The 72,089-nt window shown below is 41.0% G+C and overlaps 1 protein-coding gene and 1 long non-coding RNA gene across 6 annotated transcripts in view; one reads left to right on the top strand and one right to left on the bottom strand.

Moving 5' to 3' along the window:
- Nucleotides 1–13,871, bottom strand: part of CEP295 (centrosomal protein 295) — a 57,006-nt gene extending 43,135 nt beyond the window's left edge. For all 5 annotated transcript variants that reach the window (XM_075198730.1, XM_075198732.1, XM_075198734.1 and 2 more), the window contains exons 1-8: nucleotides 13,800–13,871; nucleotides 11,413–11,554; nucleotides 10,884–11,084; nucleotides 9,285–9,409; nucleotides 6,288–6,381; nucleotides 3,838–3,954; nucleotides 3,061–3,201; nucleotides 1,855–2,038 (exon numbers count right to left, since the gene is read on the bottom strand). In XM_075198730.1, the coding sequence (XP_075054831.1) occupies nucleotides 1,855–2,038; nucleotides 3,061–3,201; nucleotides 3,838–3,954; nucleotides 6,288–6,381; nucleotides 9,285–9,409; nucleotides 10,884–11,084; nucleotides 11,413–11,535 (985 nt within the window). In that variant the 5' untranslated portion in view covers nucleotides 11,536–11,554; nucleotides 13,800–13,871. The remainder of the gene's footprint in view (nucleotides 1–1,854; nucleotides 2,039–3,060; nucleotides 3,202–3,837; nucleotides 3,955–6,287; nucleotides 6,382–9,284; nucleotides 9,410–10,883; nucleotides 11,085–11,412; nucleotides 11,555–13,799) is intronic.
- Nucleotides 13,872–36,946: 23,075 nt separating this feature from the next.
- LOC142140812 (uncharacterized) lies at nucleotides 36,947–70,853 on the top strand. The gene is made up of 3 exons (XR_012688570.1): nucleotides 36,947–37,053; nucleotides 63,211–63,256; nucleotides 70,750–70,853. It is a non-coding gene; the product is annotated as an uncharacterized LOC142140812 (long non-coding RNA).
- The last annotated feature ends 1,236 nt before the right edge of the window (nucleotides 70,854–72,089 follow it).

The raw sequence follows: 72,089 nt of genomic DNA, 5'->3' as shown, positions 1-72,089 counted from the left end.
CGCCAAAGCTCATTCCGGCAAGCCGGTACGGGGGGAATGAGCGGAAAAGCTCATTCCGGCAAGCCGGTACGGGGGGAATGAGCGCCAAAGCTCATTCCGGCAAGCCGGTACGGGGGGAATGAGCGCCAAAGCTCATTCCGGCAAGCCGGTACGGGGGGAATGAGCGCCAAAGCTCATTCCGGCAAGGCGGTAGGGGGGGAATGAGCGCCAAAGCTCATTCCGGCAAGGCGGTAGGGGGGGAATGAGCGCCAAAGCTCATTCCGGCAAGCCGGTATGGGGGGAATGAGCGCCAAAGCTCATTCCGGCAAGCCGGTACGGGGGGAATGAGACCAAAAGCTCATTCCGGCAAGCCGGTACGGGGGGAATGAGACCAAAAGCTCATTCCGGCAAGCCGGTACGGGGGGAATGAGACCAAAAGCTCATTCCGGCAAGCCGGTACGGGGGGAATGAGCCCAAAAGCTCATTCCGGCAAGCCGGTACGGGGGGAATGAGCCCAAAAGCTCATTCCGGCAAGCCGGTACGGGGGGAATGAGCCCCAAAGCTCATTCCGGCAAGCCGTTACGGGGGGAATGAGCCCCAAAGCTCATTCCGGCAAGCCGGTACGGGGGGAATGAGCCCCAAAGCTCATTCCGGCAAGCCGTTACGGGGGGAATGAGCCCCAAAGCTCATTCCGGCAAGCCGTTACGGGGGGAATGAGCGCGAAAGTTCCCTGGGAAGCCGGTACGGGGGGAATGAGCGCCAAAGCTCATTCCGGCAAGCCGGTACGGGGGGAATGAGCGCCAAAGCTCATTCCGGCAAGCCGGTATGGGGGGAATGAGCGCCAAAGCTCATTCCGGCAAGCCGGTACGGGGGGAATGAGCCCCAAAGCTCATTCCGGCAAGCCGGTACGGGGGGAATGAGCGCGAAAGTTCCCTGGGAAGCCGGTATGGGGGGAATGAGCGCGAAAGCTCGCCGGGAAGCCGGTATGGGGGAATGAGCGCGAAAGCTCGCCGGGAAGCCGGTAAGGGGGAATGAGCGCGAAAGCTCGCCAGGAAGCAGATATGGGGGAATGAGTGGGAAGGACACAGGTGAAGTGACAGAACAGTACAATTGCCTAAACTCATTGTGGCCATCATGCAAGCAGATAATTTTAGTCAGACTGTAAAGCGGAGTCAAAAGCAAAATCCTTTTCTGAAAAGCACATATAAGCATCAGATATTCTGGTAAAAATACTAAATGAATGCAACATAGTACTTGGTATAAGCCCATCATTTTCTGAATAAATGTTGAGTGTAATTAGCACACTATTTAAATGCAAAAGTGTATTTGTGAAGTAACCCACAGCAACCATACATGAAGTAGATGTGATTAACATAGTGACAATTACACATTCAAAGCCAATAGCTGACTGGTCACTGTACGCTTACACTTTGTATGTACATGACCCAGAGGCGAGGGCACACAAGCGTATTCTGTCCTTGACAAAAAGTCATGTGACTTTCTTGAGGTACATTTGACAGGGATTTTACGTTACACATACAGATGAAGTCTAAAGCAAAACAACAAGACTAAAAAAGCTGTACAAAGGATCTGTCAAACAGAAAAAAACATAAGTCACAAAACTACAATCTGGTCTTTCTGTATTCTCTGATATAATGTATAGTACCACAAAATTACCAATGTATAATAAAGCAAATTTAGGCAGCTGACACATCAAGGTGGAGGTTTGATAGGAGTAAAAAAAAAATATGTTTTTACAATGATCTTTGAATTTTGAGGTCTCTTTTTAAATAAATTACTATTTTTAATGCTTCTAACAAAATGGTCCATCTAACTAGAAGCTCAATGGAAAAAAACACCAATAAATGAAGTTACTTGTGTCTCTAGTGTACATGTCCTCGAATGCGGACTCTAGCTCCCTCTGCCATTCCTCCCGAATCTCTGCTCGACGGTAGGGTGGTTCAAACAACTGCTGGGGCATCTTTGCCACGATCTGCCTTCTACGCGTCAGGTCATCCTGTTGCATCTGTTCCAATTCTTTCATTAACCTCTCTCGATCCTATACACACACATATTGTTAGCCTATCTGGCTTTGATTACCTGTATAAATGTCTCCAAAGAAGCACAATGCATACATGTGTAGATAAAGGAAGCATAAAAACCGCTACTGAAAAACAGTCTTGAATAGGGGGGGGGGGGGGGGGAAGGTTGGCATGTTGAAAGTTATGTCATATGAGCTGTATATTCACTATGGCTCGTACAACATACAAAATATACAGCAATCTCCCTACCATGTGAGAACAAACTGCATACGTAGGACGTAAATTCCCACTAAACAGAGGGAGCAATACTTCCCTGTAAAGCTGGGTACACACTACAGAATTTTCCACCAACTTTTTATGCCGATCGATTTTACATGCGATGGATGGTCCGATCGCTCGGTCCATGGACTGCATACACACTAGCCTTGTTTTAGACGATAAAGGGAAGAGCAGCTGTCCCGTTAGCGACTTTTTACAGCCATGTTGTCGTGAGCAATGACTGCAATTTCTTACTCAATGTTGTGGATCGGTCGGAAGTTTATACACACTACACAGCGGAAACGAGATTTAAACGAAAATATTTAACGGTACGACCAACCAAATGAGGTGACAATCGTCCATTGGGCAGACTTTCGACCATCGTGTCACTACACACACTGACCCGACTTTTGAACGAGCGGTCGTATGTTGGCTGATTGAGCCGATTATTGGACGAAAACTGTGTAGTGTGTACCTAGCTTAATATGGGAGTGATTAACCTCAGCACCTTCCGTGTTTAAACACTTCAATGTGAGAAGAGCATTTCCTCATCACTGGAAGCTATTCAGTGCTATTGACTGCTACTATTTTTCTAGCTGTAAAAGTGTTTGTCTGATACCACTCTAATGAACACTTAAATTTGAATTAAAAAAATCGATGGTGGGGAAAAAAAAAAAAAAAAAAACTTTATGTAAATTTTATCATCCAAACAAAACATTACAGTGAGGCATAAGAATCTGCAAGTCATGTGACAGCTATATCCACCCCGTGCATAACTTACTTGTGTTAGCTGAACCATCTTTAAAGCATGGGATCCACGCAGGTTGGCCTTCTCCGTTTGCTCTAACCGCTCTCGCTCCTCCTCTTTCTGAAGTGCATCCAAACGTTTCCCTTCCTCGCTTGCGGCAGCTCGGGCATCAGGCTGGTAATCAGTAAGGATAAGCAGTATATAATGGGCCTGTATGTTTACTACTGGTATAAAGTCACATTTACAGGAAACACACCTTAAACCATACAGCAGTACTGAGACAGTTTTCTAAAGGAACAGACATTTACGTGGCTGTCCAATTAGCTCTCTAGTAACCAGATGTGGCCCCAGATTGCCTGTAAACCTCCAGAGCCTTGTTTTACATGAACACGAATAATCAGCAGCAGCCGAACATACATTTATAAAAATGCGCCCTACTGATGGGCACTTAAGTTAAAACTGATTTGTCATTGGTGGAGGGGTATAGAGGGGAGGATCTTCAGGTTCTAACACTTTTAACAAAGATTCAAACTAAGTGTCTACCCCAACACGAGCCCTCTAGAACCACAAGGGTGCACAAGAGTTCCCAAAGTGGAAGATCAATATCCTTATAAGAAAACATAAAACAAAAATCTCCTGAACCTTATAGAGCAGTAAAGCAATATATTCATGCACATGGGAATATTGTTGTCCAGTGATTTACAGTTAGCATCACTGCCTGGCAGGTTCACAAGCTGAATAATTTTGCATTTTTACATCTAAGCAACTGAAGACAGAGAAAGTAGGACAATGGGATTTGTTTTATTTCACCTGCTCAGTATCCATCTCTCGGTCCACGTAGGCTTCAGGTAAGTGGTAGTGAGACCCCGAGAAGCTGTCTACGTTGCAGATCTTCACCAACGGGAGTCTCTTCACAAGCTCAAGGTTCTGACATCATGGGAAAGAGAGAGACCAACAATTTGACTTTGGTTAATAACTGGCAACCAAATCCCCATTATCAATAAGCCAAGGAGTAATAACCCATATGCCATTAACATATGTGCCATAGAAATATTGCGTCTGTAAGCACTTAATGTTCTGCAATACACACCAATGATAAAGGGGAAATCATCAAATTTCAAAACCTTTGCCTTCTAATTACAAATGACAATACTAATTTTCCCCCAAAATAAAGGACTACTTTCAACAAAGCACTTTCTGCTGCTAATTAGGTCTGGATCAACTGAGAGTCTGTGCTGTGAGCTGGAGACATAGGTGAGGAACAGGACAAAGAGTGGGTCCAAAAAAACAGACAAACCCTTACTGTCTTTACTTTTTTCCTACTTAACTTAACTGTGTACTTCCCCTCTATCGTTTATGTTGCAGATAGAGCAGGGAGACAACCTTATCTATTTAATAGGGTAGACTTTTAAGACCAAACACTTAACAATTCTCTCATCATTTCCCATCTTGACTACTGCAACCTCCTGCTATCTGTCATTCCCGTCACCCATATATCCACACTTCAATCCATCCTAAACGCTGCTGCAAAACTGATCTTCCTCTCTCACAGCTGCACATCTGCTGCACCACTTTGCAAATCCCTAAACTGGCTCCCTGTGTCCTCCAATGCAAAAATTACAAAGCCCTCAACAGCACTTCCCTTCTATACATCTCAAATCTTATATCAAAATACTCTCCCTCCCACCCTCTTAGATCTACCTCTGACCTGCACCTTGTCTAGTCTCTGGTAACCACTTGTCACTCCAGCCTACAAGACTTCTCCCGTGCTGCTCCCCACTTATGGATTCCCTACAACGCCCAATCAGACTTTCCCACAGACTTCAAAATCATTAGGCGTTCTCTGAAAACCCATATTTTTCTTAAAGCTTACCTTATCCTGATAATACTAGTCACACGAATACACCCTCACACCTGTTCCAATCTCCACTCTGAGCTACACTTGCTCCTCTTGTTTCAGCTGTACCTGCTTAGAATGTAAGCTCTCTAATGAGCAGGGTCCTCCATACCCTTTGTTTTCAGGTTTGCATTTATTTTGTCTGCTTTGTATGGCCCTATTGTATGCATGTCCTGTTTTCCCTACTGTACAGCGCTGCAGAGAACCTTACAAATGTACAATAAATAATAATAATAATAATAGACAGGTGTAATGGTGTCACTACAACCCGCGAACCCCTGCCCAGCCAGGCTCCATTTCCATTATCGCATTTCAGCAGAGAACAGAAATCATTTTGATGTTCTCATCTGGCAGGAAGAGTACAGGGAAAGAAAATCTCCTTTCTCTGCTGCATGGAGCATAGAACTTACGGATTCCATCGGAAAAGGTTTTGTCAGAACAAAGCAGCTAAACCTTCTTATGCCAAAACTGTCTGGAAATCTCCCGATTGCTCCTCTACCAGAAAAAAGGAAGCCAGTGCTCCTCCGATTGAGGAGCACTGGCTGATTGATTGATTCTTAGACTATACAAAAATGTCTCCCTTTGGCAATGTTTGGAATTCTATTTTGTAACCTTTGCAGATAATGTTCTGCACCCAGCAATCCTGAGTAGTGCGTGTTCATATATGGACTTAGTTCAAAATCCTACCTCCCACAATAATCTCTGGCAGTTGTTCTGTCCACAAGCCATTGGGAATTCTATTTCCCTGAAGGGCTGAAAACATTGTTTGGATGCAATGGCCCAAGATACTGCTTGCCAGGGAGATATATTCTGGCTTCCTTCCATACAGTGTTGGCGAGAGATTGGAGGGGGAGAAGACTTTTTAAGATCCTGTGATAACGGATGGGATCTACCTGCTGCAATCTTCTGAAACATTAACCCTGGTCTATCTCCTGGACTTAATTAACCTTTGAAATGAAGGGTGGCTAGACGATTCTTATACTTTGGGTCTTCTAGCCAAGGACCTCACTCTCCTCCCCACTATCAATGTAGGCAGGCTCCTGCTGGAAAGTGAGATCCTATCTAAAGATGCCTCACATAGAATAGATTGACTAATCGCACAAACATTTTAAGGTTCATGCCACAGGAAACACTAATAAATATGTTCTGTTACAAATCATATTTTTGCAACTTTTTTCTTAAAAGGCCTACTTAGCCCAACAACCTTAGCACAGAAAATAAATTCTATTCATTGACACTTCATGGATTGACTCAAACAGGGGTAAAATCGTTCACACAAGAGGGATTTGCTACACAATAGCCAACACTCACAGTCAGTATATAAATGCTTGGAGTAACAATGTAGCCTACGGTGAGTATTTACCTCGAGTGGATCTGGCGGAGGAGGGGGAAGACTGGCGATCTTTTCTGCACGCTCCTTTTCAATGCTAAGAGCTTTTCTACGCGCTTTAATATGCCTGAGTTTAGAAAACAGAATTAATGCATTGTGAAGTGGAACTTTCTATTGAAAACACTCCATTTCTAGGTACACAGCCAATCAATGCCACGGAACGGTGGGCAAACATAGTGCTTTATGAAACACAAATGCTTAATGCGCTGTAGATAGAACCAATATTTCTTCCTTTCTTGTGTAGTAATCCTTAATGTAGCGATATATATATATATTTATCTACATAGCTTTGTATCTACTTTTCCCAATAGTTTCAGTTCATATCATAAATCCAATAAATCAATTTGACGCTGTGGTCTAGTAGCTGTTTTACTACCACTTTCAATGTTGAGCTTTCATTCTGCACAGTGGCCACAGTAAGAGTCACAGCCAAAACATTGTTCTTATTTAATTTGATGCAGAGACGCATTCTGCAAAACTTCCCGGTCATGCTGTTATTTGCAGAGATGCAAAAGTATTATTTTGTTTTTTTTATTTATAGAAGAAACATGCATACAAGATACAAGTGCACAATACACAATTTACAAAATGGAACATTGTAATTTCTTATATCTTCAAAGTAGTAATAGTGCAGGAAGGGCAAGAAGTTTCTAAGGGGACAGGAATGAATGATTGGTGGGAGGGGGGGGGGGGGGGGAAGGGGGTGATCTGGTACAAGACAAAAAAAAGTCTTTAATTAAAGTCTATTATGTCCATAAGTAAAAATAAAAAAAAAGTCAAAGATTACATTTAAATAAGCCTAACAGAACATAGGAATGCCTTGTAGCTTAGGGTCTCTCTATCTGGTCAGCCTCGCAAGGGTCCTCAGAGCAGCCACAAGTAGATTTTAAGTTTGCATATCAAGGGGAAGAGAGCAGGCTATTTTATTTCATCTTTCTCTAAAGTACCAAGGGGCCCAAATAGTGTCAAATTTACATTGTTTAGCGCGTAACTGCTTACCATGGGGCATAGAGGGCGCTGTGCTGGGAGTAAGGCACTACTACACTAAAGACCTGTCTGGCTGCCCCTCTCCCTCTATGCGCCCTGTACCATCAATGAGAAATTCATTTTAAATATAGCAGAAAGTTCTTGTTCATAAAGATAGAAAATACTAAATGTTTAAGTCTATACATTCCTTAAATGAACCCATATATAAAATGCATACATATAGATTCTCCCTACTGTGTTTCATGCCTCTGTGCTGTCACTAGTTCCTTTTAAATTCATCGGCAGAATAGTAGTTCAGCTGACAAAGTGAGTTCACTTTAATGACAAAGAGAATGTATACTTATGTTAAATCCGTTTCTCCGATTCAATTTGAGGGACATCGATACCTCGACTATAGAGAGCTTGTGCAGGAGTAGGCTTGGCTGACCCTTTCTATCCTAATAACCGATTGTCTGTTGGAGAGGGGTTAGAGGGGTTATAGTAGGGGAGGAGTGTCAGAATTTTGAACACATCCAAATTAAGTGTCTACTCTTAGCCCTCTATACCCAGGGTAGCAGTGTCCCCCAAATAGGACTAAAGAGAAACATGTATTTATCTATCAGGGGGAAGCAGCACATGGTAAAAAGGATAGGACACATTTGTAGGATCAACGAGGATAAAGACGACACAAGGCAACGAGTATTTGGCGGTTGTAGCGGATGTGGCCAGAGCTCGCACTACAACCATTCAATTACTCTGTCTCTTTCACCCACCACAAGAGTGGAACTGAATTTCAAATCCTCTACAGGCAGCGTAAAACACCTGGGACATGACAAACGCGGTGAACCTATCGATCAGGAAGTTACCTGCACAACAACATACGCAGTATAGTTTGGAAATAAGTTTGCCGTTTGTCTTCTTTTGATTTATGCGCCGAACTTAAACTTCAAATTTTCATAAACTACTGGTTATTTTTTTTATTGCATTTGAGAAACCATGCCAGTATCTTTGCAGCAAAAAAGAGAGGAAAAAAAAAAAAAAGTAAAGTCAAACCGCCTATTTTTTTTCCCTAGTTGACCATCAGCAACAGAAGAGCCCAAAAACTCCTGTTATTCTCCCCAAAACGATTGGCAGGTGTTTGAAGAGACTAAGTGCTAGATTTACTAAGCTGCGGGTTTGAAAAAGTGGGGATGTTGCCTATAGCAACCAATCAGAGTCTAGCTTTCATTTATTTAGTACATTCTACAAAATGACAGCTAGAATCTGATTGGTTGCTATAGGCAACATCCCCACTTTTTCAAAACCGCAGCTTAGTAAATCTAGCCCTAAGTGGCTTCCTTAAACACGTAAGCAGAAGACAGAGACATAACCCTGTGATGAAGTGAAGTGGTCATGCAGACGTATTTTAGGCTGTGTGGGGGACAGAGGTAACATAGACACACAGAGATCTAGCTACTTACACAGAAATTGTAGCATTATAATGTATGTCCTGCACTACCACCTATGCAAGATATATAGATATAGAATTATTTTTACTAAGGTGTCCCTCTCCTTAGCCAGAGCCCCGGGGTCCTCTACCTGGAGCTTTATTTCTTGGGGCGCTCAGTTCTGCCAAATCAATTTTGATCAACAACTTTAAAACTACAGGGGGGGTGGGGATTGGTTCTCCTGCTCACACGATCACAAACAATCACCTCTTGATTATTAGGTCAGAGCTATGAGAGACACAGAGGAGCCCCAGTCGAAACTGCCGCATGGAAAAGCATCAGAGTGGGGGGGTATCGGCGTCACCATAGAACAGTTTCACTAGGTGGTAGGGCAGCTTTCATATTAACACCAGTTCTCAGCATATGTTTTACAGTAACAGACAATAAAGGCGGCTTCCTATCGACCTTTGTGCTATATGCATTATCCCATTTTGCACAGATCCCCAATGATATTACTGGATATACTGGTAAAACAACAATGCCATAAAAATGAGCAGGGCAGCATATCAGGACGTACCAGCTCTGCTCCCTCTGCTGTTTCTCTCTTTGCTGTTTTAACTCTTTTAAAGCCTCTCTGTGCCTCTTCTCTGCTTTCTCTTTATTCACAGCCACGGTCCTCTCCATAGCTTTCAAATCCGGCTCCTTAAAGTAAAAGTAATAAATTAAATAAATGATCAATAAGAGTATGAACAACTACATATAATGCACATATATCAGCTACTATAAGTGCTGAAAAGTACTGCAGAGTAATTCTAGCTGGGTTACATGGCAACTGCTTTATACGAAACTGAAAATAAGATGCAGAGACACCAAAGCAGTTGTACTATATAAATAGTGAAACAGTCACACAAGACCTGGGAATAGATTCTATAAAAAGGCCGCAGTAAGTGGGGCAGGTAGTAATAAGAACACATTGAATATTCATAGTCTGTGTGTGGAACCTTGAGGAGATGTATGATAAACAATGTGTGTTCGCGATGTATGATAAACAATGTGTGTTCGCTTATAAATCAGGTCATTTAAAGAACACACAAACCTCGGAGGATAGCGAATAGGAAAAAAACAACGCCTGACAAATCTAGCGGAGGTAAACGCAAGAACTCTTACTTTACAGCTAGAAGAGCATTTGTTTACTCCTTAGCTTGTATTCATATTTACTTTGTGATGTCAAAAGTGTGTAGGGTTAAAACCGTGGTACAACACACTTTGCAATATTAAAGCTCTGTCTGCATTTAAAAGTATAAGGGGAAAACTTGGCCAAACACACGGCCAGCTCCTACTTAGTGGAAGTGTGCTAACAAAAAAACACCTTAAGGTAGTGAAAGACAGCCGTAAGGGCATTTTGCACTTTAAATCATTTCTAAATCTGTTATCTCACCTATATTATTACTTTGGCTGGGGAATAGCTCCACCATTGGCTGAATTTAGCAGAGTCCAGGCACTATTATACAGCGGTGGCCTGAACCACTAGAGAGCAGTTCAGCTTTCCTCGTAGCTGAAGAACTCAAACACTGCGCTAATAATGAAAGCTGGCCGCTGATTGGAGGAGCAGGTTGTCTTTCAATCAGCAGCCGGCCTTCATCCAGAACTAGTGCATGGCGGAATATGAGGACACAACAAATGGTGAATGTATTAGAGGGCAGATCCACACCAGACTTATATTATAAAGAAAATAAACAATGGCTACAAATAACAATTATTTTTCTATTGTTATATCCGCACAGATACATGACAAATGCATCCTGTGTAACTGGAAGATAATGGCAGATTAAATTGTAAGGTTCTTATTTGTTTTAAGAAACGTGCAGAAACAATGCTCAAATAAGAAACAAAGGGAGATATGTGCAAAGCAGAGGTAGGCAACTTGAGTTGCAGCATGATGGCTGACAGGGCATTGTGGGACTTGTAGTTTCACAACATTTGAAGAGTCACAGATTGACCCAGCCTGGTCTAAAGGGCGAGGCTTCGGACAATGGGAGATAACACGAGTCTAACCAACATAAAACAACAACATACAGTAGCCGGTTTACGATTACTAAATTTAACATTATGTTCTCCAACTTTTTCAAACCTGCCTGTGCAGAGATCACATTATCAAGCTTTACGCCAAGCTCACATTTTCCTTGGCCTGACGGTGTCCCTCGCCGATGGCGCCGAGTGTGGACAGATAGACTTTTTCCAGGGCTTGGAGCTTCTCAGCCTGCGTGGCCTCCCATTTGGCTCTCAGTTCTTCTGCCAACTGCTGAAGCTGTTGATCTCGCCTCTCCTTAACGTCATGGCGGATCTGCTGAGCGATGAATTTTTCCTGCTCTCTGACCTAAGGGGAGCAGAGGCCAATTAGCAGGTTCACAACTGGAGAGATGGAGACAGAGCTAAAACATAAACTACTAGATCAGTGTTGACTAACCTGTGACACTCCAGGTGTTTGTGAAACTACAACTCCCAGCATACCCTTCCAGCAATAATCTGCTAGATATTGGCAAAGCATCCTGGGACTTGTAGTTTCACAAACACCTGGAGTGTCACAGGTGAGCCAACACTGTACTAGATTATCATTGCTGTTTTTACACTCCTCCCACTAAAGCGATAGAAATAAAAAATACACACTCCTGATTATTGACAAATAACAAAATACATCACATTACCTGCTGCAGACGTAGCTTTCGTCTTCTTTCCCGTTCTTGCTTTAATATTAAAGCTTCTTCATTTGGGCTGAGCCGCAATGTCCCCACTTTTGCAACTTTACGTTTCATCTTGTCACAGGGCATTAGACATTAGCCCAGTGTGCTGCAGACAAACAGAGCAATAGCAAAATTCAACGAATGGAAGTGGATGTACTCAGTAGCAAGGTTTCTACTAGGCAGCCCGGAATGTTTGAATGCATACAAGATCCTTTTATTGGTATTTCTATGTATTTCCTTCACCCTCCGTAGAAATAGGGATGTGAACAAAATGCGTTTCTAAAGCTCATTAAGATGATTAAAATGCTTTTTTTTTTTTTTTTAAATAAATCTAAAAAAAGCAAAGAGACTTATTTTTCCTACATGAACACAAAGGCAGAACGAAAAAAAAGGGGAATGAAAATAAAAATAATTTTTTAACAAAAGATAAGATGGATTTTGCCACGGGAGAAGAAAAAATAGTACAACAGTAAGTTTAAGATCTACTAGTGAGTAAGAAAGCATCATTCATGTATGTTCCATTCCTTCACCAGGGTCCATAGATGTTGTTCCCTTGGCTTCCATATATAACTTCAAAAGCACAGTGTCAGCGACACCAACAGAGTGTAACCGGTAGCGGCATAGTGTCAGTGATACAGATGAAGTATAAGTAGTAACAGCACAGTGTCAGGGATACAGATGGCGTATAAGTAGTAACAGCACAGTGTCAGTGATATAGATGGAGTATAAGTAGTAACAGTACAGTGTCAGTGATATAGATGGCGTATAAGTAGTAACAGTACAGTGTCAGTGATACAGATGGAGTATAAGTAGTATCAGTGATATAGATGTAGTATAAGTAGTATCAGCAGTGTCAGTGATATAGATGTAGTATAAGTAGTATCAGCAGTGTCAGTGATATAGATGTAGTATAAGTAGTATCAGCAGTGTCAGTGATATAGATGTAGTATAAGTAGTATCAGCAGTGTCAGTGATATAGATGTAGTATAAGTAGTATAAGTACTATCAGCAGTGTCAGTGATATAGATGGAGTATAAGTAGTATCAGCAGTGTCAGTGATATAGATGGAGTATAAGTAGTATCAGTGATATAGATGGAGTATAAGTAGTATCAGTAGTATCAGTGATATAGATGTAGTATAAGTAGTATCAGCAGTGTCAGTGATACAGATGGAGTATAAGTAGTATCAGTGATATAGATGGAGTATAAGTAGTATCAGCAGTGTCAGTGATACAGATGGAGTATAAGTAGTATCAGTGATACAGATGGAGTATAAGTAGTATCAGTAGTGGCAGTGATATAGATGTAGTATAAGTAGTAACAGCAGTGTCAGTGATACAGATGGAGTATAAGTAGTATCAGTGATATAGATGTAGTATAAGTAGTATCAGCAGTGTCAGTGATATAGATGTAGTATAAGTAGTATCAGCAGTGTCAGTGATATAGATGTAGTATCAGCAGTGTCAGTGATATAGATGGAGTATAAGTAGTATCAGTGATACAGATGGAGTATCAGTAGTATCAGTGATATAGATGTAGTATAAGTAGTATCAGCAGTGTCAGTGATATAGATGTAGTATAAGTAGTATCAGCAGTGTCAGTGATATAGATGTAGTATAAGTAGTATCAGCAGTGTCAGTGATATAGATGTAGTATAAGTAGTAACAGCAGTGTCAGTGATACAGATGGAGTATAAGTAGTATCAGTGATATAGATGGAGTATAAGTAGTATCAGTGATATAGATGGAGTATAAGTAGTATCAGTGATATAGATGGAGTATAAGTAGTATCAGTGATATAGATGTAGTATAAGCAGTGTCAGTGATACAGATGGAGTATAAGTAGTATCAGTGATACAGATGGAGTATCAGTAGTATCAGTGATACAGATGTAGTATAAGTAGTATCAGCAGTGTCAGTGATATAGATGTAGTATAAGTAGTATCAGCAGTGTCAGTGATATAGATGTAGTATAAGTAGTATCAGCAGTGTCAGTGATATAGATGTAGTATAAGTAGTATCAGCAGTGTCAGTGATATAGATGTAGTATAAGTAGTATAAGTAGTAACATAGATGGAGTATAAGTAGTAACAGTACAGTGTCAGTGATATAGATGGAGTATAAGTAGTAACAGCATAGTATCAGTGATATAGATGGAGTATAAGTAGTATCAGTGATATAGATGTAGTATCAGCAGTGTCAGTGATATAGATGTAGTATAAGTAGTATCAGCAGTGTCATTGATACTGGTGGAGTATACTCAGCAGCCACAGAGTGATAGTCACTGTGTCCCCAGCAACTGGTAATACAGACTGCATCTCCCAGCTCAGGACCAGCTTAGAGCCCTCGTACCTGTATCCGCTCCCGGTCTCCTCCGCTCTCCGGGCTGTACACACATCAGAGACTAAACGGCTGTTTCCTTACACACATCTACGTCACTTCCGGTCTTCAAAGAAGCCGCTAATGCAGAGCCGGGCAGCGGGAAGCGTGGAACGCATCAGTTGGAACGCAAAGGGAGGAGCTATTCCCAACCTGAGAAACCCCGCCCCTTTCTTGCTTGGTCATTCTCCGTCGCTCTATGGTAATAGAGCTGACTGGCGGAGTGCGCATGCGCTGTACAATAATGTGCACGTGTTTTTTGTTCTGACTTTCGAGGCACTAAAACTTCTAAATAGGTGACTTATTCCATCACTGGTGTATAATTACCTGTGTCTATGTATTAGGCAGCTATATACAATTGGGAAAATGAGCATGACGTTAAATACAAGTGGGATCATATTATGGTAATGCCTCAAACTGAAAAGTGATTTCGTTTACAAATCTAATTATTTTGGAAGGTCAATGAATTTTTCGCCTCTATTAACTTCCACAAATGTTTGACTTTTTTAAGTCTATAATAGATCTGCTATTTTTAATCATAAGTTTAGTTCTTTGTGGTAGTTCTGTGTAGTTAGTTGTGTTTTATGATTATCAGTATGTGTGTTTCAGAGGTGGTTTGTTAGAACATTATTATATGGTAGTGCATATCATTGCAATTGTTATAGTCTCCAGTTACTGAGCAGTTATAGAGATCATCATTCATCTCTGCAGTCAAATTGCAGCTGCATTTTTCCTTCTATACATCCACTCCATGGGCTGATCCAATCAGTGGTGAGGTTCTGTACTAATCTCGTGTCTAGTCACACATTACTGGCAATACAGTAACGGATGCTTAGAAGTGTGAGCTTAAAAGAGTGAAGATTATTATCTATAATATAATACAGTAACATAGCTGTGGGGTTACTACAGAATCTTACCGCTAATTGAATTGGACTTTATGGAGGGAATTCAATTACCTACATAGTGTCTCATGATGGATGTTCCAGAGACACTTTGGGGCATATTCAATTGTTGGCTTTACATGTAAAAGTAACGCGGCGTGCGCACTATTATCGTCATTACGGTAATTGTGTGCGTAAATACCGTTATTACGGTACCTTTCACGCTGGATTTCAGGCAACTGCGAGCTGAAATCCGGCTTAGTATTACCACTTTTAACGCTGGGGGAAACGGCAACAATTGAATATGCCCCTTTGTGACTGAGATTTTGATAGAAATCTCTGCTCATTTTTTGGGGTGATGAAAAATGAGCGTAGATTTCTACTGTAATTGCTGGCAATGTGCGCTCCGCAATGTCTCGGTGTCATTAATGACAGGTAACGATGGATTCAGTGGATAGAGTCAGTGATGGGGCTGTGAAAGGCAATAGACAGCTCGAAGAGGTCAGTAATTGCTTGCTAGGGGAGACTGCTTTGTAGTGATCGATCAGTGATTGACCATTGTCCTAACTGGCAGGAATGTTGGAAGGTCTGGTCTGCTCACCATGGAGAGCACATGCCACATGTAACTGCCACTGGTGCACGCAGCAATTTAGGGGTCTGTGACAGGATGGACCTCCTATGCCACCCTGTTGTGTTGCTGAGGACCAGCTGGGCTTGCCTTGCCACCTTCCCCTTTCTTTATCCCAACTGTGCCCCCTCTAACTGCAGTAGGAGAGGCTTTGTTGCCACCACTAGGCTCCTTCACCCGCACCTAGAACCGCTTCCTGTTGGGTAACTTGCTGCTAGTGTACCCCCTTGCTGGGCACCTGCCTTAGTACCCCTGACCTCACCCTACAGATCAGGGTTGCTGTGGATGGTTCCCCCTGGCCTATCACACTAGCCAGCGCTATAGGTAGTGGGCAGAATGTTGGTACTGGATGCTGGGTCCCAACCTCAGAGCAGCTGAATAATAGATTAGATTGGTCTAATCTGTAGGTCAGGAATTTCATCAGGTAAGTAGGCGTCAAAGCAGGCTCTTAAAGCAGTGATGTTTTATTAGCTCAAGTGTCCTAATAAGGACAGATACACTAGTTTGAGGCACTAGCGATCCTCCAAAAGTTACAGATGAAATTATAACATAACATGGTCAAACAGTGCTCTTTTTATACAGATTCTGACACATGTTGACAGGGGGTGTAACCCAGCCCCATTCTGAGATGGCACCACAAAGTCTGAGATATTACATTCAATGTTTAACATCAGTATATTATATATCTTCTAATCTTGGATTTAGATGCAATTTAAAGTTAACACAATTTACATCAATCTGTAATTTGCTAAATTATGTGCTAGTTGTAGTATTCATGTAGTACATCTATCTTTTTAACAAGACAGGATAAAAAAAAAGCTGATGACCCCCTCCTGTGTATTCAGTGTCAATGAGGACTTGGTCACTCACAAGGAAAATGCCTAATTTGCATGGGATTAACGTGGGATTGCCTGCCTTCAGAAGTTGTAAAACAGATTTCCTCCAACATATGGCTACTGCATCAGAAATCAATGCATTTCCAATTCAGAAATACAACACAATATAAAAAATCAGTACAATTGCACACATTGTCACACTGCGTCACTAATTGAAATAAATATCTACAATAAGTTATTTCTATGTGATCCAGACACAGGTTGTTTTTTTGTGAAGGGGGTTGGAGACAGCCCAGCACTTTAGAAGCACTAGACACGACTCCAAGAGTAATTGCACGCCCCACATGGTGTGGTCACACCCCAAACTTTTTGTGCACGTGGTGGTGTGTACACCGTGTCCTGAGTTTGAGTGGGACAGTATTGAGAGGTGTTGTACACAGTGATTCCAAATCAATAAAATAGAGAAAACATTAAACTTAAATTTTATCGTTGTACCAGTTAAAGTTCAGAGCCCTATATAATGTTCTATTAAAGAGGTTTCCCACTTTTTGTACAATCTACCTCTTCATATACTCCACCCCCCCCCCCCCCCCCTACCTGCACAGGAACCCATGTTAGCTGCTGTCAGTATGCAGGTGCAATTCTCTTAAGCAGTACAATACAATCAATACAGGTATGGGATCTATTACCATCTTTTTGTATTGGAACTTGAGACAAACTGGGACAGGTGTTTCAGACACTTAAGTTTTCAGGGAAGCACAATGAATAAAATGAAATGCCAATTCCATAAGTCAAACATAATTGCAACATATGTCTTGTCTGTGTTCTGGAGAGACGCTCAATATGGCTGGTCCCCAGATGTTGTGTATAGGGGAAAGGCTCCCCTTGGAAGGTACTAGGAGAGTATAATCACACTGACAGACATTTGTGGACACTCCTCACTTCTACCAACAAGCTTCTTAAGAACACCCAGCGTGTTATTAGACAACCTTCTGCCAACGGGAAGGAGGGCAGCCTCCCCTGACTGCAGCAGAGGTCCAGGAACCCGTCACATGCCAGATAAGTATTAGTTTTAGGAGACGTTATCATTTAATTTTAAAAATGGCAATTGTCTTGATGCAAAATTACTGTAACTAGGGCAAGCTCAAGGAGGACAGAAACCTCCCGTGGAGCAGAAGGGTGCATCACTGAAGGGGACGCAATTTAGGAATATTTTAGGTACATTTGGTTAAAATTGAGGGCTAGGGGGGCGGCATTTGTCTTTCTCACCCCAGGCGCTAGAATTCTAAGTTACGGCTCTGAATTCCACATTCGTGGTACCTACCTTGTTGGTAGATCTAAGAAAAAGGGATATAACCACGCCCCCTTAGGGCTGTCTAGAGATGTAAACCACTAGGCTGCACATTACATACCCCCCTTCCCCCAACCTTTCCACCTGCGGGACAAACTTCTCCCAGGTGGGACAGAGCCTTAAAATTGTGACTGTCCTGCAGAAATCAGGACAGTTGGGGGGTATGACTGAAGAGCCACTGGCTAGCCAGACATGAGCTAGACCAGGCCTGGCCATCCTGTGGCTCTCCAGGTGTTATGAAACTACAAGTCCCAGCATGCCCTGACAGTTATCGGCTGGCTACTGTCAAAGCATGCTGGGGCTTGCAGTTTCACATCACCTGGAGAGCCACAGGATGGCCAGGCCTGAGCTAGACAGATAAAGCAATATATTTAGAAAAAGTTGCAGGGTTTCTTGTACAAACAGTAGATTAAAGAAATTTATTGATGGTTGCGGTTGGTTGATGCAAATTTTCAGAATTTGATAGTATTATCCGCTATTTTATTCATCATGGAATGTGTAGGCCTCATGTTAAAGAATATTGGTTCAGCTCATAAGATGACGGCTTCTACCGTATATAGAGGCAGTATAAAGTGTACCTGTCGCTTACACACAGTGGAGTCTTTATTTACATGTGATAATATGAAATTATCTAGTAAAACTGCATTTGACAAAAGAAGATCTTTGAGTTTCTCATCTGATGGTTATTTCAGTAGCTCTTCATTTGTCCATAGATTGTAAGCTTGTCATCAGGGCCCTTCACCTCTTTGTCTGTATTACCCAGTATTGTTTTATTAATGTTTGTTTCCAATTGAAAAGCGCTACGGAATTTCCTGGCACTATATAAATAAATGTTGATGATGATAATTTGTAACAAAACAAGACTAGGGGGTAAATGTATCAAGCTGAGAGTTTTCAAGCGGGTTTGAAAAACCAATCAGATTCTAGCTCATTTATTTAGTACATTCTACAAAATGACAGCTAGAATCTGATTGGTTGCTATAGGCAACATCTCCACTTTTTAAACCCGCCGGAAAACTCTCAGCTTGATACATTTAACCCTAGATCAGGAACGTTTTCCAGCAGTAGATGGCGACAGAGAGTAGGTTCCTGGAGCAAACACAGTCAGGGTTGGCCATTGTCTTTTATGTATTTCTTCCTAATACAAAGTAAATGTGTTAAAGAAGGCTTTCAATTTTTATGTAAGCATTTCAAGTTAAAGATTTCCAGTAACAAAAAATTGCTTTAGAAAAATTGGGAACCCAAACTCTGACAGCTAAATGGCACATACAACACTCCTGGGTAATGTACCCATTACACTTTTATTTTGGGTATGTTTGTCTGATCTATTTCACAACTGTCTTTAGAATACTGAGCCTCTTAGACTGGATACACACTGTCCCGATCACCATGCCGATTCATGTGGACACACTACAGAAAATTTCTCCTTATGCAATATCATTAACGATTTTACCAACGATAAAAAAAAAAGTCCCGATCAGCAGCCGATTCATGTGTACACACTATACACGTTATACAAGATTTTCCGTCAGATCTGTGCTCTTCATCTGTCATAACCATCGGCTGAAAAGATGTTGACTCTGCACACTGCATAGAGATCTACGGACACTGCCGGTCCTGAGTGCATACACACTGCAGAATTGGAACAACATCGTTCCATCGTTGTACGAGATTTTTAGTCCGTTTATAAAATCAAATGAAATGATATGATGAGCTTTGAAACGATAATCATTCATCGTGGGAGCGTACACAGTAATGTGATATCGGACCGAACGATTGTTTATCGTGTGATTGGCCCAATAATCAGCTAAAAACCCTGCAGTGTGTGCCCAGCCTTAGTTCTGTGTATATAAATGCCTTGTACTTCATTGGTATTGTACAGTTCTGCTGGGTACTTAATTCACGATAGACGGTCACAGTAATTATTGCATCTGTTTATAGCATACTTGCCAACTCTCCCGGAATGTCCGGGAGACTCCCGCATTTTGTGAGAGTCTCCCGGACTCCCGGGCGAGTGTGGCAATCTCCCGAATTCTGCCCACTTCACTAGGAAGTGCCCCACTTCCTAGTGAAGTGGGCAGAATTAGATCCCAAACGCCGCGATTCCCGGTGAATCGCGGCGTTTGGCCCCGCCCCCGCTGTCAAATGACGCAATTTGCGTCATGACGTCACAGGGGGCGGGGCCGAAATGACGCGATTTCGGCCACCCCGCCCCTTCACGCCCCCCTCCACTGGCTGGCTCCCGGAAGGGAGCTGAAGAAAGTAGGTAAGTATGGTTTATAGTCACAGGTATACTACACTTTATAACTAATAAAGAGCGCATACAATGATCCAAAATCTCCATTTTTAATACCAAGGTCAAGTTTAAGGCCCTCGGCTGTTATCAATTTTCTATGCTTGTTGAAATACAGAAAATGCAAAAATAAATATACTATCGTATTAGTCTATGGTACAGAAAATGCTTGGATGCTTTTTGCTTTATGCTTTTGGAGGCGCAGCCTATCTTACTTTTTTGTGTCTTCTTTGCTGCTTTTGTCTGAGAGAAAAAAGCAAAGAGCAATCAAATAGAAAGAGACAGAAAAATTTCTTCCGCATTCAGGACCACAAGAAGTGATCTGTCAGTTACACACAATGAAGGCAGTTATATTGTGGGCTGCACTAATATTCATTACCATGAAGGCAGTTATTGGGGACATACATTAGAAACACCCGTATCAGAGGCATGTAAGAAGCAGTACCGGTTAGATGCAAGGGAAATACAGGATTTGTAGAGGGGGGGGGTTTCCACACCAGGCCGCCAGTGGGCGTGACCAGCATGCATGGGGGCTGCTCTGCAACTTTTTCTATTCCTATAATATACATGGGCAATGCTGCGTGCACTACTGTTAGGTGCATGCTCTCCCTTTTCATGTAGAGCTGGGTGAAGCGGGGGCAGGGTCCAGCCACCTCAATTATACAGGCTTGGAGGGAGGTTTCAAGGCATTAGGAAACCCCCCTCGGATTGCTTATGAGATGTTATCAGTTTCCTATTACTGTGAAAAGGCTAATAAAGCCATATACCATAGCTCCCGACATGTCTGTCCCTGGCAGCTGGGCAGGGGGCATGGTCATATTGCCAAGGCGTGGGGCTACAGATCGACAGGGGCATGGTCACACCCCCATAGGTCGGCTTAATACTGTAAAGCGCTAGGCTGCCCATTACATACCTCCCTTCCCCCAACATTACCATCTGCGGGGCAAACATGTCCCTCAGGCAGGACAGTAGTAAGAGCACTAAAATCGGGACTGTTGGGAGGTATGATATATGTTTACACTTGCTCATTGTAGGATTGAAAGAAACCATGGGGTATATTTACTAAACTGCGGGTTTGAAAAAGTGGAGATGTTGCTTATAGCAACCAATCAGATTCTCGTTATTTATTTAGTGCATTCTACAAAATGACAGCTAGAATCTGATTGGTTGCTATAGGCGACATCTCCACTTTTTCAAACCCGCAGTTTAGTAAATATACCCCCATGTCTCTTTCAATGTATTGATACAAAATATTATAACTGTCTCTTAATCCTACTTGTTGGAATATCAGCCATGATTCAAGTTGGTAACCTAGGAAAAAAATAATATAATTATTTCTGATTAAATGTACAAAATAGCATTTTTGATTCTAAGCAATAAATGTATTACACTTTCTAAAAAGGAAAAGTGGAAGTATCATCTATAGCAATGAGTAAGAGGGTCGCTCTGAGAGCAAAAGAAGATGGTACTTTCCTTGCAGGCAAATAAAATAAATAAATGCATTTTTGCACCCCCTGCATTTCAGTATTGTTTGTCCAGGAGCAATTTTGCACCTTTTATTTTTTTGCTCTGCTTTTAACTCTGATGCCCGTAATGACCGTGGGGTAAATGTATCAAGCCGAGAGTTTTCCGGCTAGTTTGAAAATGGAGATGTTGCCTATAGCAACCAATCAGATTCTAGCTGTCATTTTGTAGAATGTACTAAATAAATGATAGCTAAAATCTGATTGTTTTTTCAAACCCGCCGGAAAACTCTCAGCTTGATACATTTACCCCCTTGGTCTCCAAAATAAATATATTTATTTTGTTATATTTTTAGATTATGCTTTTGTATAATAAAAGGAATGTTCTGATCACTTGCATCATTGATTGCTGTTGAGTTTTCCCCACAACTACAGCCTAGAGATGCATTGTGTATAGCTTTACCTAATTTATTCATTGCTAATTAGAAGGAAATGGCGGCAACATTAGTGTGGTTGAACAGTGTCTCCGTACTGCCGTTATCGTTCAACTGTCCGTCCCTAACAACATCTGAAAGATTACAATATGCACCTAAAGACTTACTGTCCATAAGTCTAGTAAAGAACAAACTTACGCAACATCGCCCGCATTCGTCCCTTCCTCTCTCAGGATGCCACCAAAACTATCATCCACGCACTCATCATCTCCCGCCTGGATTATTGCAACCTCCTCCTCACTGGCCTCCCCCACTCCCATCTCTCCCCCTCCGCTCTATACTCAACACGGCCGCAAGACTCATCTTCCTCTAACGCCCCGCTCCTCCTCTGCCTCTCCTTACACTGGCTTCCCTTCCCCTACAGAATCCTTTTCAAACTCCTCACCACCACTTACAAGGCTCTCTCCCACTCTACTGCCCCCTACATCTCTAACCTCCTCTCCATTCACACTCCGGCCCGCTCCCTGCGCTCAGCCAATGATCGCCGCCTCTCCTCCGCTCTTATTACCTCTTCCCACTCCAGAATCCAAGACTTTTCCCGTGTGGCCCCCAGGGCCGGATTTACCACTAGCCAACCTAGGCAATTGCCTAGGGCCCAGCGGTCCCCAGAGGGCCCTCCCAGGGCCGGCGGTGAGACCACCCTTTAAAAATGGGACACTACTTATGGACCAGTGCTATATGCTTGCCCCCCCAGGCTAAAGACTGCCAGCCAGCCCCTGAATAGGGGTATATGTTATGCTAAAAAACTATAGTGCTATGGATTTTTTCAGGGAGGGGGCCCCAAACCAGTATCTTGCCTAGGACCCCATGAGGTCTAAATCCGGCTCTGGTGGCCCCCCATCACTGGAATAACCTCCCTCGTTCCATCCGTCTCTCTCCTACTTTGTGCTCCTTCAAAAGTGCACTGAAAACTCACCTCTTCCGCAAAGCCTACCAACCATCTACTTAACCACCTCACCTCCTCCACTCGCTCTCCTTTCTCTCTTCTGGCTCCCCTTGTGCCTGTTCTGTGTCCCCTCCCTTAGGATGTAAGCTCACATGAGCAGGGCCCTCTTCCCCCCCTGTCTCCTCACCTGTTCTTCTGCTCCGTGCTTATTGCATCAGTCTGCCTGGAGTTTCTGAAGTATTGGTATTTTTGTTTATTGTTCTGTACTGTTTCACCCTGTATAGTCTACTGTTTGTACTGTGTACGGCGCTGCGGAAATCTTGTGGCGCCTAACAAATAAATGATAATAATAATAATAATAATAATAATACCAGAGACCAATCATTTGTACTAAATGCAGAGCCAAATTTGCAACTTAGGCAACACAAGTGCCAGTTTGGACGACTCAGACAGCCATTGGGTGTACCAAATCCATATTTTCAGATTGAGCTGAATAAAGAACCCTGGTACAAAGGATTCTGCTGTACAAAAGTCTGAGCCTTAATTTCCATATAAACATAAGAAGCAGATTCGACGAGCACTTCCACTAGTTAAATTAAACTGAAAAAATTACAATTTCATTTATTTGATGTTAATAAACATATTCAAAATTAAATTAGATGAGGTGTATGTTTGGACATTTGAATCTATAAGGCTTGGCTAACATTTATACACATTTTGCAGTGTGAAATGAATACAACACCCCAATTCTATATCGATTTAAATGCAGCGTACAGGAAGTGGGTCATCTGGATAACTCAGTTGAAGATGCCTAGTTATGGAGCACAAGAAAACAGGTGTTAGCAACCAATCAATACTGTGTCAGGCCTGGATGGTTCCTGTTTCATAGTGTCAGTGAATGTCATTCCTAAGTGCTTCACTTGTATTCAACTCTACAACACTTCAACTGCTCAGTCACATCCACCCACAATTTATTGAATAAAATACACGCTGACAATTCCGAGAAGAGCTTACTGCACGTTACACATTTGTATTGTCCTATACAACACACAATAGCCACATCATTTGTGGCTGTTGTGGAGATGATACACAGGAATAACACAGCTATGTTTTATAGGGCAAAGACAGTATACACAATAAGTGCAGACGGAGTCTTTCCTTATGTGGACTTAACATTGACCCATAAAATATCACCATCTAAGACCTCATAGTGCCATGTTGTTATCATTTTTGTACCTATAGGGGGGTATTCAATTGTCAGCGAGTTGTTTTTTTTGACCGCGTTAAGTCATTTTAACGCAGTTTTTTTTATAATTTTCGAGCGGGTTAACTTTACTCGCAATTCAATTCCATTTTTAACACTCGTTTTTTTTTTATGAAACGGTCCTCTCGCGCTCCAGTAGAAGGTCTATTGAAAGTATAGGGTGTGCGAGAGGCAGCCGCGTTAAAAGCTATTTAATTGTTTTTTAATGCAGCACTTTAATGGGAAAATATGCTGTTTTATCTCGCACCTTTTTGGGGTGTGTTAAAAATAAAACACCTCTGAAAAGTATTTGAAATTATGTAATAATGTGGAGAAAAAAGTGAAACTTATGTTTATCACTAATGTCTAACTTGTGTAAGTTGATTTTCTTGTGAAAAAATAATGAAATAAAATAAACATAAAAAAAATAAAAATAAAATCACTCATTAATTATATTTATGTATGTTTTTGGTACAAATATGAATGTAGCAATGTGTTGTGACATGGTATAGATGATTCTATGGTAAAAAATAGTTCAATGAAACAATATGCTAAAGAAAGTACTGTAATGTAGATATTATCAATGTGTAATGCACTCTAATGTATGGAAATTTATGCAAAACCTTGTTTTTGTGTTGTACACCCTAAATAACCTCCCTGAGTGGGGTGTGTCTATCCAAATACGTGGTCAGTGAAATTGATTGCTATTCATAGGAATATATAGGAGCACTAATATTATTATTTGTCGATCTCATCATGTCTTCATATGCTCCTTAAAATTAACTGTATGACAAGTTAAAATGATATATAGAGTGGTCAAAGTGGGCTGGTATACGGTGGTATGTCATATCGCCACTTCTCCTGCTGTCATCAAATACCATTCACTTATCATGGTCCATGTACTGGTGTCCTCCATGTAGTGAAAGTTAATCAGACTGACTAAATTCCCTACAGTGACAACATTACACACTAGTTGTATACTAGTCAACATACAAAATAAAGACAGTTTTCCCAGTAGGCCTTGGCGGCGATAAATGCAGAGTGGCTACTCCACCTTTGATACAATAGGATCGTGGTGGGGGGGGGGGGATCTTTGGAGAAGTAAGAGTTGGGAGGAACAGAAGGGGAGATAAGGGTCTGTTAGAACACTTTGGATTATGAATTCTCACACAATCAAAGTATTTGTCTTCACTAAGGGATATGGGCATACTTGCCTACTCTCACGGGAGGCTCCCGAATTTCGGGGAGTCCTCCTGGACTCCCGGAAGAGTAGGCAAACCTCCCGGATTCGCCGAAATTCACGGCATTGAATGGTTGAGGCGGGGCTTAACCGTGTCATTAAGCCCCACCCACGCTATTCAATGCCGTAAATTTCTGCATTTTATAGTGGAGCGGGGCTAGGGTGACGACATCATCACAACGCTCCTCCTACCCCCTGTCACATGACTTCTCCCCCGGGATCTCCTGGGGGGAGAAGTTTTGAAAGTTGGCATGTATGGATGCGGGTCACAGCTGAGGTGGAACAGCACTGTGTCAGCCACCATGGATGAAGCAATAAAGGTTGTGGGGACACTCCTGTTCAGGTCCCTGTTCAAAGGTTGGAAATGGGGTGTTGGATCTCCACTGCCTAGGCACAGATGGCGGAAAGCGTCTCCAAAAGTGTATATGGATATGCTGGCGCTAGTGCCCTGCAGTGCCGTTTTGTCCCCACTTTAAATTTGAACCCATATTTAATAAAGTTGTGACCTTTTTTTGCCAAGTCTTTCTCTGTTATGTCTGGCTACAGGGTGACTGTCAGACCTTGCCGTGGATGCATGTCTGCCATGTTTTGAAATATTAATGTGTAGCTACTAGTTGTTTAAAATTGGGACACTTTGACTCTTATTAATAAGAGTCAAAGTTAGCACTGTGGTTAGCACGTCTGCCTCCCAGCACTGGGGTAATGAGTTCAATTCCCGACCATTGCCTTATCTGTGAGGAGTTTGTATGTTCTCCCTGTGTTTGCGTGGGTTTCCTCCGGGTGCTCCGGTTTCCTCCCACACTCCAAAAACATACTGGTAGGTTAATTGGCTGCTAACAAAATTGTCCCTAGTCTCTCTCTCTCTCTCTCTCTCTCTCTCTCTCTCTCTCTCTGTCTGTGTGTGTATGTTAGGTAATTTAGACTGTAAGCTCCAATGGGGCAGGGACTGATGTGAGTGAGTTCTCTGTACAGCGCTGCGGAATCAGTGGCGCTATATAAATAAATGATGATGATATTGAGGAATAAGAGTGATGTTTATTGACACATAATTAAAAGCGCAATCAGTTTTACCATTAGTTTCAGGTTAGCAAACATCAATACGTCAATACATCTTATGCCAGTTAATAAAAACAAGTAACAATTTATCAGTCAGAAAAAACAAGAAAATACATGAATAATAATAATAATAATAATAATAATAGACACCCCAACAAGGAATTTGGAGCTGGGTGTTTGACACAATAAATAACTGGTCAAGTATTAGTAAATTCCTTAGGTAACATTTCCCCATTTGCAGAGACATTTTATTATTCACAATCCGTAGTGGTAACACGGGAGCACGGCTGTTTATGTTATGTGTCCACAGTCACGTTTGAGAATGACACAAGTATTGGTTTTCACAAAGTTTGCTGCTTCAGTGTTTTTAGACCTTTTTGTCAGATGTTGCTATGGTATACTGAAGTAAAATTTCAAGCATTTCATAAGTGTCAAAGGCTTTTAAAAGAGTGAATATTTGCAGTGTTGACCCTTTTTTTTGAAGACCTATGCAATTCGCCCTGGCATTATTAAAGTAATTCTATCGTTTTAAAATAAGCATTGCCCAATCAATTGTATGTGTATTCAAAGCACATGGTGGTTTATTTTAACAGATGTAAATAGTCAACAATTCAATACATTATTATATTATGATACAGTACAGTACAGCACAGCCAATACCAAAAGATAAGTACATACCAAATGCAATCGCTTGCGCACGCTGCGCACCCACCGGACCCGATGGACAATATTCTGTATAGAATATTGTGTCAGAGTTGACTGAGGCCCCAGTGAGATGCAACTAATATATATACAGTCAGTGTTTCATTGTGAACAATAGAGATGACGTAGATTGTTTCTATAGGTCCAGACGTTGGGTGGGTCCAGGCCAGACAGGTAATAGGTTGATTCAATCTAAGGAATCCAAAGGTGGGGGTCTTCTGTCCAGGGGGTCTGCTCCTTTTCATAGCCAGTATCATACAAAGGTTTACTCTCTAATATCAATAACTAAAGTATGCAATGTGCGATCTCTTCGCCGACTGCACCGGACAGCTGCTGATGATTAGGGCTTCAATATGATATCAGGCATGACACCTTTCCTATTACCTAAACCTTTAATAACACTACAATGTACATATAATCAATATATATATATATATATATATATATATATATATATATATATATATATATAGACTAATAATAAACCGAATACTATCTGCTCCTGAATTACAGTGTAACAGAACCAATATGAAATTATATAAATAACTAACTGTTGTAATGCGAGTGTGTGCGTGCGTATTTTACCGTGCGAACGCACCACGTCACGTAACATGTGGCGTACGCTTCGCAATACGCACGGCAAACCAATATTAAACCAATATACTTTCGTTCATCCAATTATACGACTTGAACAGTCCACCCTTTGATAGTACAATAAACTATCACCTTAAAGATGTTATATGCAGGATCTCAGTACCACGTTTCATTGTTATGTAATACAAATCCCCCTTGGTGTATGTCCACGCTGTTTGTAGATCTAAACAAGTTATCATGAGAGAGAGTCTTAATCCTCTAAACGACTTCTTCTTTTACTATAAACCGTACACTTCTGGAGCTTGGAGATAACCTTTTGTATGCCCTTCAAGGGTGCAATAAAACACTTAATACATTATTTGGAAAGGTACATGGTACAGTAGAACGTGTATCAGCTATACAGAATTCTCTACTACAGTTCTTCAAGCTTAACAGGTTCTTCTGTCCAACGCATGTCTTCAAGCTCAGAATACATTTAAACACTTTATGTTCATCAATAGCATCATCCTATGTCTATCAATAATGTCATATGCAATCTCCTTCAGCTTGCGTTAATATACACACATCTAATAAAGTCACCAGTTCTTTTCATCAACACTTGTGGGCGGGCTATTGTCTGTTCGTTCTTCCCAGTCTCTCAATACTCAGATTTAACAGTGATTGGCTTGCAAAGCATTGGGAGACTTCAAACTAAGGGACCTAGGTGTCCTACTTTTTCCCTTAGTGACCTCCCGCCTATAGTTCGGGTACCTCAAGAATATTTAGTGGAAAGAGAACTAATCCTACTTGATATAATCACTGAGGCACGTGTGAGCACGCCCAGCACTTTGTTTGGTCTAAAACCTTACCCTCCCAAGAATGATAATCATTCTCAAGGATGCATGCTCAAGTCCGAATATTACTGGACTGGCATCGCTGGGTGTGTCTCTTTTTTAACTATGGGGTCGCCGTACTTACGGGCGTAATGCTACTCAGACAATAGCCCCTCGCACTTTCTCCAATCTCCAAGGTTTCTAAATTTTCCTTTACCCCTGAATTGAATAGAGTAATTGACTGGACTGATTATGCTACTAACTTCTTTCTCCCCAATACCTCCTTATCATTACCTGAACCAGTCTCTGTCACCTGCTAATAATCGAAAGAATTAACCGCCCTGAGAAGAAAATGTAATGAGAGAACACAAAACAGGAAAAACTACAACTTCATGCTGGACAACAGTCTTAGCCTTTGGCTCAGGTGCTACTAACTGCATTCGAGGCCTTCCAGTACAAACTCATGAGTGCCCTTGGACCCTTCTCTGAGTGTTGGCCCCTCTGCAGTGGGTGGTATGGGCACCAGTGTGTCTCTGCTACCCTTGAAGCCGTGAGGCTAGTAGCCTACACCAGGTACCTGTCTGGCAAATAACCCAAGCTTAAGAAATTTCTGCTCCACAACTTACTCTCCCGATCCAACATCCTGACAGTTAGTGTGACCTTTCAGGAAACAGAGTTTTGGACGTTCTCGGTTGCTGTCTCACTATTTACCTTCTCTAAAGGTCTAATCTAGCCTCCCAGTTACAATCTCATCTCACGAGGGGTCAAGAACATTTCAAAAACTGACAGGTTAGGAGTCTGCCCAGGGGTGATCTCTTGGTAGCGGGAAAGGACTAGTGGCACTTCAATCAAGTTCCAACTCTTATTCTATTCAATTCATTCTACCGAGTACCACTACTTTATGTTCACACTGGTTTATGGCTAACTGAAAGTATGTGATTTGTTACCACTACTCATACATTGTACATCTATTATCAACAACATGAATACCCCTATCATCTATTATAACTCTAGGACTATCACATTAAATAACAAAAGCTTTGAGTATGATACAGTAATACATTAGACACATTTCAATACACCTCTACCCAGACATATTTCATTGGTACACCTGTGTATACTTGAGGATCCTGCATGGTGGTAATTGGATGACGTGTATTTGTTTTACCTGGAGGAAAACCCATCAGCAAAAGGGATATGGGATGGCTCTATTGGTCTACCTTGTCCATCTCTCCAGAGTCCACCAGACTCCTCACCACATCTCTTCACCTTCCAGACAGTTTATCCCTCGGGTAACACAAATCTTCCTATATTAACCAATATGTGTATGCGTGCATGTGTGTGTGTGTGTTCACCTTTTTAAAACTAAAACAATACAACAAAGAACAAAACAAAACATAGATTTGTTAGCTGTCACATAAAACCCTGCTGTCTATTTGACAGCTATGTTCTCCCTGGTGTGACAGCCATGTATGGTTGTGCGTGTAAGTGTGGACCTTACTAGCAGCTACTTCAGTTGGTAACTGTGTCACTGTATAAAGTCCTCTATGTAGTGTCCTAATCATGTGCTGGTATTGCTATAAAACGATTTCTCAGTCACCTCAACATCGCCCTCTAGACTAGAAAAATGCTAAAGACCAATGTATATCAATCGATTTTCCCTCTGCCAACTCACATGTCATTCTCAGTACCTCATATTCAGCTACTTGACTAAGTGGGAAAGGCAAAGAGGTCTCTTTCTATAACACTTTCTTCAAATATAACAGTATCCAGTACATGCCTGTCTAACAGTGAAAATTATAAAACATGAAAATTCTACATTTTCTAGGGTTTCACATTATGTCGTATCTTGTGGTAAAAATCCTACTCCAATGTTCCACACAGAGATGCATATCTGTATGCCTATCCTCTAGCAATCTCCTGTCTCCACCCTTTGTGCATCCATAAAAAGGCACATTTTTGTACAGGAGGCACGAGCCAAAACAAAAAAAACAAAACAGATATGCAATCTATAACACATGAATCGTATTTCCACAACAGAACCTTTCTGCTTAAAATCAGCAGTTTCTATACACATGAAAACAAAACCCCTGACTGTTTCTCTAACTTATGTCAATCTAGTGTGTGTATCTCTGAATTTGTCTTATGTAAAATCATAAAAATATGTTTTAGTCCCATTGTTGAGGCTGTGTCTGATTTTATCTCTACCAGAGGGAGAGAGAGAGAGAGAGAGAGAGAAAGGTGGAGAGGTAGAGAGAGAGAGAGAGAGAGAGAGACTAGCGTTTGTGTAAAGAATGAGAAATAGGAAAGCAATGAATGATGGGAATACAAAGGTTTGAATAGAAACATACATGTAGAAAGGGAGATTTTTACAACAAAATGACAGCTGGATTGGACTCTGACTCTATGGGGAAATGGCTGTATTCATTCCACTGTTCCCCTTAGCTATTTGCTAACTATGACCCCTCCCCATACTTGACTAGGGGTTCTTAACAGTGCAATCCAGTGTCGTCCGTCATTTGTTCATTAAGAACTCGGTATCTCACAGACTACATACCTTTTCAACGGACTTTTCTAACTTATAATAGAGAAATGTAAAAATGTACTCTTAGTGACTCATATTTTCTCTGACATACATAAAACGATATTTTGGAGCAAAGTATGTACATACTTCATTGTTGGATAATGATTCTCAGCCAAACAAATTATCATGAGTCACTGCAGCCTAAAACAAAAGAGTGTTCCAATTGTCTATTGTTAATTAGTCTTTCAAGAGTAATTCTTCTATTTCTCTATCTCACCCCTTTTAAACACTTGTCTATACTTCTTTTGTGTCCCCTCTATCTGTGAAAAGAAAAACAAGATAGTTATCTTAAAACAGCAAACACAACAAACATTTCTATTCTTTGCCGTCGGCTAGCAATTTAGGAAAACAAACATGTGACAACATAAAACGAACAAACAAAATCAACAAAGATTACTTTTAAAAAAATAAGTTTCTTTCTACATTTTGCACCTTAATGCTCACCACAGATTAACTCTAGGGTCGGCTATATTTCTCCCCCAGGAATTGGCTGCTATGAGGTGCACAGGAAACTGTTGAGAAGTCTCCGAGACTTGTGTGCGCCGTCTCTGTGGGTGTCTATGTGATTCCCCCTTAGATGGGCCAAGTCTCTTTGCTTCCACTCTTGTCATTGTACAGTCCTGTGCTTGGTGTCCCATTTTAGTGCATCTAAAACACTTTCTCAACTCATGTTGTTTCTCTTCTTTTTTACAATCTCTTGCAAAATGGCCTTCTTCGTTACACTTAAAACACCTGATTTTTCTATGTTTCTTATTATGTGGGTTGTATGCTGGTGGTCGTGTGTGCAATCCCTCTAGTGCTGGGATACTTACCATCATTACCCTATCACTTAGTGCTTTTTCCTCTTTACATATATTTTTATCATGTCCTATAGCTGACTCCCTGAGAACACTTACAGTGATTCCTTTCCAGTTTGGTAATGAAGTTTGCACCCTTCTTTTCAAGTTTTCCCTGAGGCCATCCATTAGAACTTTAACAGCAACCTCCCTGTAATATACATTATCTTTTATGTCTGGTACCCCAGTATATTTGACCATCTCCATCAGAGCCCTGCCAAAGTAGTCTGTTGCATTTTCACTATCTTTTTGCTGGATACTAAAAATTTTACTCCAGTCCACTATCACTGGGAAATATATGGCCAACTGTGTGATTATATTTCTAATATTGTCCTGATTATCATCCTCGGTTAAGGATTCATCCTCCTCCAACATACAATCATTAATGAACTTTTGTATATCAGTATTGAGAGGAAGACAGGCCTTCAATAATACTCGCCAATCTTTATTAGTTGGCTCATACACATTACCATAATATCTAATAAACTGCTGACATTTGGTCAAATCTTTCCTAGGATCAGGGAAATCAGACAAAATTGAAAATGTTTCAGACCTAGTGCATGGATCATGCTTTGCTACATGTTTTAAGGGAACATCACTATTCCTGTCTGCTTTCCCATTGGGAACTGCTGCTGTGCAGACAGGATGTAAGTCTACCAGATCACTAAAACTAGTTGCTGAAATTGCTGCTGCAGTACAATGGATGTCTCCCCCTGTGTTAACCTTTTCATTATTCTCACCACTTTCAGCAGCTGCCCCTGCTGGTGGGACCATTCCTCTTCTTTTTCCTGAAACATTACTTTTAACGTTACTTAAAACAACATACAACTTACTAGTTACAGTTTTTACATTTTTGGTATTGGCTGTACTTCCCGCCCCAACCGAATTTATCGGGGGCGTGTTTGCGCTCAGTTCGCCACGCTTTGCAATGCATACTTCCGGAATGCTTGTTTCCGGTACGCTTACTTCCGCTGAACACGTGTTTTTCTTTACACTCACTTCCGCTGTGCGTTCGCTGCTCTGCCACGTGTTACCTTCCATTTGCCACAATTTTAAACAGTCATCATGTTCAATTCTCGTTTTTGTTGATTTAATCAACCGCACTTTATCTCTAACATTATTTAACACCTCTGAGTCAAGAGTACCTATGTTTTGGGAAAGGTTTCACACACTCCAGGGTCATCTTGACCCATTTGTCGCAGTATGCTGTTGCATACGCATCATATTTATTAAACATACGGAACCTTGCGGAATCAATTGGTCCTTCCTTAAGCAGCATAACATTAACCATCTCTAGCGTTTGCTTAGCACCCATTGTGAAAACAACATATTTCTCAATGCTACGCAAAAAAAGACTTTTTACCTGTTCTCCTTTCAAACAGAACTTACTAGAGATTTTTTATCCGTGGACGGTTTCACAGGCTACGCCCACGCACCTCCTAACCCAGAAATATCACTATGGACAACAGAAATATCAGCTCCTCGATATCCTGGCTCTCCACAAAATTCTGTTGAGTATTACTGAACTGGTAGTACCGGGGTTTTATACCCGTTTGTACCAGCGTAATTCCTCTCAGCTGTTCAACCCAAGTCACAAGCACGGTTGTACAACCATGCGGTCCGATCGCACCGCTTAGCAATACTAACTATTACTAAACTTTGCGATTACTCTTGGGGAGAAAGTTTCCAAAAGCTTTTTAACTGTTCTCTTTTCAAACAGGGCTTTTGCTGCCAGTATACCTGCCTTGTATACTACCTCGGTTGCAAGCCCGCCTCGTCAAGCGGCAACCGATATCCCTGTCTTTTTGACAGTAAATCAACTTTCACTTCAAAATCATACAATCACCAAACATATACACCTTAGTTTTCTGCACAGAAAATAACTTTCCCAAACAATGGCACTATCTTTTCAGAGACTTTACCATGTGCTTACAGTATGCACATATTAACTATCAAAACTATTGTTCAACCACGTGGCAAATCTACCAGAAGTTCGCGTACGCACAGCAGGAAATACACATACGCTCAGCAATGCGATACACTTAAAACATAAAACGACAATAAAAAGAAACATTTTTCTTTCTTGTCCCTAGATTCTAATTAGCGTTCCTTCAGTCTATGCAACAACGGACATTCGGTTTCACAACACACAGTGAACCACAGGTCTTAGACGTATTACGTTCTTTCCTGCTTTATACGACGCGTCCGTCCATCCACCCTTTGTTGAGGAACCGAATATCGTAAGCGTTGCATACCTGCCGGTAACGTAACTCCTAACTCAAGAGCCCCCAAATTATTAAAGTAATTCTATCGTTTTAAAATAAGCATTGCCCAATCAATTGTATGTGTATTCAAAGCACATGGTGGTTTATTTTAACAGATGTAAATAGTCAACAATTCAATACATTATTATATTATGATACAGTACAGTACAGCACAGCCAATACCAAAAGATAAGTACATACCAAATGCAATCGCTTGCGCACGCTGCGCACCCACCGGACCCGATGGACAATATTCTGTATAGAATATTGTGTCAGAGTTGACTGAGGCCCCAGTGAGATGCAACTAATATATATACAGTCAGTGTTTCATTGTGAACAATAGAGATGACGTAGATTGTTTCTATAGGTCCAGACGTTGGGTGGGTCCAGGCCAGACAGGTAATAGGTTGATTCAATCTAAGGAATCCAAAGGTGGGGGTCTTCTGTCCAGGGGGTCTGCTCCTTTTCATAGCCAGTATCATACAAAGGTTTACTCTCTAATATCAATAACTAAAGTATGCAATGTGCGATCTCTTCGCCGACTGCACCGGACAGCTGCTGATGATTAGGGCTTCAATATGATATCAGGCATGACACCTTTCCTATTACCTAAACCTTTAATAACACTACAATGTACATATAATCAACATATATATATATATATATATATATATATATATATATATATATAGACTAATAATAAACCGAATACTATCTGCTCCTGAATTACAGTGTAACAGAACCAATATGAAATTATATAAATAACTAACTGTTGTAATGCGAGTGTGTGCGTGCGTATTTTACCGTGCGAACGCACCACGTCACGTAACATGTGGCGTACGCTTCGCAATACGCACGGCAAACCAATATTAAACCAATATACTTTCGTTCATCCAATTATACGACTTCAACAGCATGCTGTCAATCAACTTCTGATGGCCGCCCATTCTTGCCTAATCAATGCTTGGAGTTTGTCAGAATTTGTGGGTTTTTGTTTGTCCTCCCGCCTCTTGAGGATTGAAGTCTGGGGAGTTTCCTGGTCATGGACCCAAAATTTTTATCTTTTGATCCCTGAGGCACTTAGTTATCACTTTTGCCTTATGGAAAGATGCTCCATCATGCTGGAAAAGGCATTGTTCATCACCAAACTGTTCTTGAATGGTTGGGAGAAGTTGCTCTTAGAGGATGTTTTGGTACCATTCTTTATTCATGGCTGTGTTCTTAGGCAAAATTGTGAGTGAGTCCACTCACCTTGGCTGAGAAGCAACCCCACACATGAATGGTCTCAGGATGCTTTACTGTTGGCATGACATAGGACTGATGGTAGCGCTCAACTTTCCTTCTTTGGAAATGCGTTTTTCCAGATGCCCCAAACAATCTGAAAATGGATTCATCAGAGAAAATAACTTTACCCCAGTCCTCAGCAGTCCAATCGCTGAACTTTTTGCAGAATATCAGTCTGTCCCTGATGTTTATCCTGGAGAGAAGTGGCTTCTTTGCTGGCCTTCTTGACACCAGGCTATCCTCCAAAAGTCTTCACCTCTCAGTGCATGCAGATGCACTCACACCTGCCTGCTGCATTCCTGAGCAAGCTCTGACTGGTGGTGCCCAGATCCCGCAGCTGAATCAACTTTAGAGATGGTCCTGTCGCTTTCTGGATGTTCTTGGGTGCCCTGAAGCCAACTATTTAATCTCTTTCCTTGAAGTTCTTGATGATCTGATAAATGGTTGATTTAGGTGCAATCTTACTAGCAGCAATATCCTTGCCTGTGAAGCCCTTTTTGTGCAAAGCAATGATGACTGCACGTGTTTCCTTGCAGGTAACCATGGTTAACAGAGGAAAAACAATGATTTCTAGTACCACCCTCCTTTTAAAGCTTCCAGTCTGTTATTCTAACTCAGCATGACAGAGTGATAGCCATCCTTGTCCTCATCAACACTCTCACCTGTGTCGAGAGAATCACTTACCTGATGTCAGCTGGTCCTTTTATGGCAGGGCTGAAATGCAGTGGAAATGTTGTTCTTGGGATAAAGTTCATTGTCATGGCAAAGAGGGACTTTGAAATTAATTGCATTCCATCTGATCACTCTTCATGACATTCTGGGGTATATGCAAAATTTGCAAATTGCCATCATAAAATCTGAGGCTGAGACTTTGTGAAAAACAATATTTGTGTCATTCTCAACATTTTTGGCCATGACTGTATATACTTTTCACATAATAACCTGCAGTTCTCTCATTTTCCCACTGAAAATAAGCTGATATCAATGAATCAGCTGAGGTTAGAGGTTATGCTTTAGACATCAATTAAAAGAATCTCAGCCAGGTTTTTTTGTGGTTGAAAAATGAGTGGGAGAAGCAGAATGGGACTATTACCCCACTGTACAGTACAACTGCAGAGCCGTAACTTAGAATTCTAGTGCCCTGGGCCAGAAAGACAAATGCCGCCCCCCTAGCCCTCAATTTTAACCAAATTAACCTAAAATATTCCCAAATTGCGCCCCCCTTCAGCGTTGCGCCCTGGGCGGTCGCCCCTGTTGCACAGCCCTAGTTACGGCTCTGTACAACTGGGTCTGCTTTGGTAGGTATTTGGATGGTGTATTATAAATGTAGGAGCTACACAGTTATTGGAGCCAGCCCAGTAGTATATAAATAGAATAATTCATAATATACATACAGCTCTACATTTTAGACCAAAAAAGGGACAATTTATTTGTAGAAATGACAGGATGTATGAATTATATTAGTGGGAATGAATTGTGTAATTATGATTTTTTAATTAGCACCAAAATTAGTACATATATACCATATACATCTATTATACCCTGTTGTGCTTCCCTCACATGCTTTTGTTGTACTGAATGGGTTAAACTGCAGCATGACTGAGTGGGCGTGGCTCTGCCCGCTAATGCAGCCACGTCAGCCCTTAGCTCTCGGCCACCTAATAAAGTTTTTTACACTTTGAAGACACCGCTGGTGCGTGCTGGGAGTTGTAGTTTTTCGCCTTCCGCTCCAGAGCTTCTGCTCATGGACTGCTCGCTGGAACCAAGCTGAGCGCAGGAGGTGAGCGATTCCGCGCAGCAATGGGGGAAAGTGGCAGCGCTCGTTTTAGGCTTAATGCATTGGATTATAAGCGGTAGCTGCGGGGCTGGGTAAGACAGTGGGTATAAGTTGTATGGAGGGTGGTCACCGCTTGGCAGCGGGCAGGGGGGTTGGTTAGGATCTCTGGACTGGGTCCTGGGGGGGGGGTCCACAACCACTCTGATCATGTTCTGTGATTGATCACTTGTGGTTGGTGCTGTAGTGATCTGCAGCAGGGCCAGTCTGCAGTGTTTCACATAGTTTGGAGAAAAGTTATTTTGTCCCACAGTTGCCAACCCCACCCCTCTGCTCGCCCCTCTGGCTTCATTGCCTGCAGCTAGTGCTGTGATGGCAGAACTGCTGACTGGCACAAATTGGTAAGTTTTGGGTTGTCTTTACTGACCCTCTTTTTTGCTCCCCTTCTGCTCCTCTCTTTTTTGCTCCCCTTCTGCTCCTCTCTTTTTTGCTCCCCTTCTGCTCCTCTTTTTTTTGCTCCCCTTCTGCTCCTCTTTTTTTTTGCTCCCCTTCTGCTCCTCTTTCTACCCAAATTGTCAGTCTTATGTGTCTTATACAGAGATCTCTAGGGATAAATCCATGCATAGGCTTCTAACTTTATAATAGTATCCACTCTGTTTGTTCCCTGATTTAGTGCATGTAGATCTGTTTGATCATCTCCATCATATTCTGCTATGTCTATGAAAACATGAAAAGTGCTTTATTTTTAAAACCATTCTCTTTGGGCTATTTGAAATATGGGGAGATAGGATATCTCTGCTTGACATCTTGCAGTGAAGCAATTAGGCTACCGATTTGTCAGCCTGTATTGTTGTAAGAGCTTAGTCATTTTAATAGTAATAAGGAATCATTTTTGTAAAATGCTGTTGTATAATAAGCCCATGGTGTGTAAATACCATAATCAGTTCAGTGAATAATAGAATGTGAATAATATGGCATGGAATGTGTAATGCAGATAAGTCTGGAAAAGAGTCAAGTGATGTGGGTAGGTTGGTATATTAGTGTGTGTCAGAGGAAGGAAACCTGTGTTTGTGCCAGTGGTGGTGGAGTAATAAGTCTCCCCAGTTTTGTCAGGTCTGGGTATTGCTGGGATTTGTAGTGTCAGCGGATACTAGTAAACCACAACTGCCTAAGTCAAGTGTATACCTCTCATTCAGCCAGACTTCTGAAATGTATTGTTTTTTTGAGACCAACCTCTAAAGCTGTACATGAAACAATGCCAGCTGCTTTGTATGCCACGTTTTAATTGCAAGCACACAGCATGACATTTTAAGTGTGTAGATTTAATGAGATTATTTAACTATAACCTCATGATATTGAAATCTGTATGTATACTGTGTATGGCTTTTTCTGGAACCAGCAACATATTGCTTTATAATATGCCGACTGCATTAGAAGCAAAGGTCTTTTAGTGTGTTCTTGTCAGTGTTTCATGCTTAATTGCTTAACATTATTGAAGTTTAGTTTTATTAGTAGATAAAGGGGACATACTTCATGGTAGAACGTTCTTTAAGATAATACCACGTGTGTATAACCCATTGTAAACCTGTGCGTTCAATAGAGAAAAAAAAAATACAAGACAGATATACACAGTGGCCAATGACTGCTTGTCTCATGCAATTGTCTGCTCAATCAGTGATGACATCTTACTGTGTATATATGCAATGCTGTTTAAAGCAGATAGGCAGGTACCAACAGATCTTGCATGTGTGCAATTCATATAGTGAGTGGGCAAGATAAAAGTTTCAGATTATTATAAATGTAACGTGGTAGTGGGTGCCAGACCTGCTGGTATGATCTCAGGAACAGTATCCTGATGGGGGGGGGGGTGTTAGCACATTGTTGTCGTGGGTGTATTGAGACAACAGTAGTCTACAGAATACTTCTCCTACCAAAGTATTTAGTGATCTGCCGGCTGCTGAGGCTCACCGCCACTTCTGCGTCTTCCACTCCCCCCATTACATTGTAGATCACCATGTACTTTTTAACACGCTGTCCTCCATGTGTGAGACTGGACTCTAGTGGTTCTATTCATAAATTTTTAATTGTCCCTTTTCAGTCTTGCACAGACCAACCTTGGATATAATTCTCTCATAATTGTTTTTTTTTGTTGTTTGTTTTTCTTAAACCTTCCTCCACTGTTTCATTAACACCAGTTGAGATGCTATGGGGTGCACAACATAAACTACTCTGTACTGGCCCTTTACCAATTAATATATATATAAAGCACCATTCCTGTATGGCATGCCAGTTGGTGAATAGTGTTGGCTGCCGCAAGTTCTGTATACTATAATGCCCGGGGACGGTCTACATTTGCTGTGAAGACAACCTCTCAACACTCCCACTAGAGCGCACAGAATGGGAGCTTAGAACCAGCGTTCTGCACCGTTGATTACCAAAATGAAGGGTTGGTGTCTGCACAGTATAACCACCAGATTGTTGTATCTGCATAAAGAACATTTGTGTGTGTGTATATGTGTGTATATATATATATATATATATATATATATATATATATATATATATATATATACATACACAAATTTATTTTTTGACACAGAGCACTTTGTGTGCTGCAAAAGTCTCTGTGCTTGAACTTTTTATGAAGTCAGAGGTGGATGTTACTTGCAGAATAGAACAGATAAAATGACAAGCATATTAAACCAGCCTTAGCTAAATGTAACGTACCAGCCATGAGCCCCCATGCATGATTTACTAACCTGTGCACCCGTACTTTGTACCAGATATATGCCCATAAGTATGAGAGTATGTTGCAAATATAATTTACCAGCCATATCCCCACACTTTTATATTGTGCCAGAGGCATTATATCAGGTCTCGTAATATACCAGCCTCTTCCCATACACAATAAACCACATTAAGCTAGCTCTGTGACAATGCACATAATATACCAATCATACCATAGATTGCCACAGCCTATGCCCCCCATATATTGTACCATGGTCCCATACACTTACCAGCCTGTGCTCCACAAATATACCAGTCATGTGACATAGACATCATATGCCAGGCTCTGCCAACAATGAACTAGTTTTGTGCCCATAAACCATATGCCCCCCCGCTTCCACCATATTAGCGACCGGGCATTATTTTGAGCTGATTCCTCTAATGCACAGGGGGCCGGGGAGTCATTGTGTACAGGAAGGCAGAGTATTTAAAGTCCTGCTCCGTTCACCAGGGGCCATGTCTGTCGCCGTGGCGACCAGTATCTGTCACTTTCCTGGGCACAGGTAATTTATACCATCCGTTAAAGTGTGAGCAACAGTGGAAAGTCTGGGTAAGATCAAATAGTGGTTTTTACACTCATGTTTTATACATGGGAAACCCAATTTTTGGGTTTAGTTGTCTTTTAAAGGTTTGTCTGGCAGGATGAGCCAGCGTTCCAAGTAATGGCTGCTTCACATGGGTAGAAATGCTGACTGCCTCTCCATGCATTCCTGTGTAGTTGGACCTGATGGTACGGGACCTCTTTATGGACAACAGGGTTACTGGCCATATATGTGCCCTGTGTCGTTAAATCTTATTTTTGCCCAACAGAGTTTGAGTTTGTGCACGGAGCCTATGGGCAGGTTTATATACTAAAAAAGAAAGCAAATGGCACCTGCGGGCGGTGTGGCTGGGTACACCCACTGTTGGTAGCAACTGAAGCTGCATTCAAGAAGATGAACTACTGATCAGCACCAAAGTATTTAGTGATCAATTGGCACCATCCCGTCTGTATGCTGCTCACTGGCCAACAAACAGAAAGGAGCGCTGGTCTGAAGTGTGGTATAGGGTCTCCTAAACAGTTGTCCCCGATATAAAACGTACACATAAAATATAGCAGGCGCCCACCACACTCAGATTCCAGTGGACTTGTAACTGGGGAACAAATCTATATTGCAGCGAGGGGTATTTTAAATGTATTTATAAACTAAGACGCAGCATGGTACCCCTTCTTCAGAAGTATTAAGTAATGATATAAAATCATATCCGCTATATTGGATCAAATTAAAGATGCCCCCTGCCACCAGCGTCAACCGTTGCATGTTTTGAATGTACCAAGAAAACAGAATCAGACTCCATCATCATCATCTATTTATATAGCGCCACTGATTCCGCAGTGCTGTACAGAGAACTCATTCACATCAGTCCCTGCCCCATTGGAGCTTAGTCTAAATTCCCTAACATACACACACAGACACACACAGACACAGATGGAGACTAGGGTCAATTTTTGATAGCAGCCAATTAACCTATTAGTATGTTTTTGGAGTGTGGGAGGAAACCAGAGCACCCGGAGGAAACCCAGGCAAACACGGGGAGAACATACAAACTCCACACAGATAAGGCCATGGTCGGGAATTGAACTCATGACCCTTGCGCTGTGAGGCAGAAGTGCTAACCACTAAGCCACCGTGCTGCCTATGTCACGCTCTTCTTCTAATAATGGGTGCATTAATGGATTGCTGACTTAACCCATAATACTATATGTCGCACATGGATTACATTACATTGATTCAAGTTAATAGCACAATAAAATGTTAAGAGAAAGCAGGATTACTATTGATGCATTTAAGTGTGTGTGCTGTTGTAAGCTTTGGTTCACAGTGTACAGATGACCTAATAATATACTAAAACAAGTGACATAAATACTTTCTGTTGATGCAAGGATAATTAAAAAAGAGATAAAGGCAAAAAGCTGCCAAATTCATTGTCTCATTAAGTTCTTTCCGGACTTATTATTCTTAATTTACATATCCAAAGCAAGCTGGTTGTTGCAGTTGCTTATAATGATCTCCCCCCAGGGGATGTGTGTGTTTGACCAAACTTCTTGTATTAAAGCTGCCATGCTTACAATTGCTATTGTGTACAGTCATGCTGTGGGTGGAATCGGCAGTGAGCGTAACCCTCTGATGTTATTAAAACTGGTCTTTGAATTTTCTTTTAGGCCTTTCCGCATACTGCATGCCATAAACACCTCAACAGATGTATCCTCAAAGTCCATGTATTGTTTAATGTCAAACTCCTACTTTGTTACTGTTAATATATATTATGTTATCTTTTGGGAGGTGTGAAAACTGGTAACGCAAATATTGTCTATATAGTTGTTGAGGTTAGAAAAAAAAAATATGAGTGTATCCAGTTTAACTCTTCATTTACCCCCTAAAATAAACAAGCAACGAAATCAATAAGGGCCTGATTCATTAAGAATCTTAAATTAAGAAACGTCTTATTTCAGTCTCCTGGACAAAACCATGTTACAATGCAAGGGGTGCAAATTAGTATTCTGTTTTGCCCATAAGTTAAATATTGACTGTGTTTTTCATGTAACACACAAATACTTGATAGCTTATTTGTACACTGAAATTTAAAGTTGGTATTTGTGTGCTACATGAAAAAACAGTCAGTATTTAACTTATGTGCAAAACAGAAAACTAATTTGCACCCCTTGCATTGTAACATGGTTTTGTCCAGGAGACTGAAATAAGACGTTTCTTAATTTAAGATCCTTAATGAATCAGGCCCTAAGTGTGCCTTATAAAAAGGGGGAATATTCGTTCCTGTCTACATACAACTCGCTGTATCAATATACAATCATGAGTATTTATTTCTGCCAGTAGCCTGATATATTACATTAGCTAAGAAGTCCAGTCCTCCTTCTTCCTTCTCTGCATGGTCTGCAAATATCATTTGTGAGTGCATTCCACAGCTTCACTGCACTCTATAAAGAATGGATGGCCTCTTGTGTGGGGACCTTAAACTGAACAGGTTGTCATAGAACTTTCTGTATGGGTCATGAATATATTTACATACCGTGATCATACCTCTCTTCTCCACTGTAAATAAATGTACCTGAGAACATCTTTCCTCATAACGGAGATCTTCCTAAAGCTGGGTACACACTACAGAATTTTCCACCAACTTTTCATGCCGATCGATTTTACATGCGATCGATGGTCCGATCGCTCACTCCATGGACTGCATACTCACTAGCCTTGTTTAGGACGATAAAGGGAAGAGGGGACGTCCCTTTAGCGACTTTTTACAGCCATGTTGTCGTGAGCAATGACTGTAATTTCTTACTCACTGTTGTGGATCGGTCGGAAGTTTATACACACTACACAGCGGAAACGAGATTGGAACGAAAATATTAAACGGTACGACCAACCAAATGAGGCGACAATCGTCCATTTGGGCAGACTTTCGACCATCGTGTCATTGCACACACTGGCCCGACTTTCGAACGAGCGGTCGTATGTCGGCTGATTTAGCTGATTTATTGAACGAAAACCATGTAGTGTGTACCCAGCTTTACACCTTATTCATTTAGTTGTCCTCCTCTGGACCTTCTCCAGATTCCTTTTTGTAAACGTTTGCCTAAAGTTGACCTGTGTAATCACTGCTGCATAGGGGCAACATGTGTACTTATTATATTATAATTATACCGCTTTTAATGCAGGTTAATAGCCTGCTGGCTCTAGATGTCAGATTAATATGGCATGCTATTGTAAAGTCTGTGATCTACAAGTATACCCAGATCACGCTCCATTGTTTATTATTATTTTTAATAATATATGCATAACATTACATTTATCCACATTGATCGCAATTTGCCACGTGATTGCCCAATTTATCTGGCCCACATGTAATGCTCCTTGTGTATTTTCTATGTCTGAATTGTTCTAGAATCTGTTCTAGGGGTTCCGGGTTGTCAAACGTGCTCTACATTCTATTGGGAAATGCATTTTTTTTGTGGACACAGAACAATGGCACACGGACACTTGGCGTTCCATCAAATAATTCAGTTTTAACAACAGTGTTCTACGTCCTTAAATAAATAAATAAATTAACCAGTGACCCAAAGACAGAACCCTGGGGTACACCACTTTTAACTTAGTTAAATTTCAGAATACCCTATTGTTAACTGCTCACTGAACACCTATGTATGCCTTTCCATCCCTGTGACAGGATGGACCGCCTATGCCACCCTGTCTGCTGTTGCTGGGATTACTTTGCCACCGTTCCGTCGTTATCCCTCTTGCCGCAGTAGGAGGGGCTTACAAATGCTGCCACCACTGGACTCTTTACGGCATCCAGAACAGGGTTTCTTCTGGGAAACTGACGCTGCGAGTGTACCCCGTTACTGGTGTACCTGGGCTGGTACTCCTGATCTCTTCCTGTGGATCAGGGTTGCTGTGGATGGATCCCCTCCTGGCCTATCACACTGACCAGAGCTGCAGGGTAGCAGGCAGAGCGGTGGTACCTTAAAAGCTGGGTCCAAACATCAGAAACAGCCAGGAACGGATTAGATTTTGGGTCTAATCTGTAAGTCACAGAATTTTCAGCATAGAAGATATTTTCAAGCAGGTCTTTGAAGCAAGTGATATTTATTTACAGTCGCACTGATTGGCGGTACCAGTGCTAAGGTCAGATGAAATCAGAAAAAACAACTTTTAATACAAAACAGTGCTGTTTTTATACACATTTGAGCGCAGCCTCCCTGGATAAGCCTGTTTATCAAAACATGGATTTACCTGCAATGCAAAGCAAACAATATTTACACTTATCTGTGATATCCTAAAACCTTGCTATGATTTCCTGTATCTTATTTCAGAGGCAGAAAATCTACTAGCAAGTCAAAGGGTCTAATTAACATGAATCCTTTATTCAGAGTCACAGACTACACATTCTCAAAGAAAGGTACAACCCCAAACAAGCCATTTCCCCACATTACAATACACAAAAGACTTCCATCCACAAAGGCTTATTGTATCAGATATATACCTCCAGAAATAATGCATCTGCTCTGGCAAGGTTAAACAAGAAACAAATTTCTTCCCCTGGTCTCAGAAATAAAGATTTCCTATATCAAAATATACACAAGATCAAAAATAAGTGCATTGGCAATTATATAAATAAGCGCCCTGCGCCATTTCCTTTAAATAAATTTATACCATAAGTTACTTATAAGTGATCCAGTCACAATCCCAAACTGGAGGATTGTTATCTTGCTCTTCAAAATAGATGTAATGTTATATAGTATATCCCACAGCCGCTGCATATAGGAAGTATAGTATTGTATGTAAAAATGCATTTGCTTCTATTGTCTTAAAATAAGTAGTTGTAATGATTTGTAGTTACTTCCCTCTATATCCAAATCCAAAAGATTTAATTTTTTTTTTCTTTTATTTTGGGGGGCGTTAAATTCCAGATAATTATGATTTGAGTTGGTTGATTATACCCCATTCATACTGCACCAAAAACCCGGGTTTTTGCAGAGGCACGCTGAAAAACCCGGGTCTTGGTGCAGTATGAATAGTCCAATCACAAAATCCCGGGTCTAAAATCCCGGGAGTTAGACCCGGGATTTTGCGAGGGGTAATTCCCGTGTTGGACCCCGCTCGCCTGCAGTATGAATGGTGCAACCCGTGTAATTCCCGGGTCTCGCCATTCATAAAGTAAAAAAAAAAAAGAGTTTAATTAAAAAAAAATACATAAGAAATGTGTACTTAACTTATTTTCAGCCAGCGGTGTCTCCGGTGTGTTGCAGGCTGTCAGGGGGACCTCTGGGTACTAAAATGACGTCATTTCTAATGGACTAGAAATGACGTCATTTTAGTACCCAGAGGAAACCCTGTTCAGAGGTCCCCCTGACAGCCGGCAACGCACCGGAGACACCGCTGGCTGAAAATAAGTTAAGTACACATTTCTTATGTATTTTTTTTTAATTTAAAATCTTTTTTGACACTTTTTTTTTTTTTTTTCTAAAACCCAGGTCGGGCAGGTGCAGTATGAACCCGCCCGACCCGGGAATCTTGTTATCTTTACTGCCCTGTGCCCCGGCAATATCCCGGGTTAACTACCCGGGATATTGCCGGGGCGGCAGTATGAAAGTGGTATAAATGACAGCACTATTTTCGATTCCTTTCCAAATTATGTGTACATTATTATATAGTTGCCATCCTTTGGACCAGATATATAGTTCTTCACATATAGGGGAGTTTCACCACAATGTCCATTGTGGTAAGGAATCTCCACTCATGTTTTTTTCGCACTTCTACAGGGTGGAGATTTCAGCACGGTGGCTTAGTGGTTATCATTTCTGCCTTACAGCACTGTGGTCAGGAGTTCAATTCCCGACCATGGCCTTATCTGTGAGGAGTTTGTATGTTCTCCCCGTGTTTGTGTGGGTTTCCTCCGAGTGCTCAAGTTTCCTCCCACACTCAAAAAACATACTGGTAGGTAATTGGCTGCTAACAAATTGACCCTAGTCTCTGTCTGTCCGTCTCTGTCTGCCTGTGTGTGTGTTAGGGAATTTAGACTGTAAGCCCCAATGGGGCAGGGACTGATGTGAGTTCTCTGTACAGCGCTGCGGAATTAGTGGCGCTATATAAATAAATGGTGGTAATAATAACATTGGCGCAATGTGTCCGGACAAGATGTCACCAGGTGGCAGGGCTACCTAATCCTTCTTTATAGAGAACACTGATATTCTGGGGAAGGGCCGGTAGGCATTTACTTATATATGTGAGGGGGCATCTAAATACATTTTTATTCTCTTGTAGTATGTAAGAATTGTACTTTTCGGTGCTTTGTGTTTCAGCTTTTACGGCTCCCAATACACCATTGTGCTGCATTGTCTAGCAACTTTCCTAGTGTTATGGGCACATCTTTGAACATTTCCCTTTATTGTCTAAGGCTTTTGATCTACAATGCTAGCGCACAGCAATTGCCCTTGTACAGAAAGAAGGCTAAGAGCTCCAGGGATACAGGAAGTATGTGTACCCTGCCCTTCACACCTCCAAGAGAGGAAGCAGAATAATGTAGCAAATGATGACGGTCAGAATTGGTTTCTGGGGTTCAGACTACTAGGAATCTGTAGAACCTCATCTGGTGGCAGCGATTCTGTCCATTTAGTTGCCACAGTCACCATTTACCTCAAGTTTGGACCATTTGAATCTCTAAGACCGATGTCCTCTCATTTCCCAGCTGTTAAACTCCAATGCTATGGCAGCTCGGTCCTGCTAACGGTTAGGGGATCCCCACAGAAGTTCATTAATAAGAGAAAATATTTTCTGAAATGGCCACTTCTCTGTCTCTCTGGAAGTGGCCATACCCCAGCACTATTTTAATAAACTGATAGACCCTATTCTCATAATTATTGGTTCCGCCCACAATATGGCGGCCTCCACTGTAGCAGATGACAGGTCCACTTAATTAAAATTTAGTAATGGCCCTGAATATACTTTTTTGCTCTTACAGGCAGTGATGGGTGGTAATATATTTTAGATGGGCATAAAAAGTTGGGTGGTTTTAAGAGAAACTATCGTAGTGGAACAGCTAAAATATATCTGCGTTTAACATTTTCCTGTGGTTTAACCTGTTTAGTAAACCCCTCTGCACAGCATTGACTTTGTTGGTCCCCTCAGCACTTAGAACTAAATAGCATTCACATTCTACTTGAAATCCGCAGTATCTCCCTGTAACAGCCGTCTCTGGCTTGCTGAAGCAGTAAATTACTTTGAACTATGTTTTCAATTTAACCTTGATTTTCTGTTTTACCCTTTTGTTTATCACTTCTGGGCTTTTATCCCAGGGCTTATAAACTGATCTCTGTGAACATATCTGAAATATCTACAATGTAGCGCTGGCAGACAAGCAACCCCACCAAAAAAATCAATTTGAACGACCTAAACGTTATTCTGGTCCACTAACTATTTTAAAGAGCACTGAAAAGTTGTTGTTTGTATAACTCTGTGTGTGGGGTCAAAAAACATAACTGATAACTGAACAGCTAATGATCAGGTTACTATCCTTTGATCACTCTGACGAACCCCATTGTGTTCTTGAAATGCCCAATCGTTAAACAGTTGGATCTTTTCTTAACTTGACCACTCGCATGTGTGGCAGGATTGGCACATGTAATATAGCCTTAATAATCCTGTCCAGTGGTCTTGTTGTGTGGTGTTCTACTGTGTCTGTATACAGTGTAATAGAATTGTATTATGATCATGTCCAGTGGTCAGGTCATGTTGGGGGTGTAGTGTCCTATGTCTGTATACAGTGTAATAGAATTGTATTATGATCATGTCCAGTGGTCAGGTCATGTTGGGGGTGTAGTATCTGTGTATAGACCAGTGGTTCCCAAACTTTCTCAGTTTGAGGCACCCTTAGGGTGACCATCATTTATTTTTATTTTATTTTTTATTTTTTTTTCCTGGCACCCCTATGCAAAAAGAATTACTGAGCAGTCGCATTTTTTTAAGTAGTTAGGTCAAAAAAATGTAATAAGTATTTAGGTCAGGACAGAAATACTCATTAAGTTGTTTGCAAAAATAATACATATAAATTCCAGGAGAAAAAAAAATTATACATACATATCTATTAATTGGACACTTCAAACCTTGGGACCAGCTTGGGCACTGCCGCCCTTATTTCCTGTACCACGTTGATTTTTGAACGGTACTTTCTTTTATTACAGCAACAGCTGAAATCCCAGCTTCCCACAGATCGGTTGTCACAAATGGAACGTGGCTTCCCTGTGCTTTAGCTCTTCCCATCGAATGTTCATCTTTAATGATATCCAAAACTCTTCAAGTCCCATGCTGCTAAATGTGACTTTTAAAGTGCTGTCACAGGAGAGCTCAGAGAGCGTTTCTTCTATAGAAGTAAATTCAGATGGGGCTTTAGCACTGAATGGGTCTCTGATCCATACAAATATTTTTCAAACCAGTCACTGAACTTTGTCAGGTGCTTCTCAAAAACCGATTTACGTTCATGTGTCAAATAAACCGGTGGTAGGTTCCCAGTACTGATAACACCGACAGTTACTTTAACGACATAAAGTCTCCGATGATACATTCATTAAATATAGACTGACCTTAATAATGGTCGTCATATTAAATATAAATATATAGCTCTCAGCTGGTGGACAAGTGAGGGATGGCAGACGGAGGGTTCCGCCTCTCAAATTCAAATGCTGGTAACTCAATCATCTATTTATACAAAGGAGTAAGAATTTTACATATATCTATATTGATATGTATAGTGAAGTTCAGCTTCATTGACTTGTACATACTTTATTTAGAGATCTTCAGGACCTTCATTGACCCTGTAGCTATAATGAGTTTCATCAGTTTCATTTACATTCCCTGTGGTGTAACTGGATTATATGTCCACTTACCAGGCAACTTGTATTGATGAGCTCTAGTAAGACGGAAATGGCTGTCTGAGGAGATTTAAAGGCAGGATAACGTTTGAGGATAAAAAGATGTCTACTTGTATCTGTATCACATTGAACATTTAATTAAGCTGGCTTTCCTCTCTTCAGAACTGAGAGGACTGGAGAAGGATAAGAAATGTTTCTTTTCTGTTATTTTTTTATGTACAGTAACTTTTTGGTTTTTGATTTCCGTTCCTATGGCTCGATGACATTGAAGATGTGTAATGTGAATGAATATTTCCTGGAATTGATAATTTATGACTTTAATATTTGGAATAAAGTCTCTCCACAAATTGGCTTCAGTGTATTATATTATTAACTTTTCTCCTGAGCGTCATTTGTGCTATCTTTTGTCCTTATCTGGTTCCTCATGAAATTGATTGCCAAGTGTTTGAGCCTGCAGAATGAGTGTGTCGAAGGTTTGTAGGTGACGCATACACGGTACGATTAAGGGGTCTCCAGGCAGTCCGAATCCCCCCCCCCCCCCCCCCGCAATTTACAGAAACATGCGGTTCAGAAACTCGCTGCTTATTCTGTTACAGTGGCGGCTACAGACAGCAGCTATTGGGCCCATTTGAAGCACCACCATAATTGTCGTCCCATCGAAAATCTTCTAGTGTGTGTGTGTGTATTCTGCACCGCTGTCTTTCCCTACTTCCATATACAGATCTCTTATCTGGAAACATGTTCTGCAGGAAGTTCTCAAAAGCCAAAATAGGCTCTTCTGCTACCGTTTACAGAGACCTGATGGTCAACATATCCCCTACAGTCACTGTGAAGGACATCACTGAACTAACGCAGATACTGCTATGTGTAGCGTGACATTGGGTCATTTAGTTCATCTTTAGACATGGTGCTTAAAATTGTGGAAAAACCCAATCTGATAAAAGTCCCAAGCGTTCCAGGTAATAATTCCCACACCTGTACTTAACATTCTTATCAGAAATTAGTTTCTATTAAAAGGGGAGAAGGAACCAATGAGGACCACTCATAGCTGCTGCTGGGTGTTAAGAAAGAAACCCCAAACCTAATGTCCCAGACACTGAAGATATCAGTCAGTATTTTTACGTTTACGTCGCTACGACCAACACAGAAAAAGGAAGTTTTGGAGTTCGATTTTTCTTTCCAATAGGGTTATCCAGAAAACACGGTCTGGAAAATATTGAGTATAGACTATCCAATGTAGTGGCTTCTTGGTTACCTTCTGTTGGACCACCTCCTATGCTGTGGTTAGACCTGGAGAATTAACCTTTACGGCCATCGGCAACGTTATTCTTTCCCAAACTGCAGGCATCACCGGCTTTAGGAATAAAAATGGATTTCTGCTTGGAGTTTACCGTAAATGTTTATGCACGCTGCGTCGCCGAAATAGCTTTGTATGTCATGCGCAATTTTGTTCATTTCAACTTTTTAATTGAAGATGAAAATACTTTTTAATCATGCCTGTAGCTGTCCAATATCCTATGGAAAAGATCATTAAGTCTTTCCAATGTCGCTCTCTAGTGGAGGGGCAGGAAGTTTTGACACCTTAGTCGGTGGCGTCAAGCTCCACTTTGTTGCCACATGATGTTGTCACGTGGTGGCTAATTGGTAATTATGTGTAGAATCCATGGTGTAAATGTATTAAACTGCAGATTTTGCAATTTGCCGACTTTGCAGGGGAAATTTAAAACGGCAATGGCTTTAAAGGCAAATCTTGCCTTTTAATGCCGTTGCAAAATCTGTAATTTAATACATTTACCCCCATATCCTTATTAAATGCAGCATTAATTCCCCCATACAGTTTCTGCTCATGGCTAGGGTGGTGGTTATTTGTTTTAGAGGTAGTTTGTTCTTCCTTATTTGTTACCTTTATTTTTTTACTTCCTGTAAGAAGTATAATTGTTCCCATTATCCCCTCTTAATAGCAGCACCTGTGGCCCAAACAAACAAACTCCAGTGTATTCCGCATCTCCGTGTGCCTGTTCCCTGAGAGCTGCATGCTCCGGTGACATTGGAAGCGCTGGATCTCTGAATGTCCTTGATCTGTGAAGCTGTTGGCAATTTTATTCATGTGCCTGTTGGGATTAATTTAGTTTAGTGTTAAACCAGAGATTACAGCAATCTGTGTCAGATGGCCCATGAATCTAAAGAGGACTGGGGGTTCTCCTTATGTACACCCATTTAGGGTATAGCTTTGCTTCTGTACAGTTATTTTACAGCCTTTGATTTTAATGGTAGATTATTTTTTTTTTAATACAGAAGACACCGGGATGTGAATATGCTGGAGATGCACAGACCGCTTATGTTATCCTGTCTCTGTAGTGGAAATAGGATTTGTGTGTGTAATATTATATATAAATTACATTAGTGTGTATATATGTATGTGTGTGTGTGTGTGTGTATATGTATATATATATATGTGTATGTGTGTGTGTATATATATATATATATATATATATATATATATATATATATATATATATATATTATACATACATACAATCGTCATCAGTTATCTATATAGCGCCACTAATTCCGCAGCGCTGTACAGAGAACTCATTCACATCAGTCCCTGCCCCATTGGAGCTTACAGTTTAAATTCCCTAACACACACACACACACTCCGTGACTAAGGTCAATTTTGACAGCAGCCAATTAACCTACCAGTATATTTTTGGATTGTGGGAGGAAACTGGAGCACCCGGAGGAAACCCACGCAAACATGGGGAGAACATACAAACTCCACACAGATAAGGCCATGGTCGGGAATCGAACTCATGACACCAGTGCTGTGAGGCAGAAGTGCTAACCACTAGGCCACATATACACTGCATTATAATATTGTGGGTGTAAAAGGCAAAAACTGCAACCTATCTGATTTCGCCAAAATATTGTAACATGTAGGAATATAGTCCATGTAATGAGTCCAGAATACAACTAGAGATCCACCTACCAGGTATCAAGTAAAAAGGAAGAGGCACACGAGCAGTATTGCATAATAATTGAACATACATATTATTATTATTATTAATACACATGTGACTTTTGTGTACATGTAATAGCACTCTGCTTATTTGTTTTGTCATATGACCAAAGCATCTCTGGTAGCTAGGCTTTACCTCCAAGCCAATGTCTTCATCCAAAGAATGTCTGAATCATCATGACTTTATCCATGACACCTGCATTGTGGTCTCTTGAACAGCCCGCAGTCCCTCCGAGCGTTAGACCACTGATGGGACTAGTCCAACCTGTTGTCATTACAACATTCACAGAGATCGCTGGCAGCCGCTTTAGCCGCACCCACTTGAGGTATAATGCACTTGTTTTAGGCAGTGTGTAGAAGACTCAAACACAGGTTAGTTTAGTTTGTTTCAGTCTAAATGGCACTACCACTGTGGTTAGTCACTGGCCCAAACAAACAACATATTCTGGTTTGTCTGGAAAATACAGGAGGCAAATTTTCATATCCGTATACGTGTGTACGGACGTCGGCCATACTGTGTGAGGTCCGGTTGGTTGGCACGACTGTTGGTTGATAGGATTTCTGTAGTCGGGTCTCTAACGTATGTTTGTTTCTCCACAAAGGAGATCATCAACCTTTTATTGCTTTGCTGTTATAAAATGCTTGCAAATAGATTACAAGCTATGGTGATTGCTGCCATGAAATGCTCTTTTCTTTCCATTTTATAATAGTCACAGGACTGCAGTAAATTCTCTAGGAGCTGGTGAAGCCACTTGGGTCTGAGGCCCTTTGCATTAATGCAGTGGATATTGGCTCGGCTCATACAGTGCCCACCTCCACTTCTATAAGCAATGGGTACACTTTAACTTTATATTGTTTCTTGGAGGTGCTCCAAGCCACCCACCAAGACATGCTGGGATTTGTAGTCCTAGCACTAGTTTATGAACCTCCAAGTTGATGAGGCTGTGGGACGTGGGCTCACCAATAGTTGTGGTTACACTAGCACATCATACAGAAATAATCCTGATGAGACGATTACATCCTGGTGCCGGAGGGCCTGCTGAAGGGAACATTTCGTCATGACATTTCATGCTTTCTATTTACCTTATACTGTTTGATTATTTCTTCTTAAAGTTTACCTCTGATGCACCTGAAATTTACATTCTCCTCCTGAGTGCCAGACGTAGCTGTGCCAGCAGGTTGGTGGAAGTGACACGTCTTTAGCTGCCAATAGAACAGGAATCAGGATGTGAAGTGTTTGGTATAACGTGAATAGTGTAAGAGGTCGACTGGGGGGGTGGCTATTTCCAATGTGTTGGAAATTGGTAAGAAAGTACCCTGTATGTATTTCTCTACTTATGCCATACCTAGCCATCACTTTCAATTATTAAAAGTTACATTAACCCTCAGCTAGACGTTGCTATCTTTCATAGTGTCCTTTAAAGCAGAATAAATGTAAATTTTTTAAATTTTTTTTTTTATATCCTATCTTTTACAGTAGTATGAATAATTCTGTTTGTCTAAGGCAGTGATCCCTAACCCTCGTGACGGATCTGCAGACAGACGCCACAATTATTAATTCATAACATGCCAACATTCTGTACTGAATACACCCAAACTATTAATATCTGTATGTCGGAGAACAAAAGTGAATTCCAGCTAATATGTGTCTTTTAGAATTTAAATATGTTCACTTAGGGGCTAATGCAGAGCGAGTATCATGTCAGTTTATATCTTGCGTGAAATTGCTCCGTATGTCCAGAAAGTGGGCGCACGCGTATGTGCCCGTGCAGGTTTGGGTGATTCTGATGCTTACACCAGCCGGTGCCTGGAGAGGTGGGATGGGGGAGTTCTAATGTAGGCACAGTACAGTAGCGGAATGTTGGGGAACCGAGGGAGAGCAGATAGAGACTCGTATATGTCTGAGAGCTGTTGCAAACAGCTGATACTGACTCGAGCAGACCTCTTGTGATTGGCAAGACTCGACCAAGATAGCCCACTATGGGATCGGCCTAGGGGCCCCCTCTTTACACCCACCTTATCTCGAGCTCTGCATCAGGCCCATAATCTACATTGCATATGTTTAACTTATTGACACCTTTCCTTGTTGCCCCTGATTTGACTCCTTCAGACTGCTATTTTGGCAATCATGTGTCTGACATACTGGTTGGAAATGATTGTTTAAAGACTGCCTTTCCCAACACCGGTCATCGTGTCCTTCATAAATGTCCATTTTTTTTTATTTTTTTTTATTTTTTTTTTATTGTTCATAATTAAGTCAACTGTACTCATGGATATCCTTAAAACGTAAAGTCCTATTGATTTAGCCACCTGTACGCAAGCATGGATATCCTTTAAACCAGAATTGTTGGTGTGGGGGTGGTAACCACTCTTCTAAGGCACAATTAAGTTATTAGCGAAGCATCCATTCAGAGATTAGTGTGGGCCACTGATCGTTGGACCTGGCAATGTTATGAAGTAAGAAAGATTTTGTTTGATACAGACTGGAAGAGCGTGTGTGTGTGGGGTGGGGGGGGGGGGGTATGGGGTTATAGTGACGTGTTGATAGTCAGTGGAGCAATTAAGAGGGTCAAAAGAAAAATTACCGTACAGGGTGCTTTCTCTTATGCAGCGACTGTCAGAGCTACGGTATCCCGCTTGGAACAAGTTGTGCACAAACACCGATAACTCTAAGGCCTCATGTCTACTGGCGCAAAGTGTGTCTAGTAATGGAAACCATTGTTCCCACTAGTGATGTTACTTGTTCTGGGGGAGCTCGATGTATTTAACGTATAAAGGTCAATTGACCTCCCAAATGCAATTAAAAATACAGCTAACCGTGTGTATGTATGTATGTGTGTAGAGTGTGTATATATATATATATATATATATATATATATATATATATATATATATATATATATATATATATATATTTTTTTTTTTATTTATTATTTTTAATGTGAGAGAGAGGATTCCCCAGCAACGTGTATATTACGGATTGCAAAAAAACACGACATTATTTTGGCCAAGATACAGCTGCAGTGAAATGTCAGGGTCACAAAACTAACAAGATTATACCTTCATGCTACAAACTTATATTTTACCATATATAAATAAATTATTTGGGGAAAGAGTGGCTTAACATACTTGTTCCCTGTCTATTTTATGGTATTCATGCATGCAAAATACAAAGACTGTTTTCTGTGTGTGGCTTTGATGCCTAAAATCTTTTGTCACTAAAGAAACAAAACAAACAAACAAAAAAACGCAACTTGGCAACGTTGCCATAAATAAAATGTTATGTCTGCATTGTGTCGCTAGATGCCCTGGCATAGAATCTGGTGTCCTTCAGATGTAGCTTTTGACAAATGTGTTGTGTATATATATAAAGACACAAAATCAAATGTGCGATACTGCGGAAAACCTGTATAAGAAAAATCCCCAGAAAGCCCTTAAACACACACCCTATAAAATAATGAGTATAGAAAGAGCACACTTTCACGTATAAAAACATATAAATAGTAATCTCTCTTTTAATTCAGTTCGGAGTAACAGAAAATAATTCACAGGATTGCAAAATGGTTAATAAATATAATATTTTCATGCTGATAAATATTTATCCCAAAAATATAAATATCTTGATTTATTGTATATGTAAAGCTAGACAATATGAGACTAGTCAATATACAATGAAACCTTCATACTGGGAACCCTAGCATGCCCTAAAGCAGGGGTGTCCAACCTTTTAGCTTCCCTGGGCCACATTGGCAGACGACGAATTGGTTTGGGCCGCACATAAGATACACTAACAATAACGATAGCTGATCATCCAAAAAACAATAGAAAACATAGTTAACACACATATATATATATATATATCACTTTTTTTCAAATCCCCCTATACTTACCTTTCAATCGCCCTGTTCAAAAAATCCTCTCTAGTTATTATACTATAATCACTTTTTGTATTGTTTCGATGCAATATCATTTAAGCCAGGCATTGTATATCAGGGTGCCCTGACCAGGCCTGCGGTACCTGACATATACACCACTGTGACCCCAAATTGTGACCTGTTTTGATAATTACACCACAATGTTAGTTAAGGGATAACAACTTATAATGGGCCAAAGAGAATAATATATAATGCCCCATTAGTAATACAAGTGGAAGTATGTAGCAGGGAGATAAGGTCCATGATGCTCCAGGACCAGGTGACTTTTATTCACTTGTCAGCGTCCCTTGAAATAATAAAAAAATCCCCCTTAACTTACCTTTTAATCGGCTTGTTCTCCTGTCCTCTTCTCTTCTTTTCTCCAATTCTGTGCTGCTGATTGTTCTTCTCGCGCGGGTGTCTCCTCTGTGCTGCGCTCCGCAATAGATGTTGGGCGTGATGACATCATGCCCGACATTCACTGCGAGCACCGCACGGAGGAGGAGACAAGGGAGGGAGCCGGAGTACCAGCTGACGTGACTGCAAGGTAAGTATTTTCTTTTTTTTTTCTTTTTTTTTCAGGATTTTTTTTTTCCATTAAGAGCGCTGCCCCCTTGCCACAACCAAAACTCCTTCTGGGCCACATTTACAGGCATGCTGGGCCACATGCGGCCCGCGGGCAGGTAATTAATTTAAAAAAGGTATAAATAGTCACATATACAGAATACAAATGTCATATATAACTTACTGGGCCAAGGTAAAAATGGAAGATTAAAATCCTGGCCCAGACCCTGATGCCCATTTTTGCCGTCTGCTTCGTCAGGAGCCGGTGTCATCGGAATTTTGTGAAAAGACGGAACAATAAATAATCGTGAAACCTTGTTTTAACGTTCTGAACCACTTGACTGCATGGAAGTATTCAAACTATGCACCAGGACAACTTGCCAATCATTTATTCAACTGGAATGATTGCTAGTAGGTTTTCTGACACTCGTGAAAGTCTTGTGTCTTATATTGCATATATGTTTAATATCCTTTTTTATCATGAATCTGTGTTCATTGAATCGCTCTTGCCTCAGCAACAGATCAGGCCCTGGACATAGGTACACTGTCCTTTCTCTTATTATCTATTCTAGATACAATGTTACAGGATCTGAATGTACGGATACTTTCACAGTACTACTTCTCTTTTTCTGTATGTCTTTACGTAGAGACAGCTGCACAGTACTACCTCTTGCTTTGCATGCTCAAAAGGGTTGTCCATTTTTTTATTTACAGCCCCCAGATTCTATGAAGCACAAAGTGGGGTGCTTCCCATTCTGAAGAGTCCTATGCGGCGAGCCACAGCTTCACAGAACCAGCCTAGGCGTAGACCGGGGAAAGGACCTCTCCTCTGTTTGCCACATGGGGGCGACCTTACATAGAGAGGGGGATCTCACAAAGTAGACAACACTTTTCATGTAATTCTCAGTATATGTTCTGTATGGACATATATGTATGCACAGTATCACTTTCATTGTTCAATATGCAATTATCAGGGTGATAAAGCTGAGCGAAGCGTCACGCTCATTTTTTATACACGCCGAATGTCGTGGGAGGAATTAAATTCCTTTGGGGGGAGGGGGGGGGGGGGGTGTCGATTCGGCATGAGGAGTCTCCGGAACGTCCGCCCGCAAAGTGGCCTCGTACAACTGTTCTGGCTGGAATCTCAGCTGATTTTTTTTTTTTTTCTTGCATCCCATAGAGGAGTGCAGAAAAATAAGCAGAGATTTCTACCGTAATTGTCGGCAATGTGCTTAGCCGGACATCATGGCGATGTCCACTCGCCACAGCGCCTCCAGTTGAATGTCCCAACCTGGACATGCGATGCTCCCCACTTCTGGAGGTGTTAGAGGGTCAGATGCTTATAATGAATTGGACGACTAGAGATCACTGTACCTTTTGTAAAAGGTGAAGCCATACAACTACATGTAATTGTCTTTACAGCCCAATATCTGCCCTATTTCTATCCTGACTGTACTGTAACATAAATTTTGCTATACGACCTTTAGATGACCGGTTCCTTTTTTAATTCCACCACCATCTTTTCATATTCATTAATGCTTTATAATTGACCTCATTCATAGCTTTGCTGATTTTTGCACTTATGACCATGTAACTGCAATAGGATTTTATTTTTCCCATTCATTAGAAATATGTCCTTAATTAACAAACTGCAGTGGGTTGTGCGAGAGCCGAAACATGCTGAAATCATCCTTTCCGATGCGTTTTGTGTTAATGTGAAGACCCGTGCCAATTCAGGCTTTTAAATCACTCGGCACCAATCTAAAAATCTCCTCTGATATGTTAGAATGGACTGAAGCCAAATCCTAACCTTAATCGAACTGCATAATTAACTGCTGCTCTCTCTTACTGCTGTATAAATACTGATCCTGCCTGTTTGGGTTCATTTTTTTTATTTACCTGATGATTCTTTGACCAGCAATCTTCAAATGACTACAGTTTTCTACACTGAGACTCTAAACTATAGGAGCTTCAGACTCCTATAACACTGCTCGTCCGAGGCACACATAGGACCTGCTAGACATGGGTAGGGACTAAAATACTCTGCCTTTAACTGGGGACTGATTTCTGTCTGATCCAGACAAAAGAACAACTTGGGTCAGAAACTGGAGAAGGTAGGACAATCGAGGTAACAAGCAGAGGTCAGGATTGGAGACTGTAGAACGGTCGAGGTCCCTAGTCCAGGTCAATTGTTGGAGAAAAGAGGTGGTCAAGCAACCCAAAGTCCAGCAACAGGCAGAGGAGTCCTCACAGCAGTTCTCAGTACTAATACCTTGCTCAAACAAGGAGTGCTGAGTACAGGTGCCTTTAAATAGGAGGATTGCATGTAAAGGCACTGGTGAAGCCATAAAACTGTTCCAGTTGCATAAACCTCTGAGCAGCAGTTGCAGAGATGAGAGCAGAACGTCTTCATGTACTGCTGTTGCGTGCCCCTGCATGCTACACCAAGACGGTTATGTCCCTAGGAGGACGGATTGTGCACACTGAGGACCCAGGTCAGATTTTTGTAACTTCAAATGATTAATTGATTGGTTGGATGTTTTAAACTGGACAAACCTGGGACTGGGCCTGAGCACCCTACAGGATGAGTGCCAATATGTGTCAGTTGGTGCTGTTGGATGATGCCACCTTCCCACTGCATATACCAACCTGCCCCGATAATCTTGATGGCTTTTGATTATTATTGGGCTTGTTGTAGGGCCCCACAGAGGGCCAATATGGAACTTTTTATCTCTCCCATTTATTTTTAATCATAATAGCGTGAAGAAAAAAAAAAAATGCCTCTTAGCTGGTAATGTTTGAAGCAAGTGAGGGCCTTCATTTTTACATCATCATAATTGTGTTTAATGGGCGGCAAAGTAGTTTGCATCTCATAGTGCCGGGACCTGGGCAGAGTGAAGTCTGTGACAAGTTTGAAAAGTTGGCAAGTATGACATACAAAGTTGACCTCCAGGAGATCCCAAGCGGTAGTTGGGTGTGTGTGGGATGGGGCTTGACGAATCGCCACACTTTGGCCCTGCCCCCCACAGTGTAATGACGCAAACAGGTTATTATATCCCAGGGGGGGGCAAAATGACGCGAATCCCCAAGAATTGTCATGGAGGCTCCAAATCCTGCCCACTTCACTAGGCAGTGGACAGATACGGGAGACTGCCGTACTCTCCTGGGAGACCTACCCGAAATTCGGGAGTCTCCCGGACCTTTCAGGAGAGTGGGCAAGTATGCTGTCTGTTTGTCCTGTGTTCACATGCATTTCCTCTGATTTCATTGGCCCTAGTGTGTGTGTGTAAGCTCCACAAGGACATGGACTGATGAGAATAAGTAAACGGTGTGATTGTACGACTTTACGTAATGTTTTGGTGCTATTTAAATAAAGTAGTAATATAATAATAATTATTCAATGTTTATTATTTTAATATTTTTTTAAACGTAGCTTTAAGGAGAACATGTTTGATATTGTGACCTGAGAAGTTTTTCATTAACTTTGTGATTGTCTGAGAAGTGCATCGTTTAATGCAAGGACATTTCATTACTTTGCATGTGTTCCCTTTTGTGGTACATTTTTGTAAAAGGTTAATGTACTAATTTATTTTTAAGTATTACTTAGATGTAAGCACTGTCTAAGACTACTTAATTGATGCTCTGTAGTACTGTACTCCTATTAATACATTTATATAGCCCCACCAAATTCCGCAGCGCTTTACAATTGGGGACAAACACACTAATAAAAAAAAATACTGGTATCTTGCTGTGGCTTCAGGGCCATCTTAAAACATTATGGGCCCCGGGCAAAGCGGTGCACTGGGGCCCCTGCCTACACAACCACTCACAGGAATAAAAATGTAAATTATCGAGAATTAAGTTTATATTTATTGTTACCTGCAAAAAAAAAAAAGTCAGTGTTTTAACCATTAAAAAAAACCATGCTGTACTACAGAGATGAATCCACATCACATCAGTACAACTCTGCCCTTGTTGCTGTATCCAGGGGAGGAGGTTACAAAGTGCTACGTATAGTATCTGCACAGTAGTTCACAATTGCTGTGGAGGGAACTGTTTTGAAGTGGGGATAAAAAAAAAAAGTAATAAATGGCCAACGTACCCATCACACCACTCCACATGCCATCAAACCTAACTAAATGCCCCTTCCATGCCCATCAGATCTCTCCATATGCCCCATCCACTTCAGCTGCTTTTGTCCCCTATCATGTGTCCCCTCTTTCACACACTGTGCTGTCCAATATGCTCCTACCCCTACCCCTGTATTAGATACTGTACCTGTGCTGTCATTCAGTGCAAGCGCATCACAGAGGAGGGGAACGGGGAGGGAGCCTGATCGCCACCGTGTGACACAAAAGAGGAAAGTGGTGTCCCCCCCCCCCAATACTTACCTCCGAGCCCTGCCTATAGGGCCCCGTGTGCCCAATGGGAAAGGCAGCCCTGTGTGGCTAGGCCCGTTGCACGTACATGTCCCACTGGCCAAGTGCAGCTGTAAGTTGACCCTCATTGTCAGCTTACAGTATTGTGATGCAGGCAGGTATCGCTCAATGTTTATTGGGGAAATTGCAGCGATAAGTGATTTATTTATCTCCGCCATGAAAAAAATAGCCTTCCAGCCGCATATTGATACAGGGGCCCTATCTGCTATAGACAAGTAGACTTTTTTTGCTTTACCACTCAATACTGTGAAATTGGCTGTGCACTCAATCCAAAAAGCTTCTCCAATCCCGTCACCTTGGCAATAACCTCCATGAAGAGCCAGACCTGCACTTCTAGAAATGCTACTTCTCAATCCTAGCAGACGTGTAAAGAGCTTTTTTAAACATACTTTAAATACATCCCGACTAAAGGACGTCCTTAACTGTGGCCATGCTAGTATAAGCCATTATTTATTGCTGCTCAATAGATGGCCACTAATGAGGGATTTAAAAATCAATTTAGAAAGCGTAAATATGATTCAAGTTGCATCTGTTTGAGATCGCTGCCAAATGTCTATAAATAAAATCCATTATTGGTTGATGTCCAATGTGCGAGGTGAAACTTTACAACAGATTCTGAGCTCTGGAGCTCCAATCAAACTGTGAGGTTAAACAGAATAGTTCTAGCGATACCCCAGTACGGACATTGCTGGGGGTCCCAACAAATACTGTGTTTTGCAAGTTATTATCCTAAATGTATTGCGGCCCTGTCCCTACAGTTCGTCCTTTAAAACCCAGCGAGGGTCAAGAGCAGGAAAATGATTGTCAAAAACATCTCTTGCACGTAATAGACTAGGGGCTAGATTTACTAAGCTGTGGGGATGTTGCCTATAGCAACCAATCAGATTCTAGCTTTCATTTATTTAGTACCTTCTACAAAATGACAGCTAGAATCTGATTGGTTGCTATAGGCAACATCCCCACTTTTTCAAACCCACAGCTTAGTAAATCTAGCCCTAAATCTGTTACATTTATGGAGATATATTGGCATAAATTTCTTTCTTTTAAACCCTGCAGTTTTATCTCAAATACATTACTGTTCTCTATTTTATTGTGCGGTTTGTTGCGCTCTGTCATTACTTATAAGGTTTTTTTTTTTTTTAATTAGGAATATAATTGCCAATTTTCCTAAAATGAGGCTTCCCAACTCTCAAGGGATCCTATGAATGAAACTGAAGTAATAGGGTTCAGCCTTGTTTAAGAAACGTGAAAATTGGCTTCTTTTTTTTTTCCCCCATTTATTTTTATCTTGGCAGAATGAATGTGAAACTGAGAAATGATTAGTATTAATAAAATTGCTAATTCATATTAGTGAAAACCTTTCACATTTCGCAGCTTTCCAGATAAGATTTCAGCTGCATAGTTTTTTTTTTTTTAGTTTTTTTTTTTTTTAGAGGCTTTTTAAATCTCCTCTAAATCACATCAGGGAGAATGTTACTGCTAACAATTAAAATGACAGTAAATATGGTTTTATTTGGGAAATAAGTAATTTTTGTACTTTTTAAGATGGACCATATGAAATAGCCAAAGTTTTTTTTTTTTTTTTTTCATTTAGTTATTTATTTTCTTGTTCTCTCTGTTTTAGGCTTAAATTACAGGGGTGATTTTTAAGATTTAAACCACAGAAATTAAAGGCTTAGAAAAGACTGTGCTGCTCTACTCTCCTGAGATTATTCTCTCTGAAATCTCATTACACGGGTCAAAGTAGCATTTCCCGCCCGGACTGGGTTAAGACGGGTCACCTGAATGAGCGACTAATTCAACGTTCTCACGATGGGGATAAAATGCGACTTAGCAGATTTTAATAGGGACTATGTCCTTTAAACTCGCAGTGTAGCTTACCCCATAGGGAACAAGCTGCTGCAAAATCTGATATTGCTTATGTCACTTAGCCCTTACAAATATTTTTTTTTTTTCCCTGTCATATTATCTGATGCAGTGACATATTGAATAATTAAACTTTTCTTTGCATTATAGGCTATAGAAGAAGGTTCCGGACATCCGGGACGTATCTACAACCCAGGTGTGAGTTACGGGTAACTTAATGCAAACTATATATCCTATGTGATTTTCTCTTATTCCCCACAACCCAAAGAATCAACCACCCTCCACCTCCCCATACTAACACTGTAGTTCTATACAGTCACCTCCTCCATGCCATATCCTTCTATGCTCAACACACATTTGTACTTGCATAAATAAATGTATGAGACCTATTAATATACTTAATAAGTTATCAAAGTATATAGTAGTACTTTTTAAAAGTATTTTGATTTTCTCGTTTCATATCATGGGGTTAAGTCTATGACATTGGAGAATCTGTAAATTTTCCTTTTTAAAATGATTTTGATGGAATGACTAAACAATAACATTCTTTAAAAAAAAATCCCATATTTGGACTGTAAAAAAAACATTCCAGATGTTTTAATAGTAATCTCTTCTGTTCAGGGTGGATAATGTCCTCCCCTTTTTTTTTTTTTTAAGCACTTGGGAATAAATAAGAAAACTATTGTATAACACACATCCTCTTATCGTGATGTTAACTCCTAATTCATACTTGCCAACTTTCGGCAAGTGTATTCCGGGAGAGGGAACGGAGAGCAGGCAAGTCTCCCGCATCCCGAACCTGCCTAGCCTAAATGACGCGATTCGCTGTGAATCGCGTCATTTTGGCCCCGCCCCCCAAAGACGGAAATCCAGTTTTGTTGCGTGAGGCGGGGCCAAAATGACGCGATTCACAGCGAATCGCGTCATTTAGGCTAGACAGGTTCGGGATCCGGGAAACTTGCATGCTCTCCTGGGAGTCCATGAGACCAACACGAATTTCAGGAGTCTCCCGGACAAACCGGGAGAGTTGGCAGGTATGTTCTAATTCTGCCCTTGGCCTTGCAGTGAGAGGGCACATGCGGGCATATTTAATTAGCATTGTGCATTTTTTTTTTATGTTCATATGGTACTGCAGCAACCCTATAGGGGGGTGGAGGGAAATCGGGGATGTTTCGGTAACATGGAGTGTCTCCGGAATGGACGCAAAGGCACTCCGTGCACAATTGAATGTGCCCCATGGAATTTGAATGGACATACTAGTACAATCTCATAAAACATAACGGGCTTGAGTCATTAAAGAGAGCAAAGCAAAAAAAGAGGCACAAGTTTGCTTCTGGACAAACCATGTTACAATGCAAGGGGTGCAAATTACTTTATTATTTTGCACATAAGATAAATACTGACACTGTTTTCATGTAGCACACAAATACTTGATAAACTTTAAATTTCAGTGCAAATATAAAGCTATCTAGGACATGCCCTACCCCAACTATAAATCTGTCCCCACATTTTACATTTACCTCCCCCTGCAATGCAGCATGGTTTTGCCCAGGTTCAAAGTTGCTCCTATTTTATGCTTTGCTCTCCTTAATGGCTCAGGCCCAATGTGAGCACACGGTCACAAATTCCCAAGTTAGAAGAACACTGACACAATATGATTCTTATACACCGTATACAGGAACTCTGTTATATGAATTTACAAACTTCAAGAAATTTAGCTTTACCTTCTTCATAACATGAACAATAGCTCAATTAGCAATAAATGTACACTGCTATTGTATAAAAGGATAGCTCCATAAAATAAACAAAGAACCAAATAATGTCTATAATATGACTGAGTGTAATAAATTGGTCCATAGATCTCAGAGGAGAATTGGGATTCGATGGAAAGAAAGTCTCACTCTCTCTCTTGTATTTTTGATATTCAGAACATCCACCAAAAGGTTATAACAACGCTGCGCTAAGTCTGTTACTGTTAATAGGGTATTTTTAGCACAGATTTCTGCTCGAGGCTCAGGGAGCCATGAGCAAAATGACGGCGTTGAAATTACCATTTTAACGATAATTATGCGCACTATTACCGTAATATCTGTAATAGTGCACGGACCACGTTACTTTTTACAGTAACGCGGCCAATTGAATTCCCTTCTAAGACTGTTAGGGGGGTATTCAATTGACGTCGTGATCACCGAAAATCGAGCGCTCGAAAAATATTACCGTTTATACGGTAATCCTGCGCGTAAAAACCGTTAATACGGTAATTTACTCAGGGAGCTGCGAGCTGAAATTCAGCGAGTAATTACCGTATTAACAGTAATATTTTTCAAACGCTCGATTTTCGGCGATCACGCCGTCAATTGAATACCCCCCCCTCAGAATATTAAATGTGGCCGGCCGGCATTAATTGGTTGAAATCATTGCATATACATGACCCGTCTGTATATTGTAATTTGATGTATAGTGCAACCTTTCTAAGCCGCAATACAGCGCTAACCATACGACCAAGTTCCTTAGCTATACCCTGATATTAGGTGATCCATGGCAATTCAATATGCAATGTAAATATATGAATAGACTTGATGGTAACCATCCGCAGCACAGAATGGAAATAGACGAAAGCATACAGGTTTCACAGCTACTTTAAACCATCATGTGAGACAAGCACTGTATGAATTAAAGGAAAAGTCCAAGGACGTATGTTCATCTGCAAAATCTAATATTCCTGACGCAGAGACTGGGCCCATAGCGCAAAACACCAGTCACCGCCCTCGCTCCCCAGTTATTACATTAACAGCAGGCTAAGCTAAAGCAATCATAGTCTTCGTAACATGGTGACTGACGTTTAGTTGGTTGGGGAGAGCAGAGAACAGGATTCCGAAATATCCTTTATGTACTCCCTAATGACAACTTATTTCCAATAAGCGTCTTAAGCCTTTGTTGAACAGTCAAACACTATAATCTGAATTTAGGATTCCTGTACTTGAGTCTGGGGAAGCCGGGGTGCGAGGCCATTAAGGAAGGGGGTGACCACATTACACAGAGCTTTTCACACATTCCGATCACTTCCAGCAAGGAAATGTAACGCTTTCTAAACCTGTGTTTACACTCTAGGTTGGTTAATACGCTTTCATATGGAACAAGTCTGACGTTTTAATTCTCAATTTATTTTTTGGAGACAATTTAAAAATAGTGCTCTGTTTTTAAATACATCTGCAACTTTTACAAGAGAAGATAATTATATTTCTGCTCTTTTACTGTCGGATGTTACAGAAACTAGTGATTATCGTGTAAGCCTTCCAGGGAGGGGGTTAAAACATTAAGGCATGGGTGGGGGAGGGCAGAAAACAAGTAGTATTGTAGTATGGGTAACAAAGTCCCTTGCTTTACAGTTTATACCATGGCTTTAATACCTCTTTTTGCACTCGCTGGTTAATGAATGTTATGTAACATAGTTGTTTGGCTTTGAAGCGAGACTGCAATAATGAACTGGAACTGATAACAGCGAGGACTTGCTTACTGACAGGATTTGTGATTTTGCTTAATATGGGGTATTCACTAGCTTTTTGATTTACTGAAGTGATATATGCCCACATTTGGGCATATATGTTTGACCCTCCAGCGTTACCCTTAATTTTAGTAACGAAAATATTGCTCTAAAATGACCTCTACACCTCCCACATCACTTATGCCAAAATGATCTCGCATGTCCCTCACTTGCGCCAAAATTCCACCACGTGCCTCTCGGACCTCCCCAGGGAGCCTGCTGTACAGGATACTCTGCATTGGGCAGAGCTTGGGTTAATGTAGGCACCTCTACATATGTAGGTTTAGTTTGAAAAGGAGCTGTTGTCTACATACTCTGTAAGGGGTATAATGTGATCTGCCATGGTCAAACCGAAGGCCCCTCTTCCATGGTCAGATACCCCATCTATCCCTTTATCGTTTGACCATCAGTCTAATTACCAGATCTTGTCAAAATCTTCCTCAGTAACCTCTCTATCATCTCTAACCTTGGGTTCAAACAGGGGCCGCTAGACTTCAACATTGTTCACATTGGCCAACCTCAAGGTATTTGTAGTTAACCGTTCACTGGCTGGTGATAAATAATGGATATTTCATATATTTTCTTCAACACTTCCTGCTAATAGGGGGAGGCTCAGCCTGATCTGGGAGCTTTACTCCCTTGGTATGTGAATAATATAACCTCCATACTAAATCCTTTCATGGCCTGATGCCTGAAACCAAGCTGCCATTGATGCTGAAGTTGGGATAAAGTCACTCTTCTGTTGTGCCACGATTTCTAAAGGAGCTATCGGGTTACCTTGATGGGGGCATCACGGCAGCTTAGTGGTTAGCACTTCTGCCTCACAGCACTAGGGTCATGAGTTCCATTTCTGACCATGGCCTTATCTGTGGGGAGTTTGTATGTTCTCCCCGTGTTTGCCTGGGTTTCCTCCGGGTGCTCCGGTTTCCTCCCACATTCTAAAAACATACTGGTAGGATAATTGACTGCTATTAAATTGCCCTTAGTCTCTCTCGGTGTGTGTGTGTGTGTATATGGCTATGGCCCCTTTAGTATACTTCAGAGCTTGCTGACATTGCATCTCTAATCATGGAGGTCCTTGGCTTGGCCTTTGTGAAGAATCCCCAATCTCTGTTACCGGTCAACAAGCTGCTTGGAAGAGGCGATGTATACGGGGCTCTGAATACCAGTGTATGAGCTCCAAGATCCATATCACAGCAACGTGGAAAAGTGATTTGTTATTGAGTATCGCTAGACCGGATTACATAGATTATTAGTAATAAGAGAATGATTACCATATTGCAGGAAAATATAGGAGGCCTTAATAAAACGTAAAAACCTTGTGCTGATTAGGTTATCGAAGCTTTTTACGTTATAATGGTCTATAGTAGGTTGTTATTTGTTTGATAAAGTTATACTTTGTTTATGCAACTTTTTTTTTTTTTTTTCTGTTTTAAAGTGTATTCTGTAGAGCTATTTCCGAGATGGGAATATCCACAAATAAAGTCATTTAGGGATTAATGAAAAGTAAATGTATTTTGAGTAAAAATGGGGTCGATTGTACCTGAACCAAGTTGGAGGAGCATAACCGAAGCCAGTTTAACCTAAAAATAAATAAATATTTTTCAGCACAATCTGTTTCCTTACATCTGTCATTAATGAACAAGCACGATATCAGTTGTTAGGAGTCATGCATGCTATTTACAGCTGTGTCGTGCTAAGCTGTGAAACGGTTAATGTTTTTCCTGTGGAGAAGATCTGCAGGAAAATAGAGAATTATAGTGTGTAGAATCTGCTGGATAAATGGTATTTAGGAGTAAATTGAAGGTTTTGACTGTAAAGTGAAATCTGCTATTTTGGCTTATTACATGGTACATTATGTAGCCGTGTTCCCTGGCTGCATACACTCGGCTGCCGTGCCGTGTTGTCATTTATCAAGCGCTCGCGGTATCCGGCCAGAACATCCCTGATGTTTTATACAGCAGGAGTATGCTGGATTCAAACAATACAGAAAAACTGGATCCAACATGTAATGGTTTTTAATGCTTTACTGACGCCAAGGACAAGGGGTACGGAAATCAAGCAAGCGACCGTCTGTAACTGAATACGGGCAGAGATGGCTTTGTTTTTAAAGCAATATTGCTTATTGTCCTGAGGTGACTCTGTATCGCGTATCTGTGTGCGGTATATATACCACAAGGACATTGATGAAACCAAGGCAGCCTGGTTCAACAGTTGTAGAATGTTATGAATAGAGTAAAAAACAATAGAGATGAGAACTATTGTTTAGTACCGCTTCTAAAGTAGTTGCTGTAAAAGCCTTTATATAGCCCTCTCTGTATCCGAGCCAACATGCCACCAGTAAAACAGACGTAGGCTTTTATTATTGGGGTTAGGGGTCTCTTTTTTGCTTATTTGTGTTTAAAAAAAAATATATATAAATAAATAAAAATCTTTTTCCCTCATACCCTTCTGTTGACCGATTTTATGGAGAGAATTATTGTAGCTATCCACCACACACAGTGTCATACCGCCCAATGTTTGAAAACTAAAAGAGGTACAAAGTTTGTTGCGCTAGTGGGGTGTGTCTCTCACCATTCAGTGGGTGTGTCTTGTCCAAGTCACCCCAAAACACTCGTATCACTTCTAGCCACTCTCAAAACACCTGACCACACACCTCGGTTTGCTTAGGACTACAAAACACCCGCACAGACAGCCTAAATGCCCCAGACAATCATAAATAACTTCAAATTGCACCACATATTCTTTCCCACCGACTCAAAAACAACCACCAAATCACCCTGAAACCTTAATACCCCAATATTAACCTCTCCAAGATGGACACTCGCCTCAATATTGTCCACAACATGTATTGAATTTTTAACATAAGATCAGCAGGGTCTTTTGGGGAAGGACGGTTGGAAGGTTAGCAATGGAAGCAGCTTGTCAGGAACAAGTGCCATCACTGAGCCGCAAGACATGGAGAAAGCAGCCATTTTGTTTGCTCGGTAATGCCACTGGTTCCTGATGATTTAATGCTTCTACAATATGGCTGCCTCCACTGTGTGTGACGGGTGGCTCTCCTGTCTCATGTAACAGTTTCCGCTTGCAGTAGGTATACCTTATGTGCAGTGTCCTGTGTACCAAACACACTGCTGATGCAGAATATACTTTAACTGAATTTAAATCCAGGATAAAAACAAAAAAAAGCACAATAAAATGCTGTTTCTAATCCTGCCTCCACAGCAAGTTGGTGTATACATTATTTATAGCTTACTTATGTAGGATTATGGTCATTAATATTTCATACAGCTCTGCAGGTATCTATTTATTTGAATTTAAAGGGGGATTAAAGCCTAGTTTATGAGTAACTAATTTTAAGCTTTTATTCCTTGACAAAAACACTGTTTGACCTATGTGTTAGAAGTGGTAAGTTGCATTGTCCATTGCAGTTTTTAAGGGATAATTCAATCGCTTACAAAGAAAATACAAAAATATTGAACAATGCAAACTTGCTAATGTGTATTAAAGTGGTTTCATTTGGAGGCTTCGTAATTTTATCATCAATAGGCTCTCCGGCACCAGGATGTAGTGCTATATTGTTTTATTCATGGAAATGCAAGTTACCCATGTATTTGACTGCAAATATTCCACCTGCCTGCTAACTCTGGTTCGCCATCAGTTGCTGAAACTACAACTCCCAGCATGCTCTTGTGAAAGTCAGAGCAAGTTGTTGCCCAAGAAGAAATTTAAGGGTAGATTTGTTAAACCTTCTAAAAAGGAAAAGTGGAGGCGTTGCCTATAGCAACCATTCAGATTCTAACATTTATCTAGTGCGTTCTAGAAAATGATAGCTAGAACCTGATTGGTTGCAATGGGCAACATCTCCACTTTTCCTTATTAGAAGGTATGATAAATCTACCCCTTAGTTTACCCATTGTTTGTATACAATTGAGGGAACAATTTTGTATGTGTAGTTAATATTCAGCCTGGAAATAATGATTTCACCGAGACATGAGACACTTCAAGAGATCACTAGATCCTAGTGAAGGCACAGGTTGAATTCTTGTCAATATTGCAGTTCACAAAATGGCTGCCTCCATTGTGTGTCAGGGACGAGTACAGTTCTTTCAGTACTTTAATAGTTCTCCTTTTCATTTTTCTAGATCTCCAGTCCACCTGCTGACTTACTGCTGAGAAGCATATTGACTTCCTGACTTTGTTGTGTAACGCGAAACGCGCAAGTTCCGCGACTGGAGGACGCGACAATGAGGCAGCTGAAGGGAAAGCCTAAGAAAGAGTCTTCCAGGGATAAAAAGGAAAGGAAGCAGGCCATGCAGGAAGCCCGGCAGCAAATCACTACCGTAGTGCTGCCCACCCTGGCCGTGGTGGTGGTGTTAATTGTTGTGTTTGTATACGTGGCAACGCGTCCAAACACCATTGAATAATGCGTTCTCTCTTTTGTATGGGTACAAACGCCTCGTGCCAACAAAACCAAATACAACCTTTTTCTATCGTCCACATTGACAATTTGTAAAGAGGATCTGTCGCTCATCAGCAGTATTTTCTGATTTGGTTCCGCTTTGTCATTTTTATCGAATGTATAAAAAACAAAATGTTGTGTATGAATAACAGACGTGCCATACGTTTTATGTAAAAATGCAACAGTTGTGCCTTTTTTTAAACTTTCAAAAATCACTTTTAACTAGACCAGTCTAAACACAAAAATAAGGGGAATTGTAAATGTTTGGGGGAATCTTACTATCTCCATTCAGATGTACAACGCTGTTGCTATATTCTGTCTCCGTTGCCAAAGGACTCTTTGTGGTAATTGTAATCTAATATATTGTACCCTACAGCCCTGATATTTATTTTTGGAATAAATAATATAACAAATCATATTTTTATGTTGGGTTTTTTTGTTAGTAAAAAAAAATATACCAACCAGTGCTGAGGCAAATAGCACAAGAAATATATTGTTCCGTCTTAAAGATTAAATAACCGGGTATAGGTTATTTCAGAACACTGCTTTTTTGGCTGGCATCCTAGTGCCATAGTGGTGACCCATGGTGTGTAACGCAGAACCACATTTTTCTCTTTAAGCGCATCAGCTGCTAAAATTCTGCATGCATCCTTTCAGCCTTTCCCATGTGACAGGGAAACCACACCTCTTTCATTTATATGTGCAGGGCCTGATTATCCAATAGGGTGCAGGGCTTTTAAGGGGGGGGGGTAATATTTTTGAGGTGCAAAATTGTGACAGGGAGAGGTATAACGTGAAATTCATTTTAAGATATAGAGAATAGTTGTTCTCCAAATTAAAAAAGGAAACATGAGAGAACAATGTAGTACGCCCCTCCACCTTCATATCTTCACCCCTCAGTGCTCATTCATGCCTCCTTTCTGCTATACAGTGGAGCGGAGTTTCGAGAACAAGGGAACATAAACATTGGGGGGGAGGGGGGGTGACGGAAGCCGGGTTTTAAATTGAGGACAAGTTCGTTTA

The sequence above is a fragment of the Mixophyes fleayi genome, chromosome 2, assembly GCF_038048845.1.
Source record: "Mixophyes fleayi isolate aMixFle1 chromosome 2, aMixFle1.hap1, whole genome shotgun sequence".
Classification (NCBI taxonomy): domain Eukaryota; kingdom Metazoa; phylum Chordata; class Amphibia; order Anura; family Limnodynastidae; genus Mixophyes; species Mixophyes fleayi.
Note: the sequence above shows the minus strand (reverse complement) of the source record. Positions and strands in the feature narration are given on the sequence as shown.